General features: G+C 47.0%; 1 protein-coding gene and 1 long non-coding RNA gene across 2 annotated transcripts; one reads left to right on the top strand and one right to left on the bottom strand.

Annotated features, from left to right (window-relative positions):
* Window positions 1-24,928: 24,928 nt before the first annotated feature.
* Window positions 24,929-59,818, bottom strand: TGFBI (transforming growth factor beta induced). Its single transcript, XM_001169327.6, has 17 exons — window positions 59,553-59,818; window positions 54,960-55,058; window positions 44,676-44,740; window positions 42,301-42,461; window positions 41,781-41,945; window positions 41,376-41,522; window positions 39,170-39,311; window positions 35,634-35,846; window positions 34,673-34,810; window positions 33,892-34,037; window positions 32,935-33,071; window positions 31,956-32,086; window positions 29,537-29,661; window positions 27,820-27,922; window positions 27,177-27,256; window positions 26,069-26,093; window positions 24,929-25,570 (listed from the first exon to the last, which is right to left on the bottom strand). The coding sequence occupies exons 1-17, from the start codon at window positions 59,684-59,686 to the stop codon at window positions 25,530-25,532; spliced, it is 2,052 nt and encodes a 683-aa protein (XP_001169327.1). The 5' UTR covers window positions 59,687-59,818; the 3' UTR covers window positions 24,929-25,529.
* A 746-nt stretch (window positions 59,819-60,564) lies between these two features.
* LOC107974870 (uncharacterized) lies at window positions 60,565-67,390 on the top strand. The gene is made up of 3 exons (XR_001717920.4): window positions 60,565-60,779; window positions 63,854-64,137; window positions 66,943-67,390. It is a non-coding gene; the product is annotated as an uncharacterized LOC107974870 (long non-coding RNA).
* The last annotated feature ends 3,921 nt before the right edge of the window (window positions 67,391-71,311 follow it).

The following is a 71,311-nucleotide window of genomic DNA, read 5'->3' as shown; positions in this document are numbered from 1 at the left end:
AACACCACCTCCACTCTCACACTTTTGCAGGGACTAGTGTCTCCCTGGAAATTCTTCCCTGCGAGCCAGCTTGACTCAAGCCTCAAGGCTCACTCCATGCTCCCTTCCTCTTCTCCCCACCCAAACCAGAGGTGGGAGCCACATCCGGCACCTTCTGCAATATAGCAACTATCCCATTGGCCTTGTGTGTCATCCCCCAACCCCAGCCCCAGAGTCTCAGGGCCCTGAGTATTCAAGTCATTTCCCACTCCCCACCAGGGCTGTAGGGATGGGGCTGCCGCCCCACACTCAGCTGACTCCCACTCAGGAAATGGCCAGTCTCTATTTTGAGCAGAGGAACGTGTCACACCTCCTGGGCCAGGACACCTCCCCCCTGCCAAGAAACCACACTCCAACTGTGCTTAGACAATGACCTTTCGGTTCTGTCCCGCAAAGGCCTTCAAGTTGCCCAAATCCTCTGAGCCTCCAAAAAGTAAATCTTATTTTCTCTTTCCTCCCAACAACCAGCTATATATAGCTCTGCACGCAATATCTAACCTTGGAGAGCTGAGCACTTGGACAGGCTTGGCCCATTGTCTCAGCACCCGCCCACGTGCAGTGGCTTGGAGCCACCCAACTGGGAGCTATCTGCAGGGAGGGGCCGGAGAAAGGGAGAGGAAACAAGTCCACCCTGTCAGTCCAGAAGGTCCTGGCCCTGTCATTTCCTTGCGGTTCAACTTTGGACAGCTGATTCGAGGTTTCTGAGCCTCAGTTTTCTAAACTGCCAAAATAGTGTAAATTTGTTGAGAGTATCAAAAGGATTAGTGTACAAGTTTGTCAAGAATCTGACACAAGCCTGGAGATGTGGTGGTAGCTAAATAAATACTTGCTGTTAATTATATTATCTGGTGACTTTTTGAAACCTCTGGGTATTTGGGCAATTGAGAAAAACATCCTTTCTCTGTCTCTCACAAACACAGCACACTCACACAGACACACTCACAAAAGGCTCTTTGCTCCTCATCTTTCTGAATGTTTAACTCTTTTCCACTGATGTCCTATCACCAAGCTGGTTCCTAACATTTGTGCAGCCCCAGACTAGAGTACATAAGGAGACTCATATACTATATAGTCTTTTAATAGCGTTAGTGAAGTGAAATTGATTACAAAATAAACTGTCCGTGATTGATTTTGATATTGTATATACCCATGTATACCTCCATGAAAACATCGTCACAATCAAGATTGGGAACATATCAAATACACTCCAAAGATCCCCCTCTGCCCCTTTGTGAGTCTACCCTCCCACCTTCCAACTGTACCCACCCCCCAACTGTACCCACCCCCCAGCCCCAGGCAACCTTTGCTCTGCATCTACTTTTGTCAAAATAGATTAGCTTGCATTTTTTAGAGTTTTATATAAATGGAGCAATACAGTATGTACTGTTTTCATTTGGTTTCTTTCTTTCAGAAAAATTGTTATGAAATTCATCCACATTGATGCATATATCACTATTTCATTCCCTTTTGTTGCTGGGTAGTATCCCATCATATGAATATAACACAGATTGTTTATCCGTTGATCTGTTTAGGAACATTTGAGTCGTTTCCAGTTTGGGGCTATAATAAATGAAGGTACGAGGAATATTCATGTACAAGATTCTGTTTCTATATATGCTTTCTTTTCCCTTGGGTAAATATCTTATAGAATGGTTGGACCATGTGATAGGTGTATGTTTAGCTTTTTAAGAAACTGCCAAACTCTTTCTCTTCCAAAGTGATGATATCATTCTACATCCCCATCAGCAGCATATGTGTTCACATCCTTGCCAACACTTAAATGGCCTTTTGTTCCAAACATTGTAATAAATGTGGAGTAGTATCTTACTATGGTTTTAACTTGCATTTCCCTAAAGACTAACAATGCTGAGATTTTTTTTTTTTCATGTGCTTATTTGCTATCATATATCTTCTTTGGTGAAATGTCTATTCACATCTTTGGCCCATGGAAAAAAATGAGCTGTTTGTTTTCTCACTATTGAGTTATTTTTTATTCTGTACACAAGCCGTTTATCAGGTATACCATTTACAAAGATTTTCTCTCAGTCTGTGGTTTGTCTTTTTATTCTCTTAACAGCATCTTTTAGAGAGCAGAGTTTTAAATTTTGATGTAATTCAGTTCATCAATTTTTTTCTTTTGTGATTCTTTTGATTTTTGATCTTTTATCTAATAAATCTTTGTCTAACTGAAGGTCAAAAAGATTTTCTCCTAGAAGTTGTACGGTTTTTACTTTTGAAATATTTTTTAATTAATTAATTTTTTCTTATAAGTAAGGTCTCACTATGTTTCCCAGGCTAGTATGGAACTCCTAGCCTCAAGCAATCCTCCCACCCTGGACTCTCAAAGTGTTGGGATTACAGGTGTGAGCCACCATGGCCAGCCAAAGCTTTATGCTTTTTAAGTTATATGTTTAAATCTATGATCCAGCATTACTTTTTATTTTTATTTAATGGTTTTATTTTGTGTATGGGAGGAAGTGTGTTTCAAACTTTATTTTTCTGCATATGGATAACCAGTTGATTCAGCCCCATTTGTTAAAAAGACTACACCTTCTCCATCTAATTACCTTTGCAACTTTGTCAAGAATCAGTTATCTATATATGTGTGAGCCTATTTTTGGAGTCTGTTCTGTTCCATTGAACTGTTTGTCCATCTTTATGCCAATACTACACTGTCTTGATTTCTGTAGTCTTAAAATTGAGTGGTGATAGCCTTCCGTATTTATTCTTCTTTTTCAAAGTTGTTTGGCTAACATAGGTCCTTTACTTTGTACATAAATTTTAGAATCAACTCGTCAACTTTTTACAAAAAAGCCTGCTGGGATTTGATCAGGAGTGTACTGAATCTGCAGAACAATTGGGACAGAATTGACAACTTAACAATATTGAGTCTTCTGGCCCATGAGCAAGATATGTTTCTCCGTTTATTTAGGTTTTAATTTCTCTCAGAAGTGTTTTGTAGTTTTCAGTTATGGATCTTGCACATATTTTGTCATATCCATTCCTAAGTATTTCATAACTTTTTTGTGCTTTTATAAATGGTACTTAAAAAAATTTCAATGTCTAATTGCTTGTTGCTAATAAATGAGGATACAATTTATTTTTGCATGCTGATCTTGTATCTTGCAACTTTGCTAAACTCACTCACTAGTTCTAGCAGCTTTTTCTAGATTCCCTCAGATTTTCTATATTCTGCCAACAATTCTACTTCTTCCTTTCTCAATTGGATACACTTTATTTCTTTTACTTGATTTATTACACTGGCTAAAACCTTCAATATGATGTTAAAAAAATGGTAAGAGCAGGCTTTCCTGTTTGGTTTGTGATCATAGGAGGAAAACAGTCTTTTCTATTTAAGCATGCTATTAGTGGTATCCCTTTGGTAGAGGCCATTATTACATTAAGGAAGTTTCCTATCATTCCAAGTTTGCTGGGAGGTTTTTTTTTTTTTTAAAAATCAGGCATTCCTGATGTTAAAATGTTCAAATGCCTTTTCTGTATCTATCGTTATGATAATGTGAGTTTTCTTTTTTAGTCTGTTAATATAGTAAACTATGTTGATTGATTTTCAAATGTTTAACCAATCTTCCATTTCTGGGATAAACCCCACTTGGTCATGTTGTATTATCCTTTGTATAGATTGTTGGATTGTATTTGCTAAATTATTATTTAGAATTTTTGCATCTATGTTCATGAGGGACATTTTCTGCTGTTTTCTTATAAAGAGTTTGTCTGGCTCATAAAATGAGCTGGCTTCCCTGTTGGCATGCTCTGTCTTTGGAAGGATGCCCTGAGAAAAAGGCCTACATAGATGCTGAAAGCAGGTGGGCACAGTGCCATTCTGGCAGGTGATTTGAGTGTTCTGGTAATGTAGAGCATGATCTAAAAGAGTTCTGGGTTAGGTTATACACTTAAATCTATGCTTTATCATTACCTAAATTTAACTTTTTTAAATGGTTGCGTTTTGTATATGGCAGGAGATAGAGTTCAAACCTTTCCCTTGGTTCCTTCACAGTTCGTTATCACACTGTGGAGAGGTTTCCAGGGAGGGCTCTTTAAAGCATTAGGCTTAGGGCAGGGGCCCCTTTTGCCCAGGACTAAGGCATGCCACCTCCATGAAGCCTTCTGGAATCCTGACTAGCTATCATTTGGAATCCTTGCCTACTATGCATCCCACTTCTTCTGCAACCTTCCTATATGAATTATGCTAGTGAAAACATTCTCTAATGTATTTTCAACTTTTTTTTTTTTTTGCCACTGCTTCTTCTCAACAATGTTTAGACATGCTCCAGGCTCCCATCTGAAAAACCTACAACAAGACAAAGCTCTCCCTAGTCCTGAATATCCTTACAACCCTTGCTCCCTCTCTCCTTTCACAGCCCAACTTCCAGAAAGATTTGAACATGCACACTGTGTCCCATGTCCCATTCATTACTCAGCCATCAAAAAGCTGACTCTCAGTCTCACCACTCCTGCCAAGGTGAACAACAAACTCCTTGTTGCCACAGTCATTTGGGAGATTGACTGTGTGCAGCCTCTGGCACTGCTGGCCTCACCTCCATCTTGGTCCCTGTTCTGTTGACTTCTCTAATGCCTTGGTTCTAAGCTTTTTCTTCTCTCATAGAACGATACATACTGATGCTCCTCTGAGATCTCTTTTCTATTCTCTTCTCACTTGTCAGATTGTGCACCTAAATCCAGATGACTTATCCCATTCCCACTGGCAGCCACGTATGCTTGCTCAGGTTGTACACTGCATAACTCCGGCGAGTACCATTGACATCACAGTCATTCTGAAGGGCAACACCCAGATTTGAGTTATGCACAATTTGGCCATATGTGATAGACTTGCCTGTACATACTCCAAATATATCACTTGACATCCTACAGAACAATGATCTGTTACATGTCCTGGTTGTAAGGCTTTTGAAGGCTGAAATTACCCCCTTAATCAACCCTGAAGGGCTTGGCACAAAGTAGATGATCTTTAAAGGTATGCTGAATAGATGAGCCTGCCACTGAATTTTAGCCAGTATACATTTCTCCACTGAGAAGTACCACCATTGCACAAGCATGAGGTTGAACTTCCTTTCAGACTATATGTCCTTTTGGACTAGAGGAAGAGACTGTTTTCTAACCTTCCCCTCACCAGGTACTCCCATTCTTTGAGCCCAACACTAGCTGGACATGCTACTTCACCTTTGAGCCTCAGTTTACTCATCCAGCAAATAAAAGGGTCTACCTTGCAGAGTTTGGTGAAGATTATGGAAGTAAAGTTGTGGAAAGCTCCTCTATCTTCTTTTCCCTATTCCAGGGCACTCAGGATAATGCCTCTGACTAAAGGCTACCCCAGGAAAAAATTATTATATTGATCACGAAAGGGCATATGAAGGGCAGGAAACAAAAACCCCTGGAGGTATGTCCTGCCTCACCTGCTGCTAGCCTTCAATTTCAATTCTACTTCAGCTTGTTGGTATCATTTATTAATTAATTCATCCATTCAGGTAACAAATGTTGAGCACTTTCTACTGCCAGGTGCTGTGGCAGGCACTGAGAGACAAATAGCATACGTAAGACAGATATGGTCTCTGTCTTCGTGACACTTGTCTCTACCACATTTGGCAATGTCTGGGTTAATGTCTTGTTAATGGTGGAAAGACGTAGGGTGATGCAACAAACAGTAAGGAGAGTGTGTGGAGAGGAGAGAGGTGGCCTGGCCCTTTAGACAGAGTGTTCAACAAAGAGTTCTCTGAGGTGGTGGCATAAGAATTGAGTGTTAAAGAATGAGATTGGAGGGTGGGGAATCTCTGAGAAAGAGTGAACAGGATGGAAAGGGCATGCCTGAGGAACCAGAGAAGGCAAGGTGGTTGCAGCAGAGCAAAGAAAGAGGAGAAGGGCACCAGGTACTGCCAGAAAGTTAGGTGGGCACCTGATCATCCAGTAAACCCTGTCTGGATTGGATTATAAGAGAGGAGGTCTTTCAAGGTGCTGAGCTGGGAGGGGATGTGATTTGATTTAGAGTGTACAAAGACAGGGGATTTCCTTACTGTCCAGGGACATTTCCCCACCAGGGGGAGCACCTGGAACGCACCCGCTGGGTCCTTTCTGCTGGCCAGTTTTCATTCCTAAATCCAGGCTCCAGGCAACGAAGCCAGGGCTGGATCAGATCAGCAGCTGGAAATGGCTAGCAGGGAAATGGTCATTGGCAGTTATTTTTGTAATTGTTTACCGAGACTACTAGGTACCTAGCCTGAATAAAATGTGTTATTTCAGCATAACTTCCCATACCTCCCTCCATCAGGGGTATGTTATCAATAGCCCCATTTTTGGATGACAACTTGGCAATTACAATGAACATATATGCTATTCAGCCCAGCAATTCCACTTCTGAGAGTTTATCCTCACATTCATGAAATTGCCCATGTTCACAAAAAGGCGTGTGCAAAGGTGTTCATTGGAGCGCTATTGGTAAACTCATGGAAAAAAACAAACAAACAAACAAAAAAACCTTCAATGTCTAGCCCTAACAGGGGATGGCAAAACAAATCATGCTTCATGCACTCTTGGGGAGCCATTATAAATAATGAGGGACCTCCCAGGCATGCTGTGGAATTTCCCACAAAGCAGGTGCAGAACAATGTGTACAGTGCAGTCCTTCATATCAAAACACAGCCATAACCCAAATAAAGCTATATATTTTTAATTATCTTTATATAATAGAAAGAGGACTAGAAGGAGACACAGCAAAATTTTAAAAAACAGTGGTTACCTCTGGGGAGAGATCTGGATTGGAAGCTGCAGTTAGGTCAAGGGTGGCGGGCTTTCACTACCTTTATTGTTTTAATTTTTACTGTACTCGTGGTTTTTGTTTAATACAAAATGAATATGAAAAACAATTAAAAAGTTTAAAGCTACACAGCTAGGAAGAGGGGAAGCTGGATTCAAACCCAGGTTGGGACAGCGCAGTTTCTAGTATAATGGGGTCCTACTATCCCCAGTCACTCACTCACTTAAATGTTTATTGAATGTCTACTGTGGACCAGGCTAGGAACTGAGGAGGATATAGGGAGACAGCAAAGAACAGAATGGAAGATCCCTGTCTAGTGCAGCTTACCAGTTGTTTGAGATACTTTTAAGCAAGACAGGCAGACAGACATACACTACAGGCAACTCTTTCTTGAGAGTTCAAACTTTGGTTCTGTTCCTGAATATGTCACTTTTTGTTAATTCCTAACATTTCAGTTACTTACCACCACTGATTCTCAGTTTATTCATTTGCAAAATGGGGGCAACATTATGGATCTCAGAGTTGTTCCGGCCATGAAATGAGGTAAATGTTTAACCCAGAGCGTGGCACATGGTGTGTGTGTGCTCAACAAACAGGGACTTTATTAATATTCTGAAGGTCCCATTTTCTTTGTTAGCAATTTTCTCCATCCAGCTCCTGAATCTTTCAAAAGAAAAGTAGTGTAGACAAGGGGATGGGTTGGGGAAAAAGAGGAATGATTTATTCTCCTTCAGCCTTAACAGAGCGTTTCTCTTGAGCTATGAAGCTTTTAAATCTTCAGCCTGTGATCTCAATTCTGGGCTTACTCCTGGGCCCTAGTGCCCTGCTAATCACTCATTAATTCATTCAACTCCCCACCCAAAGAGGATTTGCTGATGATGAACTCCGTCTCCAGGGTCCAGCCCAGGACCTGGCAAGAAATGAAACCACAGAACCCCTGCCTTTGGCAAGTTCATAGGCTGCTTCGGGGAGATTTTATGGAGGCCTTAGGCTGCTCCCGTCTGCTGGAGAGAACCCCGAAAAGCCTTTGGCGGGGGTACTCCTCAGCAGCCTGGCTGCTGGACCTAGGTAGACGGCCCACACGCCCCCCCGCACCCTCCTGCCTCGCCTCCAGTGGGTGGATTTTGCCCCCTTCCACGGTTCCCGCGCAGGATGCGGGCGGGAGGAACTGAGAGTCCCTCCAGGACACGTTAACAGGACGCCTGGCGCAGAGCGGGCGAGACCGCATGACGCAGGCCTCTCGGGGGCGGGGAGCACATGCAGCCCGTCCCTCTCCACATCGTCACTCTTCTATGGTTTAGAAGTTTCAGTCGCACACTCCTACCCGGGTCGGAGTTAGCTCAAGCGGTTACCTCCTCATGCCGGACTTTCTATCTGTCCATCTCTGTGCTGGGGTTCGAGACCCGCGGGTGCTTACTGACCCTTTTATGCAATAAATTCGGTATAATCTGTCACTCTGAAGGCTTTGTTATTTTTTATCCCTTTTAACTTTGCTAAATTAATAGGCTGATAACATAAGTTGGTGTCACTTTGATGGTGTGACAGAAAGTATGGAGGCTGGCCACTGGTCTTACAGGGCGTGCGTGACCGGCCAGTACTGCCAGGTAGGACGCATGGGGACAAAAAAATGCTTGTGCAGTTCACGAGACACACCTGGAAGCTCCGAGACCCCACAACTTCGGACCGCGGAGTGCGTTATGGATTTCGTCCCAAGTAGAACGGAAGTTTAACAGCAATAGCTGCCGTCTACTGTTTTATCTGTATGACTGTTTTTTTCACATATATTGCCACCCGCCAGGACTTGCCTGTTGGACCACAGCGAGTGAGACCCGCTCCGAATTTTTCTTTACGTCTTTGAAAGTTCCAAGTTTCTTCCTCCCTGGCGGCCTGTACCTACGCTATTCTCACCTGTTCGCATCGTGTCCAGACATTTTATGCAATTTGTCTTTACCTTTAGCGTGGGGGCTCCCCCCTAGAAGCCATACAAGGGCAGGGGCCTCTGCCCTTGCTGTACTTACAGCGTCTAGTACATTGTTGACCAGATTTGAGTATTAGCTGATTTAAGTAGCTTAATGCACAGGGACATGCACATGTGTTTTTCATATTAAATCCCTATAAGTAGAATTGTGGAACACAACTTGCCTATACTTAGGGCTTTAGATTGAAGTGGCCTCAGTTCCCTTGGGAAAGTCTAGGCTGGTATGGGGTGGGGTCTTTTTCAGGGGAGAAAATGCCTGCGTCTCTGGGGAGGCAGAGAATGCAAGCCCAGAGGCAGTGGGTGTTCGCAGTGATGGGCTCCTGGGGGCGCTCTCGGGCGGCCTACAATCCAGAATCGTCTTCTTGTCCCTTGACCCGGTTGCGGACCACTGAGCAGCTGTTCCGCCTTGCTCTGGTACCACCATACGCACCTTTGATCAGTCCCGGCCCTCGCATTCACCAAGTCTTTTTGCCCCGGTAGTGCCCCTACCTGTGGTGCATGTTGCGCCGCACTTAAATTTTGGTGGGGGCACCTCCCCTCCGGTGTGCGCCTCCCGTCCCGCGCGCCTCCTCTCCAGTGTGCACCTCCCCTCCTATGCGCGCCCCCAAGCAGAGAGCCCCAGGGACTGCTGGCGGGCCCCCTGCGACACCTAGGGCTAGTGGGAGTTCCTCCCTCAGTTTGGCAAGCAGGAGAAGGACCTTGGAGATTCACGGACCCCCTCTGTTCCCCACCCAAGAGGTTGGACTGAAGGATCCTTATAGGACTGAAGGATCCTTATAGATGTTGGAACAGCGAACATCAGGAGCGAGCACCTCCCTCTGGGAGAGAAACAACCCAGGCACAGAAAGAGGAGCCCAAACTTGAACCTTTCAGGGGAGAGAAACTGAGCTAAGGGGAAAACTATTGAGCTAGACCTATGATAGAAGCCAAGATATTAGCAGTGGTGTTGGTGGTGGCGGAGTGAGGAACTAGAGGGATTCAACTCAACATTTGATCAATCTTCATTTTCCAGTTTGCCATAAAGAATACAAATTACTTAATGTAAAACAAAACCGACACCAAATCCTTCCTGCTGTGGGTAGGAAAGGGACAATCCCCATACCAGCATCAACTGAGGGTCTTTTAAAAACTTCAGCTTCCTCCCCCGACCCACCCCAGACAGCTGAATCAGAATCACCGGGTGGTGCGCAGGAACCTGCGTTTTTAAAGAACACTAGTGTGACTATTTCATATTTCCTCTCCTCAAACCTTCTCCCAAACTGATTCATCTGCCTTATATTTCATGAAATGAATTTACATAAACCTGAAAATCTCCTCACCTTCCCACCACCAAAGCCAATACTTTTACCACAATGGTTCTAGGCTCTCTGCCTGCCTTCTCACCATTTCTAGTGGAGGTGTCCAGGCAATCACCCCAGGAGATGCCTCCTGCAACTCCAGATCCCAGCCCCTAACCCAAGCTTGTTCAACCTGTGGCCCACAGGCCATATGTGGCCCAGGATAGTTTTGAATGCAGCCCAACACAGATTCATAAGCTTTCTTAAAACATTATGAGATTTTTTTTTTTTTGCGATTTTTGAGCTCATCAGGTATCATTAGTGCTAGTGTATTTTATGTGTGGCCCACGATAATTCTCCTTCTTCCAACGTGGCCCAGGGAAGCCAAAAGATTGGACACCCCTGGCTAACCTCTCACACCACCAGCTCCCCAGCTCTACCGAAATATTCCCATTAGCCTTCAAACTCGCCTTAATATGGTCCCCCTCACAGCAAAAACAAAACAAAGCAAAACACACACAAAAACTTCCCTAACCCATGTCCCTTCCTGACAACATCTATTTGTCCATCCTCTTTATGGCAAAGCCTCTCTGTCCCTACTTGATTCATTTATTCACTATCTCTTCATTGGCCTCTACTCCGTGCCAGCAAGATCTCATCACAGGGGAGTGAGAAAAACAAGAGAGGGATGGAGAAGACAGCTTGGACACACCCCACAGCATCCTCTTCCTTCTCTACCGTGAAGAGATCCATCCCACCAGCCCACATCTACTCCAGGGGTCAGGTGCCAGGATCCCCTCCCCCATAAGATCACCACATTCCCTTTTCAGGGACATATATTCCTCTAACCTGGTGACTACTGGCTTCTAGACAGGAGGTCTTTGGGAGGGGAGGATGGGTCCTATTGGTTCTACTTGTAAAATATATCCTTAATTCAATCGCTTCTCATCATTGCCACTGCAACTTGGTCCAAATAAATTCCGACTCCATCCCTTTTCACCTGGACTACTTAACAGCCATTCATCTGGGCTCCCTGCTTTCTGTGAGCACCCTTTAGCCCATTCCTCACACAGTAGAGCGGACTGATGATCCATTCTGATCCTCCTTTCCTTCTAATTTTCTTTCATGAAAAAGGCAAGGAAATGCTCAAAGCTCCTGGGGCCATATTGGGATACAGAAGCTAGCTGGCCTAGAGGGATGTGGGGGGATATTCTGAGTCTATTTAAATCCCTAAATCTGAACCTTGTGAGGATGGCTGGAGACACACCCCATCTTAATTCAAGAGCCTCAGGCAGGAAACCAGTGGATGATGAAAAATGCATGTATTTGGCAGAAGATGAAATGGAGAAAGCACTCTCCTCTTCCTGCTCAAAGGGAACTCTAACTAGCTGCCTTCCGAAGCTGTTGATGTATGGTTCTTTATGCTCCCTTTGTTTCAGACTTGAAACAGCATTACAGCAACACAATTTTTTAGTGCGGAGGTCATCCCTCAGCTGTAAGAGACTTCTTGGTGGGGTTGTGCCCTGCTCCCTGTTTGGCTCCTCTTGCAGGTGTCCTGGATTTTGAAAGCTTCCATTTCAGGACCAGGCAGAGCAGCTGGGCTTTTAAATGGGAGACTTATGTGATCTCCCCAGAGTCCAGGGGTGGGAAGCTGGAGGACAGGAGCCATTTTCCGAGAAAGCAGAAGGGACCACTTCTGCCCCCAATCCCGAGGTCCAGCTCTCTTGTTCCTTCCACATTCAACTGTAATTGAGCATGCTGTCTTCAGAGGGCCAGGGCTCCAGCTCAGAGAGGAACAGCCATTCTGGGTTCTGCTTTTTAAGGGAGCTTATTTGGATTTCTTGCCCAGACCAAAGACCCCTGAAAAGGGTACCTGGTGACCTTGTGGGGGAGGGATCCTGGCACCTGACCCCTGGAGGGGGTGTGGGCTTGGTGGGATGGATCTCTTCAGACTAGAGAAGGAAGAGGGTGCTGTGGGATCCCACCTATCCTGAGAACTGGACCAGTGAGTCCAACCTGTTTTTTCCATCCCTCTCTTGTTTTTCTCACTCCCCTGTGATGAGAAACTGCTGGCATGATGTAGGGGCCAATGAAGAGACAGTGAATAAATGGACAAATTAGAGATGATTTACCAAATGGCGGTTGTCCCAGGAGGACATTCAGAGTCAAAAGGCTCTTCTTTTCTCTAGCTCTCCTGGGGATGGTATAGACATGTGTGGGGCTGTGGAATCACTGTGCGCCAACCTAGCAGACACGAGTTGACTAATTCTGCACAAGTAGCCATTTGCTTTAGGATCTTTAACCAATTGCCTCAATCCACAGTTTTGCAGGTCCACAGGTAATGGATAAAGCAGCACTACATCCCACTTTCCTCCCTGCCTCATGGCCCCACAATCGACTGTGTGACCGGGGGGCATGTGATGATTTCTCTGAGTCCCAGCTTATTATCTACAAAATCGAGGGGAGGTTAATGATACTGTCTACTTCATAGAAATTGCTTCATTGCTATAGAAACAGCCATGAGAAAATGCCATGAGAAAACAGCCATGAGAAAAACATCATGAGAAAATGATAAAGATATCACTAACACAATAAATGGTATTATCATTTCTCCCTAGCATAGTGCTTGGCATACAACAGGTATTCAATACATGTTTACTGAAAGAATGAATAAATGAATACATGTTCAGAATGATAATCTTACTCATCCTTTCAGGAAGGTATTAACTTTCTGTATTTCCACAGGCCATGGAAATCCCACAGCTTTCCAGATATGGGTACTTAGGCTCCAGAAACTGATGCATTAAATTGAGAGAAAACAAACAAATCAACCCTGCATTGCATCTCCCTGGCAGCTGTTGGTAAGCCAGTAAATAGACATCTGGAGAGAGGACTGAGCCAGATCTCATTAAAATCAAAGTCAAGGGCTTTCCTTCAAGAATGTTGCTTTTTGCATATTTACATAATGATACCAACATGGCTGCCCCTGACCTTGTTGGGAAACTGAAGAATTCATGCTGAGTTCCAGATGTGGCTGGTAGGATGCTAGTCTTCTTACTGCTCAACCTGACTGGGCCCCCTGGGGAAACAGAGTTTTGCCTTTGAGCAAAGAAGAGACCTCTAAGACACTTGCACTCTGCTTGCCCTGAGGGGCTGTCTCAGCAGATGTGGTCCCTCCCTCTGGTGGTGGTTCCCAAACTGTACCCTGTATCACCCGGGGTGGGAACTTTCTAAAACAGCTGGGCACCATTCTTTGAATTCTTGATCCAGTAGGGCTGAGGGGGTCTCCCAATTTCCATTTCTAACAAGTTCCCAGGTGATGCTGCCAGTCCCAGGACCACTCTTTTAGAAACATTAGCCTAGGGCAGCTCTTCCACACCTATTGAGGCATTTGCCACTCAAAGTGTGGCCCCTAGACCAATAGCAGTGTGACCTGAAAACTTGCTTGAAATGCAGAGTCTGAAGCTCCATCCCAGACCTCTCGAGTCAGAATCTTCATCTGAACAAGTTTGAGAAACACTGAGCTGGGAGGTATGCTAAAGAAGCTAATTCCTGGGGTCCTCCCTACACAACTGAAACAGGATGACAAGGTACAGCCTAGAAATCTTATATGTAACGAGGTTCTGAGGGGGTTCTGATGCATGGTAATATTGGAGAACGTTTGCGCTGCATATTGAAATCACCTGGGGGAAGTTTTAAAACTGCTGAGGACTGGGTTTCCTTAAGGTCAATTAAAATCAGAATCTCTGGTCTAGGTATCAGAATTTTAAAAAGCTCCTTGGAGTATTCTAACATGCAATCAGGATTGAGAACCACTTCTCTGTGTGTTGTTGCTGAATGCACACCCTCTCATTGGCCTCCCAAGGTAGTGGTTAAAAGAACCTAGAGTCAGAGTTGAGTTAGAATCCTGACTTCATCACTTATATAACAAAGCTTCCTTGGGTAAATTCCTGTCTTAGTTCAAGCCTCTGTAACAAAAATATCATAGGTTGGGTGGCTTAAACAACAGAAATTTATTTCTCACAGTTCTGCAGGCAAGGAAGTGCAAGATCAAGGTGCTGGCCAAGTCGGTTTCTGGTCAGGGCCCTCTTCCTGAAGTGCGGATGGCTGCCTTCTTGCTGTAGCCTCACTTGGTGGAGGGAGGAAGCAAGCTCTCTCCACTATTCTTATAAGGACACTAATCCTATCAAGAAGACTCCACCCTCATCACCTAAGTACCTCCCAGATGCCCCATCTCCAAACACCATCACAGTGAGGATTACATTTTCAACATAAGAATTTTAGACACAGACATTCAGTCCATAGCGATTACTCAATCTCTCTGAGCCTCAGTTTTCTCCTTTGTAAACTGGAAACAAACATTATAACAAATGAGAACGTGAGTGTAAACTAGTGAGAATGAGGCTTTGTACAAACCAGCCCTTCAATAAGCAGTGGCTTTGATTGGAGGGTGTGAGGCGATCCAGGGCCCTTTGTTACACAGTCTCTCTCTCTCCAGCCAGCCCTAGAGCCACCCTTGACTGCTTTGGAGCAGAAATTTGAAGCCTTCAATACGTTAAAATGCAAAAGTGGACACTTACTCCAAGAAGACCCTGTGGAATCTCACAGGCCCAGCTGATGGTGATCACAGTTTGTCAGTCAATGTCATCCTGGTGTGTGTGGATGTCCTCAGGCTGTCAGCTAGCTTGTCAGGGCAGAAGCCCAGGAACGCGTGTGGTAGAAGGTGCAACCAGAGCCCCAGGGGAGTTCTGTACCCTAGCTCTCGGCAGGTGCCTGTGGGTCTGGGACAGTTTTAGGGCTGGGGAATCCCCCTGATTCCTAAGGGCCTTTTTCTTCACAGTAATGCCTCACAGGGCCTGGCCCTGATGCCTAGGCCCAGAGACCCCTCTTGGCCCAGGACTCAGACTTTCCATATACTCAGAGGTCTCTGCAGAGGCAGAGTGAAGAAAATGAAACAAAATTCGCAGGTTTATTCCCAAATATGATTTTTCTTAAGAATATAGTAAGAAACATGACAAAGGGCATTTCCACTGGTTTAAAGGCCTATATTAGTTTTCTATTGTTGCCTAACAAGTTACTACAAATTTAGTGGCTTAAAACAATACCCATCAATTATTTCATAATTCTGTAAAGTCAGAATTCCGGGTGGACTCAACCAGATTCTCTACTCAGGGTCTCACAGGCATAGTGACAGCAGGTCTCCTCTCTGGAGGAGCGAGAGGAGACTCCCTCTCCGAACTAATTTAGGTTAGTGGAGAATCCAGTTCCTTGCAGCTGAAGGTCCAAGGTCCCCATTCCCTCACTGGCTGTCGGCCTGAGGCTGCCTGCATTCTTTTTTCTCATGCCCCTCTTTCTTCAAACCAGCAACTTTGTACCAAGTCCTTCTCAGGCTTCAAATGTCTCTGATTTCCACCTCTGCCACCAGCCGGAGAGAAAAGGCTTTGCTTTAAAGGCTGCTATTTGATTGGGCCCACCTGGATAATCTCCTTTTTGCTATCAACGGAGTAACACTGTGGGGCAAAAGTCATGGTGGCCATCTTAAAATTCTGCTTACCACAATACCTATTTTCTTTTTATTTTGAAACTTATAGCACATAGGGGAAGATTGCAATATATTATATATGCTCATGTTTTCCTCAAACATAGTATCTGAAAGAATCTGCTCCAGTGATTTGATAATGGTTTACTTTTTTCTTTCTGCTTGCCTATACTTTCTAAAACTTCCACAAGGAGAAAGTGTCAATTTTGTAAAAAGAAAAAAGTTATCTTCAAAAGCAAAGAGATCTGACTGTATGAGATATTAAAAGATACTAAATTAACACCAATTTACGTGGTGTGGTCCAGGTGCAAGCACAGTTATGTAGATCAAAGGAACAGATATTGTAGCCCAGAGACACAAGCTGATAGGAATAATGAAACATATCTCCAAGAAGGCAGAACAATGCAATGAATAGGCAAATAATTGGTACATTTCTGATGGTAGAATAAAAATTTCTATGTGAAATTAATTCATTAAGACCCTGAATTTCCATCTTAGAGGAAATGAAATTCAAGTTGAATTTGAAAGTTAAAAATAACACAATAGAAACATTAGGAAATAAAACTAAATTCACACATACAATTTTTCTAAAATCTCGTTAGAAAGATGACAAAAGGACTTTTATTTTTAATCATTCAGCTGTGTAAATTCTATGATCTTCAAACAAAGAGATAGGCTATTGATAAATGTGTTTGAAGATTTCCTTCCTGGTTGAGTTCTCTCGAGTATGTAAATAATAAACCATAAAGAGGTGCTTCCATGTTAAGTTCTCAGGGTTTCCCAGCCCATGGATTCTCTGATACTGAAACAGTTTTGCCTGTGGAGTAAAGGTCGTCTACATTCCTGACATCACAGCGTTTCTCCTCTGCAGCATACTTTACTAAGTGAATCAGTGCCGTGAGCTCTGAGGGCCTTTCCACAGCACACCTGACTATGGCTCTTCTCTTTTCTCTCTTGCTGTTAGGCTGCCACTGCGCCATTGGGGGACAGCCTCTATGCCCTGTTGCAGGCAAAGAAACTGGGCTGCAGTTGGATGCCCTACTTGTTCTATGCTTATGCATGACCTACTGTGTGCAATGTCTACGCTTGATGCTTTGAAGGTAGAGGACTTGTTGACTGCACACAAGAAGCACATAGTACTGTGCATGCAAGAAGCACATAGGTCTGTATGAAATGTATTTTGAATAGGGGCTTGATATGGTTTGGCTGTGTCCCCACCCAAATCTCATCTTGAATTGTAGTTACCATAATCCCCACATGTCACGGGAGAAAGCCAGTGAGGTAATTGAATCATGGGGTTAGGTTTTTCCTGTTCTATTCTCATGATAGTTAATAGGTGTCACTTGATCTGTTGCTTTTATAAAGGGCAGTTCCACTGCACACGCTCTCTTTGTCTGCTGCCATGTAAGACTTGCCTTTGTTCCTCCTATACCTTCTGCCATGATTATGAGGCCTCCCCAGCCATGTGGAACCGTGAGTCCATTAAACCTGTTTTTCTTCATAATTTACCCAGTCTTGGATATTTCTTCACAGCAGTATGAAAATGGAGTAATACAGAGCTCGAGGGAGAGTGGTCATCAAAATCGTGTGTATTGTAGATACCTGTGCATTTTTCTGAGGAGAGGGTCCATGGCTTTTATCAGGAGTCCCTGGCCTAAGGAAGATTAGGAATCCTGTTGTAGTCTAAAAGTGAATAGGATCTGATTGTAGGTGATTCCTCTCAAAGCAGGGCTGGGATTTGAGGCTACATCTTCGCTGTTCAAAGACCACGTTCTTCCTTAGTTCTCAGGCATCACTGAACAACTGAGGACCCAGGAGTGCTTATTCCTATACCCCTTCTTTTCTCCTCCCTCCACTGTAGGAGGGACCAAGCCTTCTTCACTCCAAAGCTGGCTGAAAACAGCCCCTCTAGCAGGGCTTTTTCCCTCACCCTCCGATTCTGGAAGCCCAACTGAGAGCGGTCATCAGGGAAAGGTCCCTGCGTGCAGATGGCTTCCTTGAACTTGAATTATTCATAAGCTGTTGCCAAGAAGCCGCAGGGACTCACCCGCCCCACTGACAGGAGAAGAGAGTAGTTTTCCATCTGTTCACTCAAAAACTCATTTCCGCCCAAATGAGGATATTTAATCATAAGTCTTTCCCCTCTGTCTCTGCTACTCCCAAATCTCAGACTTTCTTCTAATAGAATTAGGATCCTGGGAATGGGGAAAAACCCTCCAAGCATGAAACTTCCTCCCCAGAAGGGTTAGAGGGTGGAGTCACCTGCTAAAGATGAAGCAGCCCTTCTGCAGTGTGACTCATCAGCCATTTACCTGTTCTCTGGGCCCAGATGTTCTCTCTGAGTTGGGGCCTGCTGACCCAGGGGTGACTTTTCTCAGTTAGGGAGTCTTAGCCAGAGGGGACCGAGGCACACATAGCTGGGCAGGAGGCTTCCCTGGGGATGGTGATTCTCATAAGCCACCCTGCTTTCCTGAGAAGACCCGAGGAGAGCTCTGGTTTCAGGCTTCCTCCAGCCCACATGCGTGAGAGACCCCAGAAGGATACCTCAAGGGTCTGGAGAAGCCTCCTCTTCCTTTTTTAGAGAGCACCAGGGGCCTGAGCCCACCTTGTTAACTGAAGGAGCCATTTGTTCTCTGGAAACACACCTTGTTGACTGAAGGAGCCATTTGTTCTCTGGAAACCACGCTCTGAGATAACACTTTTTGAATACGTACTGTGTGCCAGGCCCTATGCTAGGCACTGGGCGGAGGAGTCCCTACATACCTTTGAGCAGCTCACCTTCTAGCAGGGAAGGCCAAACAAGAAGTGGGGAATTAACCCAAATAAGTCCTTAGGGCTATGGCGGCACATGTACGGGTGTTTGGAAGAAAGAGCTGCTGATCTGACATGAAGGGTAAGACTGAACAAGTAGACTTCCAGGTTTTCATATGCCTGTGGGGTTCTCAATCCCTGAAAAATGGCATCCATTCAAGCACTCACAGCAGAAAATGTATCCTTCTCTCCTGCCCCCTTTCCTCCCAGCCCAGAGTCAGTCCTCTCATCTCCCCCGGGAATGCTCTTGCCATGGTTCCTGATGACATGCACATGGCTAAACCCATCGGACACATCAATAATTCATCTGAGTTGATGCTTGTCCTTAAAAGGCTATGCTTCCTCAACTTCCAGGATTCCATACACATATTATCAGACCCCTTTGCAGGTTTTTCTTCCTCTTCCAGATCTCCAAATGCTGGAGCTACCCAAGGCTCTGTCTCAGGCTCTCTTCTCTCTCTACACTCTCTCCCTGGGAGATCACATCCAGTCACTCTTTTTAAATAGCACCTATATGTACTAACTCCCCAACACTCCATCTCAGCTTAGACCTCTTCCTTGACTCTAGGTTTGAATATCTAACAGCTTTTTTTAACATCTCACTTGGATTTTTAATTGGCTTTCCAAACTTAAACTATCCAAAGTAGACTCTTAGTCTTTTTTTTTTTTTTTTTTTTTACCAGTAGCTTCTTCCCTGCTCTGAATTTTAGGGAAAAAAAATGGCATAACCCTTTAGCTGGCTGTTTAAGGCAAAAACCTTGGTACCGTTCTTGAATCCTCCCTTTCTCTCATGTTCCTCCTCCAACCCCTATTCTAGTCCTATCTGTTCTACCTCCAAAATATGTCTCAAGTTCCTCTGTGTCCTTCCATCTCTAGTGCCACCACCCTGGTCCTCCATCATGTCTTGCCTGGATGACTGTAACGGCCTCCTAATTGGCTTCCCAGCTGCTACTCCTACCCTCCACTTCAACCCACTTTCCACGCAAAAACCAAAACAATCATTTAAAAACATATTTAACAATTAAGAAGACAATTCTATGTATAATAGCATCACAAAGTATAAAACACTTAAGAATCAATCTAGCAAAGGATATGAAAGACTTGTACACTGAACACTGCAAAAAATTGTTGAGATAAATTAGAGAAGACACAAATAAATGGAAAGACATCCCATGTTCATGAATTGGAAGACTTACTATTATTAAAATGTCAATAGTACTCAAAGTGATCTGCAGATTCAATATAATCCATATCAAAATCCTAATGATATATTTGGCAGACAGAAAAAAATCTACCCTAAAATTCATACAAAAATCTCAAGGAATTTCCAATAGCCACAACAATTTTGAAAAAGAAAAACAAAGTTGAAGGACTCATACTTACTAATTTTAAAACTTACGCCAAGGCTACAATAATCAAAACAGTGTGGTACTGACATAAAGACTGACATACAGACCAATGGCATAGAGTAGAGAGGCCAGAAATAAACCCTTGCCTGTATGGTCAAATAATTTTCAACAAGGGTGCTGAGATCATTCAATGGAGAAAGGACAATCTTTTCCCAGCACTGGGTAGCCACGTGGAAAACGGGGTAGCCACATGGAAAACTGGGTAGCCACATGGAAAAGAATGAAGTTGGGCCCTTTCCTTATTTCATATACAAAAATGAACTAAAAATGAATAAAAGGCCTACATGTAAGAACTAAAATTCTTAGAAGAAAACAGGAGAAAAGCTTCATGACATTAAATTTGGCAATGATTTCTTGGACATGACACCAAAAGCACAGGCAATAAAAGAATAAATAAATATTGTGAACTTCATCTAAATTAAAGATGTTTATGCATCAAAGGACACTGTCAACAGAGTAAAGAGGCAACCCACAGAATGGGAGAAAATATTTGAAAATCATATATCTGATAAGGAATCAATATCAGAATACATAAAGAACTCCTAAAATGTAATAACTAAAAAAGAAAAAAAAATTTTAAAAATGGGCAAAGGAATCAAATAGACATTTCTCCAAAGAAGAAATATAAATGACCAATAAGCACATGAAAAGAGGCTCAACATCACTAATCATTAAAAAACAAAACAAAATCAAAACCACAATGAAATATCACTTCACATTCAATAGAATGGTTATTACCAAAAACCAGAAAATAACAAGTATTAGAGAGGATGTGGAGCAACTGGAATCCTTGTGCACTGTTGGGGGGAATGTAACATAGTGCAGCCACGATGGAAACACTATAGCAATTCCCCCCCCCCTCCCAAATTAAAAATAGAATTACCATATGATTTATCAATTCGACTTCTGGGTATAACCAAACTAATTTAAAACAGGGACCAAACTAATTTAAAACAGGGACTCTGACAGACATCTGTACACCCACATTCATTGCACCATTATTCACAAGAGCCAGAAGGTAGAAGCAAGCCTAATGTACATCAAAAGATGAGTGAATAAACAAAGTGAGTGGTATATATATGCAATGGAATATTATTCAGCCTCAAAAATGGAGGAAATTCTGACACACACTACAACATGGATAAGCCTTGAAGATATTATGCTAAGTGAAATAAGCCAGTCACAAAGAACAAATACTGATTCCACTTACATGAAATACCTAAGAACTCCAATTCATAGAGACAGAAAATAGAACAGAGATTATCAAGGGCAGAAGGGAAGGGAGAATGGGTAGTTAGTGTTTAATGGAACGGATCAGTTTTGCAAGATGAAGAGATTGGTTGCACAACAATGGGAAATGTACTGAATACCACTGAATTGTATACTTAAAATAGTTGAAGTGGTAAATTCTATGCCATGTATATTTTACTAAATATAAAATATATATCTGATCATTGCACACCCCTCTCTATCTCCCTCCCCCAACTAAAACCCTCCAGTGGTTTCTCATTGTCTTAAGGATAATGTCTAAAATTCTTAATACTAATTATGATAGTACTTAGCCTATGAGGCCCAGTACAGTCTAGCTCCCAAACCTCTCACCAGAGGAATTGTCTCTCTTCTCTCTAGCCACACAAAACTCTCTCACATTGTCTCAGAGCCTTTCTGACACTGTTCTTCAGACTGAATTCTCTTCCCCACCCTCTTCATTCTTCAGGTCTCAGTGACCTCCATCGCCTCCCCAAGTGATGGCGAGCTCCAGCACTGCAGGGACTGTTAGGGCCTGCATGGGTGACAGGGTGCAGCAGCTCTGGGGAGCCTCCTCTAACAGGCCTGAGGCCAGAGCTCCAGCTGCTGCCTTCCACCTCCAGGTCCTGGAGTCCTCTCCCCAACCACAAGTGGGTGTGCTGTGCCTGTTTTCTCTGCCTAAGGCTGTGTCTTCGGTTTCCCATGCAGGGGTGTGTGTGCATGCCTCTGTGTGTGTGTGTGTGTGTGTGTGTGTGTGTGAATGAATGTGCGTGTGTATAGAGGTTGTCCCAGACTCCTCCCCTATCCACCCACCACTTATTCTCTAGGCTGGCTCTCTGGCTTTCTGGAATGGATGAGTTTCTTTCCCTGCCAGATAGGGATGGCCCAAGGTGGCCTCATTTGACTTCTCTGGACAGGGCTTCGGGCCCATCCCTCATTCCATGACTTTCTCTCCTGGCTTTGAAAAGAGTTCTGAGCATAATATTCCAGGCATCTCTTCTAAGAGCATAACACTGAATTATGCTTTCAAGCACAGAGGTATTTTCCTCTCTTTTTTTCCAGACATGAGTTCTGGGGCACTCATGGCTATTGCTAATTCTTAATGCCCTGGCACCATAGAAACAAGTTATGTTCTAGGCTGTGCAAGCAGAGACCTGGCCTGCAGGGGCTTCTCTGGAGGGTAGGGGGTTTTGAGCCCTTCTGACCACCTGGCATTCATGTCTGCTTGTCCACGGCTGCCTTGACTACCCCTCCTGGCCTCTGGTATAGTTGAGCAGAAGGGAGAAGCGTGGTTAAGAATGGCTGGATTTGTGTTTCAGCCTCTCCCTATTCTGTGACCTGGCAAACTACTTTAGCTCTCTAAGCTTCTATTTCTGCAGCAGTAAAATGAGAATTTTAATAGTACTTACCTGTGTCATAGTATCAGTGCAACTAATAGAACAAATAATGCACATAGGTGCATAGCCCAATACAGCAGGCCTCTCTGGCCCCATGGCTGAGCTGGCCTCTCAGTTGGCCAATGTGGCCAGGTTTAGGCCACCCCTGTCCCCTGTGTGGGAAAGGCATACCCCATCCTGGGAGGCCTCAGGGCCCAATGCTGAGGGTCTTTGCCGTCCTCCCTACATCCCAGAAAGCTTTGTATTCCCAGAGTGACAGCAAAGACAGAAGTGGACTAAGAAGAGCCCATTCCCCTTCTTCCTCTCCTTCCATTTCCTTGGTTGGGGCTCAGTGGTCAGGGCTCAGGCAAGGCCTGGGCAACCTCCTTCTAGCTTGGGCTACCCTCTGGCCTTCTGATGGGGTGAGGCACACCTCCCTCCCCAAAATCACCCACCCCTGGAAACACACAGTGCTGGCCCCTCAGCTCTAAGGGACCATCCTCCAGATGGCAGCCCTAATGAATGCTTAGCCCGAGTCTTCATGAGAAAAGAAGGGGTATGGATGGTTAGGAACCAAAAAAGGGAATCTGACCTTCTTTGGTGGGAGGGGAAGGCTGTGCCTTGTCCTCAACCACAGGGAGGATTTCTCTCCAGGGAGAGTTTGGAGAATAGAGTGGAGCCCACATTACTAGGGGGTGGGGCAAAGTCAGGGCAGGGAGTGGCAGGGACAAATGAAGGGGAGAACTAGAAACACACATATTAGTGTTTGGCATTTATAATGGATACTGTAGTGATTTTTTACTTTAAATTTAAGGGTCTTTAAAACTTATGCTGATCACCTCTTTGGTTTCCGAGGTCATCTTGGTAAAGTGCAGTGTGTGTATTTTAGGTGCTCAAAGTGAAGCATAGCATAGGATACTCAGCATGAGCAAGGCCCTCACTAGCCGCCCAAGCCTGCATGGCTGCGGGGGAGGTGGGAACAGCAGGACAGAGCTATGGGAGAGTGACGGAAACCGAATTCACACCCAAGGTTAAGCCTTACCTCTCAGGACACCTTCTCCCTTGGTCCCCTAGCCTGATGCCTTCACCTTCAGGTAAGTTCCTTCCATTCCTCTCATCTCTTCCCACTTCTGGGAGCTCCTGGGCATTCCTGCTTCCAAATCCTTCATTATCTGTCACAGAACCACAGTGCTATCCTCAGAGTCACTAAGAACACACAGGCTGTAGTGCCATTATCTGGTTGACAATTCTCTTCCCCCCCATCAGTAGAGAAGCCTCACGAGAATGACATGTCTATTCCCCAGGGTCTAACATGGGGGTGCACATAGGTAGCCCTCAACAAATATTTGTGGAACCAATGGATGAATGATTTTAATGGATTGATGTCATATCTCTCTTTCCTCAGACTGGAAGCTATTTAAGAGAGGGCCTCTGTCTGCCACTACCATTGCTGTATTCCCAGCAGCAGTGGACTGACCAGCAGTAGTGCTGGGGATATATCTTTGGGTCATTGGTTCCATGAAGTGAAATGAGCTCCGCCTGCTGGAGTGAATCAGCCTTGGCAGAGATGGGTGTGGGTGGGAAGGAGGTCTGTCCCATTCTCTAGGAAAGTGGGCCAGCCCACCTGTGGGAAAGACACAAATAAAGGCTCTCCGGCGCATTGATCCTGAGCAGTCCCAGACGGCAGGATAAAAATAAGGCCACCTAATGTTGTACCAAGCATTTTATATAGATCATCTCATTTCATCTTCACGATGGACCCATGAAGTAGATGTGACGGTCATCTCCCTATTACAGAAGAGGAGACCCTGGGAGGTCACATGACTGGCCCCAGGCCACACAGGTAGGGGGCAACGGCACCACAACCACATGATACCACCTCTCAGAGTCCTGAGGATATTCTAGATGCCAGAGATTACGGGAGCCGGGGAAGGAATCTGAATGTGGGTTGGCACAGAGGGGATGGGCCTGGAAAACGTGGACTTATGCTGTTGTCAGTGGTGGTCACTGAGAGTCAGGAGGTGTGGGTTCCAGTCCCAGCTCAGCTATTTTACGTGCTGCTGATGGTTCTCCCTTCCCTGGGCCTTGGTCTCCTCATCTGCATAATGGGATTATGCTGGCAACCACTTCACAGGTTGGTGCTGAGGACTCAAAAGTCCAGCACACAGGCAGGGGATCACCATGCTGGAGGGAAGGTACTTCCAAGTAATAAGAGGAATAAAGTGCGGGGTGAAGGCAACACTGAAAACTTGAAACCCCAGGACCGGAGGAGGGTGAAATAAAAACCTGTTTGGCAAAGACAGGCTCAAACCCCCATGAGCTGTCTGGCTGTCTGAGGGCTGGCTGCTGGAATCTCCCCAAAACCATCCCTCGGGGCTCCTTTCTGAGCTTCTCCAGAGCAGAATTGAGGTGTGGAGGAGCATGATGGCCTCAGGTCAGCACACTGTACCATGCACACAGGACGTATGTTTCTTTGGTTTTATTATTACAAACACACCATGGCTCTGTCACAATAGGGAAATCTGAGCTCTACATGCTCTACATACCATTTCTTATCTACCTGGACAGGGCCCCTTAAAAGCCTCCAAGCCACGTGTAGATGCGAGACACATTTGACAGAACAGTTCAACTCATAGCTTATAATGATGCCATTTCTCCAGCTGTGCAAGGGCTTTACAAAAACTGTGCCAGGACTTCCCATGAGGCTGGATTGCTTGATTCATGTTTTATGAGCCCCACAATACTGAAGCTCCTTTTCCAGGGACTTGGCATAGGCAGTCAATTCCACATTTGGGATAGGTCCTCTCTGGAAGTGAATGTCAGGCAGTGACATCCAAGTTTCTGCATGCAGTGGGTTAACAGCCATGTTTAGGGGGAACATGATTTAAAAAGTACATCTCTCTCCCTCCTCCCCCACATGCACAAGGCTCACATCTCATTATGGTGCGGCCCATGTACATTGAAGTGTGATACTTGGTTTTGAAAACATTCAAACAGTCTCTGTGGAAATCTGAGAGAAATTGGCGGGGAGCTGCCGTGGTGCATTCCTCCTGTAGTGCTTCAAGCTAATGCTTCATCCTCTCTAATAACTTTTGATAGACAGGGGCTGAAAAAGAGAAGTTGGTAACGTCAAATAGGTGCAGATCTCCCCATGTCTGTCTAGGACACTGTCAGAATCTCAAGGACCAGGGCCAAGCAGCCTCCTTCTGCCATGCTCTCCTGCACATAGCAGGTGCTTTGTGGTTTGTGAAACTTCACTCTTTACTCAAGGCCCGATGTTCTGGTTTTCTGTACCTATCAACTTGGAACTAGATCCTCACCATGGGTTCCTGCCAAGCCCTTTGCAATATTCCCAGACTTCCTAAGCTGAAAACTCACCTTAACCCTAAAAGGTTGTTACTCTTATTATCCTCATCTTACAGAGAAGAAAATGGGGTGCTCTGGGTCTGACCCCAAGTCACCCTGCTGTTCTGACTCCAAAGGCCAGGCTTCTTTTACTGCACCATGATGTTCTTATCTATATACAGCAGATGGCAGGCTTGGGCTTGCTTGGGGGTAAGGCCTAAACAGGTCTGCAATGACTTCAAACCCAGACCAGACTCACCTAGTCGCACAGACCTCTGGGAAGCCTGAAAGAAAACACAAGGTGTCAGGTTTTCTAGTGAAAGTTATACCTGCAACTGCTTATGACAATGGCTTTGCCCATTGCCACCCCTACTCAGAAAAAATGCTGGGGCGAGGAAGAGGAAGGGGAAGGTGGAACTTATAGGCACCAGGGAGTTCCTCAGGTGGCCTTGGCAGACATAAGTTGTGCAAGGCCCTATCAAGTGTGCCTTCAGGTGGACATTCCTAGGAGACCCCCAAGCCAGGCTTTCCCACTGAGACTACAGCCTAGAGTTGAGGGAGCTGGGGCTGCACAGAGGTGGCCTCAGGAGTAGAAGCTCAGGGCCAAGAATCCTTCTCGAGGGCACTAAGGAGACCCCTGTGTACAAAAGTAAAGTGACACGGTAAGCTCCAGGCCTCTGGGTTTAGGATGGCTCCCTGCAGCCTCTCCTCTTGAAGTGCAATCTTTCTGTAAGGCACCTCACATTCCCAAGAGGCTCCACCTGACCCGAAGTAGCAAAAGAGCCAAGTGGGGCACTGAGCACTGGGCAAGCTGGGGAGCAGGAAAGGAAGCTCAGAAAGAGCCAGAGAGGGTTTGAGAGGGAGGTGGGGCTGGGGCAAGGAAGGGATGGCTCCACACACATAGCGAGCCCAGTATCCCTGTATCCAGAATACATACAGTGCCCAGGAGAGCCCCAGCCTCACCCAGGATGGGCAATGCCATGGACAGCAGAAGAGTGACCCAGAGGCCCCGGCTCAGGGCAGGCCTGGCCACTGTAAGATGAACTTGGGATGGGCTGCCCTCTTGGGCAGATGGCTTCCAGAGCTATGTCTGTTCTCTCCAGCAGTGACTTCCCCATGATCTGAGGCTCAGAGGCCTCGGTGTGAAAGCCTGCACTTTGGCCCATGAAGGCCAGGGAGTTGCCTTGGTTCTTTACTCTGAATTTGACACAGGCTGGGGCTGAGGATGCCTCAGTGGGAGTGGGGAGAAGTTTTAAGAGAGCCCTGGGGAGCAGCCAAGGAAGACAGGGGCTGGAGAGGCTCCTCTATGGCCCAAACAGAGGACCTGAGGCTGCTCAGGCTAGGTGCAAACCTAGCAGGCATCTTACCCTGGAAAACGCTGATGCTTGTTTGAAGATCTCAAGTGCAGAGTCTGCAAGTTCATCCCCTCTTTCCTGAGGTCTGTTGGCTGAAGAGGAAAGAAAAGGCAGGTTTGACCAGAGTGAAACCATTAGCATGTCATTCGTAACAACCGTGACTGAGGGGCACCAGTGGGCTTTCTGGCTCACATTTCCAAAGACATGTTTTCTCCATAATGTTTCATAACTCATGGTAGAACTTGGCCCATGGGGAGAGAGCGCCAAGAAAGGTGAATGCACACATGAGGAGAGGCAGGACTGAGGTTCAACTGCACTGGAGGCAAGGAACATACACTGAGGTGAGATGCTGTAAGAGGAGTGCTGGGAATCGCGCGGACAGCATCCACGCAAATACAGAAAACTAGGCTGTGTCTGAGGGGAGCTAATATAGCTGGGCAACTCCGCAAAGAGCAATGTGCCCTCACATTCCTTAGTGTGGTGCATTCAAAACCAACAGCTCCCAATTCACTCTGCAATCAGTCACATAGGCACAGTTTAACTATCACAATTACATGTTATTCTCATCATTGTTTAGAACAGTTTTTCTTCTCTCCACCAACTGCCACATGGAGAAAAGGACTGGCTGCAGAGTCAGTGGGGATGCGACACTTACCTGGAGGCTGCAGAACATTGGTGATGACATGGACCACGCCATTTGTGGCCATGATGTCAGGCTCGGCAACAGGCTCCTTGTTGACACTCACCACATTGTTTTTCTAAAAGAAAAACAGAGTAGTGGTTGAAAGTAGAGCATTTATTTATACATTTATATATTTATTTTATTCACTCAGCAAGTGTTTACCGAACAGTTTTCGTTTTTTTCCTTGTTCTTTGTTTTTGAGATGGAGTTTCAATCTTGTCGCCCAGGCTGGAGTGCAGTGGCATGATCTCGACTCACTGCAACCTCCGCCTCCTGGGTTCAAGTGATTCTCCTGCCTCAGCCTCCCGAGTAGCTGTGATTACAGGCTTGTGCCACCACGCCCAGCTAATTTTGTATTTTTAGTAGAGATGAGGTTTCACCACGTTGGCCAGGCTGGACTTGAACTCCTGACCTCAGATGATCCGCCCACTTTGGCCTCCCAAAGTGCTGGGATTACAGGCATGAGCCACTGCACCCGGCCTACTGAACACTTTTCATATGCCAAGTCCTGTGTAAGACTGGGGATACTCCGGTGAATGAAACAGTCCCTGCCCTTGACAGACCTTCAGTGTGGTGGATTAATTCAAATCTCCTGCGTGGATTTAGCACTTTGCAATTTACATAATGCTTTTTTGTGTGATCCACTCAGTCCTCACAGCAGTGTATGATAAGGAGAGTAGATATTATTGTCCCATTCCACAGAAGAGGAGACTGAGACTGAAGACAGGCGAAGTGCCTCTTTTAAGCTAAGTAGGTGGAACAGCTGGAAATGGAAGACAGGCCTCCTGCTCTGGGCAAAAGGCTCTTTCCATTTTGCCTGGGTGCCTGACTTAAGATTTTCTCATAGGAGGCCCACCCAGGGCAAATCTATCTCAGGCCTTCCTGAAGGGCCATGTGACAAACTCAAGGGGGTAGGAGGCACAGAAGCCTGTGACAGACAGGACCCCAGCATCTGAAACCAGGTGCGAGGAGATTCTTGAATGACCTGCTAAAGTCAAACAAGTCATCCCCGTGCCTACCTCCCTACATGCATATCTTCCTATGCTCCTGGTGAGAAACTGGTGAGCAATGGATGGCTGAAGACCAAGAGAGAGGAGCAGAGAGTAGAAGCCAGCCACACACTGAAGAGCGGTCCCTCCACAGAGGGGTCAGTGGCCTCTGCAGGTGCAGCCAGGGAGATTTCTGGAGCTCGGCTGGCTATCTGCTTTAGGAACACTCTTAGTGCAGTTACAAAGTTATATCATCAATGTGCAGAGCAAGGGAAGGCTCACAGAGCAAGTGTCAGAACTCAAAAAGCCTCTTGGGATGGTCTGGTTCATGGTACAACTCAGTGAAGCCCTGGGTTTGGGGGGTGGGATGGTGTGAGTAGAGACTGATCTCTTCAGTCACGTAACTAGTTGCCTACAACCTCCTTAAGAGAAGGAAGATCTAATAGCCTCTCTCAGATGCCAAATCAGATGCTCTATTCCCTTGTAAATCTGGAAGTTCTTACTCATGTCTAACTATGATCTCACTTGATTTCCCTGAAGACCCTCTTCTCTTTTCTCTTTTTCTTTGGGCGAATTACGCTCAGAGATTCGGGCTGCAACTTGAAGGTTGTGTGTGTATAATGCCATCCTGGGGGTGAGATATGTCCTGGAAGCCCTGCCCTGGGGAAATTTAGCCAGCCTTTGATTTGCAGGACACTTACCAAGCTGACTTCCAGCTTGTCACCTTGGAGAGACTTTAGCCGCACCAGGGCCCCGATGCCTCCGCTAACCAGGATTTCATCACCAATGTGGTATTTCAGGATGTTGGCAAGTTCCTTGGCATCTCCTGCAGGTTGCGGGAAAAGGAGATAGAGTTAATCCCAAGAATGGTAATTAGCCTGGTCAAGGAGGGCCCAGAGGAGAAGATGTAAGTGGTCACCCCTGAAATGAAGAACTCCCTGCCCAGGGAATAAGCACTTATTAAGCTCCCACTGTATACTCAACGTTGTGACCCACAATCTGTCTAATGGTCAGAGGACACAAAGCACATGTTCATGACCACAAATCTGCCCCAGCAGTCAGTTGGCCTCTGGGTTAAATATGCTGTCTGGGATGCTGGGCTCCCTGGCTGCTGAGAAGGAGTTAATCCATACTCCTCTGTGAGTATGACTCATGTTTCCATGAGATAAATATTTGCTTGGAAAGCCAGGGACCTTTCCAGCACCGGCATCTGGGACGTTTCATCATCAGCATGGCTCCTGACGGTTATAACACAGTAGTGCAATATTTACACATTCTGCCCTCAAATGCACATTCTGTTTGAGATGGCTATTTCCTGAAGGGAGAACTTAAAAGAGTAGACAGCTGTACTGTGGAGGAGCCATGGAGCCGATGAGGTCAGGGCTGAGGGGGATATTCCCTCCGCAGCATCTCTCCTCATCACGTCTCAGCATTCCTTTCAGCCCACATCAGTGTCTCCAGCAACTGGGGCAGGCATCTGGTTGCCCATAAAGGTGCAGAGGCATTTCCCAAATTAAGTGTGGGAGGTCATTCCGAAAGTTTCCAGCTGCCCTCTCATCTCGGATACTCCCATTACCAGCCAAAGGGCTAAATTTCCCCAGGGCTTATGAACAGCTATTTCCAGCATCTTGAAACTGAGAAGGGAGGAAGTTTTAACTTATTTTGGAGAGTTCACTTGGTTATTGACAAATCCACATGCGTGCCAGAGGATGGAGCCACTGGGTACCAACTGATTTTCAAACATCCACAACCTGGAGCTGACAAGGTTCCCCTTCCACAAAATATTGCCTGGAAGTACAGAGCCACACCAGCCCCTGGGGTGCATGGGATGTCCTTTCAATATCTCTAACACCTGGACCAACCTCTAACACTCTCTGTCCCCCAGGGGTGCCTCAGGCCTGGGGGAGGGTGTGTTTGGGAAGCTTTTCCCATCCCCCTCCTCAACTCCCACATAACTGAAAACAAAAAGAAAGCCAAGCTGGCTCGGGCCACTTGGGGAATATTCCATTCTTGCTGGACAGAGAGAGGATGAAAAGTTTATGTTCAGAATGAACTTCTCCCCTCTCCTTAGGAACATACGTCAGCATCACAGACACAGGCATTCATTTAGCAATAAAGAAAATTAAACAGGACACAAATTCAACTTAGAGCTGCCTGCAACCTGAACTTTCTATTCTGCTCTAGAGCAGGAAGGGAGGTGTAGACAATGTGGGCCCCAAGGTTTGTCAAGGTCCTTCCTCTTCCTCCTCCTTTTCCTTGGTCTCATCTTTCTGTGAGAGTGGAAGCATCTCCCACAGGCATGCATCTGAGCTAAACACTGCAACTCCCATTCCTGCTCCCCCTGCCCCCATCGTCATGGCTATTACTGACCAGGCTGTCTGCCTGGCCCTGTGTGTGGCATCCTATTTAATCCTCCCAACACAGGCTGCAAGATACTCTTACCTTCCTCATTTTTCTTAGCCACTCGTAACCAGTAGATCCCCTGCCAAACATCCTCAACTAGATCTCTCAGAGCCATGACTAACTTCTTGGGAAAGCTTTTGTCTGGAGGGATAGTCAGTGCAGGTAACTGGCTTTATTATCACTGTGCTCATAGGTCTCCAGTGGGAAACATGCCTCAGTGACTGGGCTGGTCGCAGCCACCCTCAATTCTTTTCTACTCCTCTCTGCCTGGTTTCCTGCCCAGGAGGCTGAGCTCTATGAACTGCATCAGTGGGCTCCCTCCTGCTCTCGCATCAGCCAACGAGAGACCCAGATGGCAACTGTCTGAGAGGGAGGCTCGGGCGCTGAGTGGTCCCCCTTGCATGGTTCTGACAGTGGCTGGCTGCACATGGCTCTGGCTGCTGTTCTGTGCCCTTGTCCAAGGCTCATGACCTCCCTGGTTCCGGCTCTCATCCTCCCATTCCCCCAGGCCTAGGGGTAGTAAAGGCTTCCCAGGGTTGCTAGTCCCTGGTTGGCCTCATCCTTTGCTAGTTCCTTTAGTCCCGCCCACTCTTTCACTAATAGTCTTGTCATAAAATCCCTTCAAGTCAATCCTTGATATGCCAACTGTTTGCTGCTTGGGCCCTGAGGGATCATTACTTTAGAAAAATGGAGACGTGTACTTAAGTTGGTCTTTACCCAAGAGTCTGCTCCGTTCTCTTGGTGGCAGGGCTCGGAAGGCTTCATTTGTGGGAGCGAAGACTGTGTAGACTCCTTCCCGGTTGAGGGTCTCCGTCAGTCCTGCAGACTGGATGGCAGCTACCAGCATGCTGTAGATACACACACAGAAAATGTCACCTGTCAACAGGTATTTTCCTTAAATACCTCACCACGGCTGAGAGGTATTTTCCTTAAATACCTCACCACTGAGGATAGTAGAGTCCAGGCCACTGGAATGCACACACCTTGGTTTTCACGCCCACCCTATGCACAAAGAGGGAGTGATTCCAGGCTCCATCTCTCTCCACCCAGCAAAAATGCTAAGCTCTGTTAAATGGCCAGACGTCAGAGGCCACAGGAGAAAGGAGGGAAAAGAAAGGGCAGAGGTATGGCTGACCCAGAGACTAGTTGAGCCTCCAGGGATATGATTCTGGGAGGGCAGAGGGGTGTGCTCTCCAGGCCCTTGTGCAGGTGGCTGAAGTCAGTGACAGGGAAACATTCAATATGACAGCACCCCGAGGTGAATGAGCAAGTCAGAAATGGAGATAGCCGGGCAAGAAAACAAACTCACAAGGGTGCTTCAGTTGCAATAAACAGATACTGCGCAGAGAGTGAGAGGCTCATCGTGCACTGTAAACTATGTGCTCTTGGCTCACTTGGAGCTTTACAATGAGAGGGTGATGTTTTCCTTGCACTTCAGTCATAAAAATGTAGTCCCCCTCCCTGCTTCCCATGCATGTGAAGATTACACTCTTAGAAGTAACCCTTCTTCCCAATGTAAGCTTTCAAGGCGACCCTTGCCTTTTCCCCATCCCAAGTCTGGAAGGTCGCAGCAGTGCACTGCTAGTGTTAATTGAATCCCCAAGGTAGAAGAAAGCTTGACAAATAGCTGGGGCCCCACATCCCACTCCAGCATGACCACTGGGCAGAAGCTCCACCCGGGGATGGAACTAATTACCTAAAGCGATTGTCTCCCTTCAGGACATCCATGACAGTCCCCATTGGGGGGGTCAGCACCCGGTCCATCGTGAACAGGGTCCCGTACCTCCCCCTCTTGTCGTGGGCCGCGATGCAGCTGTTCTCAATGCACAGGCTCTGCACAGAAGAGGGACAGAGAAAGAAAGGACTGGTTATACTCCCACGAGGGGCCTCCTGATTTGTTCAGAGCATGTAGCAGGGTCATTATCCATGAAGATGAAGGAGTATACACTGGGATGGGTTATTAAGGCTGGGATAAAATGATGTATTTTCTCCAGGAAATAAAACAATAAATGGTCTTCCTTAAGGAAAGAACGGTTAGAGAGGCCCAAATAAAGTCACACAGAGGTCCCATAATGAGAATATCAGTTACACATGAGGTCCATTGACAATGTTGATATAAATACGTTGAACCCATTTATTTATTTCTTTGTTTAACAGATGATAACCATCTTTAGCCAAATGGTGCTGGTTGGTCCCAGACAAGAGCTATGTTGAGTTGTACTTCCTTTTTGATTTCCAGGGTAACTGTTGGGTTTGAAAACAAAGAAGATACAGCAGAAGAGAGAAGGCACCTTTTGGACCAAGGAGGGCTGTATTTTAGTTTAGGGGGCTTCTCTTCTCATAAGCTCAGAAAGAGTCTGAACTCCATCCCTCCTCCCAGGTGTTAATTCCTGAATTCAAGAAGGACTTATTCCTTCACAATACAGGTTGGATAATTGTGTGGTTTATTCTCAAAGGCCTCCAGAAAAAGAGATTCCAATCCTTCTGCAGGATCTCATTTTGTTATCTATATTTTCCAGAAATTATTTCCTTCCTTGTCAGCAACCAGTTCTCATGCAAACTCCTGCTTATTGAGGACATTTTTTTTTTTACACTAATACAAGTCCCACAGTAAGGAGCTTCCCAGGAGCATGATTTAGGACCCAGAACTTACATTACGATAAACAAAAACTCTCAGTTTTTTGCCGCCCAGAGTTTCCAGGGTCTGTCCATGGTACAGATACTTAGAGGCCAGCTGGTCTTTAATTATGTGGTTCCGAAGCAAATTCCTTGTATGGGCATCAATTGGAGGGGTTCCATCTACAAGAAAGGGTGATGGTTAGGTCCAGAGAGATGTGCTCCTGCAATGAAGAGAGTGATGAGAGATAAATACAGTGAAAAAGCCCATCCCTCCTTGAGTTTGGAAACAGGGATTGAGAAACCAAGTGAAGCTGCCAATATTCCTTAACATCTGGTATCTTCTATGGAGAATTAAAGAAGATCCAGATAATCAAGGGTGTTTGGAGTTTTGCCCTAAGAGGGAAGGGCAGGCACGCACACAACTTGGCCCCCTTCTCTGCCTTCCTGGGGCTGCAGCTCAGCTGTACCCTCACTCTGACCTCTTGACTATACATTGGCAAGTGACCCTGCAAATACAAAGGCAAGGGAATGCTCTGCTCTCCCAGATGTCAAGTCTTGAGTTCTGAGGAATGGCTGCCTCCCAGATGTCAAGTCTTGAGTTCTGAGGAACGGCTCCCCAAAGGCATTCTCTGCACTGCCTAATGAAACAACAGAGCCTCTGAAGTTTCTGCTGAAGTCACATCTGCTTTTGGTTGAGCTGAGTGGAAGTTCTAATGTCCCATGGGGTGCTGTAAATCGGAGAGTGTTGTGGAGGTGACAGGGGTGGGGAAGCTGCCTCCAGGGACAATCTAACAGGGATGATTTCCCCATGTTACCTTTGAATACAGAATTCAGGGGAGCCAGGAGGGTCAACCGCTCACTTCCAGAGAGATGATTGCCGAGGCCGGCTTGTCTGAAAAGGTCAATGGCTGTGGACACATCAGACTCTGCAGCCAATTCAAATAGTGTCTTGGCTACAAGGAAGGAGAAAGTGGGTTCAAAAGTTAAAAGCGCTGTTTTCATTTATCATTCATCCACCCCAGGGCATGACACACATCAGCAGGAATGTCATCTCGTGAGTCAACAACCCCTCTAAACACTGCTGGGGCCCAGCGGGCTTGTGTCATCAGGGGAACAGTCACCTAGAAAATCTAACCAGTCAGGAGGAGAGGGAGGAGAGGTGAGCTCAGTTAGGCAGAGATCAGCCTCTGTCCCAGGCCCTGTGGGCTGCTTGGTCAGGGCACATTCTAACAATGGGAAGAAAGACAGTCTGCGTGATGGCTTCTGTGGTGTAGATAAGGCCAGCAACCACACCCATAGAAGCATTTTGTTTTTTCCTGTGAGATTCCTTCACTCATGGACAGATCTCACTGGAAGACTAGAATGGGGCTAGGATTCCTAATGAGACACAAGCCAAAGTCCATTCAGTCATTCTAACTGGGTCAGTGACCATGGGACAGCTTGGGCACTACTGAGAAAGCACATGCTCTGAGGTCAGCAAATGGCCCTCTTTGCCCATGCACAGCAGGCAGATCTTCTGAAAGGCCTCTGTGATTGAGTCTGTCCCCAGACCCCTTCAATAGCTCCCCACTGCCTCTCCACTGCACTTGCAAGCCTGAAGCTCAAGACGCATCAGTCTGGTCACAACCCACACATTTGCAGTGGCCGAGAAGCTGTGAGCTGGGTCCAGGCAGGGAAGTCGCCCAAAGATCTCTGAATTTCCCCTCCCCCGCCACAAAGGATGGCAGAAGGGATGGTGGGCCAGGCAGGGCCAAGGCCCCCGGAGGCCTGGCCTACCTGAGTCTGGGATGAGTAGCTCATCAATGTAGTGGATCACCCCGTTGGTGGCTAGGATGTCTTTATTGGAGATGATCGCCTTCCCGTTGATAGTGAGCATGTCCCCGCTGCAGCCCACCTCCAGTGTCGTGCCCTCCAGGGTCTCCACAGACAGCCCCGCAACGATGGCTTCAGCACACATAGCTGACTTCAAGATGTGGTTGTTCAGCAGGTCTGGGGTCCAAACAGGCTCAGGTCAAGTCAGGGTCCACTCCAGGATGACCTCAGGGACCACTTGCAGCCTGCCCATGCTGTGAGGATCCTGTTCTCTCAGATGAGGACCCTCAGATGAGGCTGGGGCACCACAGGGCCCAGATCCTCCTCGCCTTCTGCCTGCTGCCCTAGAAAACCAGCTGGGGCCCTGTGGCCACTTTCCAGCTGTGGGACCCTGGGAGAGTCATTTAGCCTCTTTGAACCTCAACTTCCTTATCAGTCAAGTGGACATAAGAATTGCATTCATCTCCTAGGGCTGCTGTGGGGATGACATGAAATTCTGAACCTAAAGCACTCAGCACAGGGCCTGACAACAGAGTAAATGCTCAACAAATGTTAGTGATTAGCTTATTTGTAGCTGAACTTCAGGGATACAAGAAAAACTCAAGAGAGCCTACCACGGGATTTTAGAAATCTACTCACCTTTATAAAAATGTAAACTGTAGTAGGAAAAGATGAAAAGTGTACAAATGACAGTTTTGAGTTATTTGTACACTTTATTTGTCCAGTTTTCTGTTCATTTAGCCCAAGGGTCTACTATCTGCCAGGATATATCTTAAGGTTTGGTGATCAGTAAGACTTGGCCTTTGCCATCCCATTCACCACACCCATAAATAGTAAGTATAATAATTTATTTGCTTATCCAAGTGCTACTTTAGGGGGCAGGGCAGGGCTGAGGCCCAAAGGGGGCTCCTGACCCATCGTGACTCCTGCTGGTCTCCATTGCCTCGGAGAGCCCAGACAGGCTGGACGGAGGCAAATGCAAGGACCAGTCAAGGAGGAGGAGCCCCACCCCCACCCCAGGCTGAGCAGGTGGCCTGGACTGCTGCTCACCAAGGTCACCGAGGCTCTATGTCCCATATTCTCACCACGGAGGCGAGTTTCAATCTGATCCCAAGTGTGGGAACCAAAACCACACTGTCATAGGCAGGAGGAAGCTCTGAGGCCCTGCAAGGCATGGGGCTGCTGCAGACGAGTTGATGGCCTTGGAAGCCCATGCTGGCCACATTCAGCCAGAGGGAAAGAAAAAGGGTGAGAAGGCCTATGGGAATGAGGCCTTGGGGATTGAGCTTCTTAAGAGAAGGAAGGTGAAGTCCACGATGTGGTAGAGGAACCTGCCAGGGCCACTTGGAGGGTGAGCAGGGCCAGGGCTGGAAACTAGTCTTCAAACTGGACATACCACCAGCCCTGGCTGCTTCTCGCCTGCCTGCCTGCCAACCTGCCGGTAACAGCAGGAGACTGTTGGGTGTGGGGCAAGGACCTCTTCCTTCCAGTCTGCAGCCATGGCACCAAACAGAGTGTCCTTGCTCTGAACCAGCTGGTTAGTGAGTAGGAAAAGGCAGATTTGCAAAAGGGACGAAGTAGGGGCCTTTTTTTTCTTACAGTTTATAATAAGGAGTTTTTTTTGTTTTGTTTTGTTTTGTTTTGTTTTGTTTTTTTCTTTTGAGAGAGTCTAGCTTTGTTGCCCAGGCTGGAGTGCAGTGGCATGATCTGGGCTTATTGCAACTTCTGCCTCCCAGGTTCAAGTGATTCTCCTACCTCAGCCTCCTGAGTAGCTGGGATTACAGGTGGCCACCACCACACCCAGCTAATTTTTGTATTTTTAGTAGAGATGGGGTTTTACCATGTTGGCCAGGCTGGTCTTGAACTCTCAGCCTCAAGTGATCTGCCCGCCTTGGCTTCCCAAAGTGCTGGGATTATAACCATGCCCGGCCTATAGTGAGGAGTTCTGAGGTCTCCAAAGCAAAGAATGTGCTCTGTACAAATCATGTTTTAATAGGGAATACAGTTCTAAAAGCCTTTGGGCCCCTTGAGGCTATGTGTATCCCAACGCCTGCCCTTATTCCCCATTTTGTGCTGTGAGTATCTCTGTCATTGCAGTCACCAAATCAGATCCCAACAACCTGTTTTAAAGCCTGCCATTTCTACTAGGTCTTAAGTTCCTTGGAGGCAAAGGCTGTGCTGTATTCATTTTCATGGCCTCTGTCCCCAGTGCCAGCCAGGCGCATAGAGGTACCATAATCACCTGGACACGGAACAAATCCCGTCTTCCCATCTGTGCTTTCAGAAATATGCCCTTTCCCATCCCTGCACAGATAGAAGGAGAACACTTTAAATGTATAGGGTGTCTGAAATGCATTAGACATTTTATATAGCACATTGACATGGTGGGTTTAAATAGATTCAAAAGAAATCAAGTGATCCTGGAATATGTTTGAGAGGAAAAGTGTGGTGGGGTGCATCAGAGACCTGGGGCGTACCCTGCATTTCAGGGGACTCAGGCAGCAGCTTTGTGCTCATGGCCTTTCAGAGGTCCTGGAGTAGAAAGGGGCAGGGTAGGGGGAAGGCAGAGTCCTCCTTTCTCATCTCCAAAAGGAAAACACGTGAAAACACGTTAGCTCCTTCCTTCCCTCTCCTGCAGCAATAATCAATGCACTGCCTAACTTAGCAGCTCATTGAGGAGGGCATGACGAAATCTGAAATGGAGAGTCAAAAGTTAACTACTATAACTGTTTTTTTTTTTTTTTTTCTTGAGACGGAGTGTCGCTGTGTCACCCAGGCTGGAGTGCAGTGGTGCAAGCTTGGCTCACTGCAACCTCCACCTCCTGGGTTCAAGTGGTTCTCCTGCCTCAGCCCCTGAGTAACTGGGATTACAGGTGCCCACCACCATGCCCAGCTAATTTTTGTATTTTTAGTAGAGATGGGGTTTCGCCATGTTGGCCAGGCTGGTCTCAAATTCCAGATCTCAGGTGATCCGCCCACCTTGTCCTCCCAAAGTGCTGATATTAAAGGCGTGAGTCACTGTGCCTGGCCTATGGCTGGTTTTTAACTGTAATTTTGGTTTATCCATAAGTCCCCTAGCCACAGAGAAGAATAGTGAAGAGTGGGCATGAGGAATCCATTTCAAGGGTGCCAGTATCTGCCACCCCCACACCTGTAAGCTGTTGCTCTACCTATTAGCCTTGCTCTGGCCTTGGCCATTCCAGCCTTTCACTCTCCCTGTTTCTGGCCAGGGCCAGCTATGGGTCTCCAGCTATGCCTCTCTTCAGTCCAGCTGTCCCAGACAAAAGGTGCTGGATTCTGTAGTCAGCCCTCAGAGTAGTGTGGCTGCTAAAGACACGGTTAGCTGAAGCAACAGGACAGGATGACCCCAGCCCATGGCTGCAGTGGATATCCTGAGGGTCACCTCATGGCACGTGGTATGTTCATCTTGGACCAGAGCAGGTCTTGGGCTCAGTCTAGCTGCACAAATGAGGCAGCAGCAGGAGCCAAAGGATGCTCACCTCTCAGGGCTTCTGGGTCGCCCAGGATACGGTTCAAAGTCTCACTAGGGATCTTCTCGAAGGCCTCATTGGTTGGGGCCAAAAGCGTGTACTGGCCGTTACCTTCAAGCATCGTGTTGAGCCCTGATGCAGCCACAGCAGCCTGTGGGGAGGAGAGAAGATGGAGTGCTCCCTGAAGACTCTGGCATTCCCCACAGAAGATGCACACACAGCTTCACTGGTTCCCCGCAAGGGCTCGAGGCTTTTACAGAAGCCCAAGACGAAAACAGAAGCCAAACCCAAGCTCACCCATGACCATGGCCCCCAGGGGGCCTTGCTGGGCCTGAGCTCCAGCCAGCCTGGCCATCTTTCATGTCCTTAACCTGCCTTTCCTCTTCCTGCCCCCAAGTCCTTATCCCTGCTGTCCTCTCTGCTCTTCCCTCTTTCTTTGCTTCTCTGATTCTATTCATTCTTCCACTAAAATATCATTTCTTTGGGAGGTCAACTTGGCACACTTCCCACCCCATCTCACCGCCAGACAAAGGTGAGTCTGTCTGCTGTGCCTACACTCATGGCTTGCAGCCCTCCTCACACTGTCACTCGACAGTTATTGGTAATCACGTACATGAGCCCATGCATGGAAGGATCACACCACCCATTCTCTACACAGCTGCCAGAAGGATCTTCTAAAGGCCTGAGTGGTTTCCTGCTGCTCCCAGGATGGAGATGGACTCTTTCCCAGGTCTGCAAGTCCTGGAGGATTGGGCCTGGCCACCCTGGCCTTGTCTTTGCCCATTGTATGCCCTTCACATGTGACCTCACCCACTGGCCTCTCCCTTGCCCTTCCTGCCCTGAGCCTTCACTTGATCCACTGGCCTCTCCCTTGCCCTTCCTGCCCTGAGCCTTTGCTATTGCTCTCCCCTCTACTGGGTGTGCTCTTGCCCCAGCATTTTGTATAATGGACCCATTCTCATCCTTTAGGCTGCAGATCAAAAGCCACCTCCTCCAGAGAGAACTCCCTGACTTTCCAATCCTCCCTGCACTACTGTCACTCCCTATTTACCTGCCCACTTGACATAAATTATCACAGCCCCTGGCTACCTTGTTGATTTGTTTGTTGTCTCTCTCCAGATAGAATATTAGCTCTACTGAGAATAGAACTTTGCCTTCCTTGTTCACCTCTATACTCCTGGCACATAGGCCCACCCGGGAAGTAGCAGGTACCTAGTAAGTATGTGTTATAAGAAGGAAAGATCGGCAAAATGGAGGGTCAGAAGAGGGAAGGAAGAAATATTTACCAAATCTAAATAGTAAGAGGAGGTGATGCAAAGGGATCAATTGCTGTTCATGCGCTGCCAACTATGTGGGAACATCATTTTCTTGCAGACCCCTGTCCTTCGAGCAACCCAGAAGAAAAGCATGGGAGAGGAGCTTAGACAGCGAGGCTCCCAGCTAACAGCCATCCGCACTTGGGAGGCCTGTCAGTGCCAGCCGGCCCCAGCGTGTTTGTCTCTCTGTGTTGGAGATCTCTAGGGAGGGTCCGCCTCACTCCCACTTGTATCCTTTGTGGTTAGGAAGTTCTCCTTGAATCAAGGCAAAAACCCTGACAGGGCAGCCTGCCTCCACTTCCTCCTGAGCAGCCCTTGCCAAGAGGAACGTGCCTTCCCCTCCAGTTGTAAGACAAATGCCTGCTGGGCATGGGGGAAGGAACTGTATTCCTGCAGCCCCAGAGCAGTCAGAAGCCAGGCTGGAAATCAGACCCTTGACTTCTGTGTCCACACTGGTGGCTTCTCTGCTGTTCTGGGCTCCAAGAGAACATGCGTATGGTTGGAACCAGGGTCCCAGGGTGGGGACATGTGATCCCAAAGCACACACAGCCTGATAGGCCATTTATTCTAGTACCCCATGTGGGAACTGCCACCTCTGGAAGCCACGGTGCAGGTCCAGGGCTCAGAGGACCCTGTGCTGCTGCGGCCAGACACCACTGACCTTTCCAGGGGAGGCAAGGAAGGGAACACTTTATAAAGAAGATGGAGAATTTCACAGGTTAGGTCAAGCTGAATGTCTGGTCAATGGATTCTCCATGTTCAAGGGCATTCAGGGGAACCTGCTCTATGTTCCCCTACAGGAGCCATCCTCTACCTCTCCTGCAGAAGAGTTGCTGCTAGGCCCCTCTTGGGAGGCAATGTGTCCCAAGCCTGGGCCTCCACCCAGGGCAGTCCCTTACCCGAAGGGTCTCAAAGGTGTCCTCGATCTCAATGATCTGCTGGATGTTGTTGGTGATGGTGGAGATGACCTTATCGATGAGGTGCACCACCCCGTTGGTTGCATGGTGGTCGGCTTTCAGCAGCCGGGCACAGTTCACAGTTACAATCTGCCCAGAGAAGCAGCAAGGATGAGCAGTCAACACAACAGAGGCATAGTCCCAAAGCCCCGGGAGGAGAAAACAGTGTTTTCAAACACAGTAGCAGAATGTGGGTTCCACGAGCTGTGGAATAGAGGGCCCAAGGAGAAGCAGGCACAAAGAGGGTGGGTTGTCTACAGCTTAAACCCCAGAAACCAGCCCACACATGGAACAGAAGTGGGTTCCTTATGCACCAAGGGCCATGCAGTATGGCTGGGGATCCCCTACCCCATTAGGATAGTGGTGGATCTGGATGTTGGAATTCTGGTACATAGAGGTGAGGGTCATGCCGTGTTTCAGCTCATCAGTCAGGACTCGCCTGCCCACCATATGGTAGCGGAGGGCATTGAGCAGCTCAATGTTGACATTGCTGACCAGGGAGTCCAGCACTTCCTAGGAGGAAGGACAGGGTGTCAGTTAGGGGCTGCAGACTCTGTGTTTAAGAGATGGGTCCTTGCAACTCTGGGAAACATGTTCTCAGCCCTCGTGAGCCCAGGCCTCTCTTCTGCCAAGGATCCCTCCTCAGGAAGCACCCAAGTCTTTCTGCCCAGTAGGGCACAGGGGGCATTAGACGCAACCTGGTAAGACATATTTTAGCTCAAGTTCCACAGCCTTTTCTAAGGGGTTAAGGAAAAAGCTTCCTGAAACAGTAGGAAATTACTGCAGACTCCCATTCATCATGCCCACCCCTCAGGGAAGTAAGGCAGTTCCCCATAAGAGTCCCCCGGGCATATGGAGGTCATCTCACAGCTGGCAAGGAGGCCCAGGCCTCGTTGCTAGGGGCGAAGATGGTGAAGCTGCCGGGCCCCTCCATCTCAGGCCTCAGCTTCTCCGTGCGGTCCGTGTACAGCTGAGTGGTGGTGGATCCAACGACTCCCAGGGTCTCGTAAAGGTTTGAGAGTGGTAGGGCTGCAGGAGCAGAAGACAGAAGGAGGGATGGCCTCTGGGGGTCCAGCCCAACCACACCCTCCCTTCTCTGCCAGAGAGCACGGTACATCTACAGGTGGAGAGGACGAGGAGGCATGTGGGAAAGCCCAAAGACAGGCTGTTTCTGGGGGGCTTAAGGCTTGTTATAGTCTTCTTAAAACAACTCAATAAGTCAAATGCCTGTCTACATGAACTCAACTAATTGGTGATTTTTAATCATTTTAAACACAGCAGAGCACAGCTCTTGTTCCCAGACATTTAGATAACAGAGGCAGGAATGGACACTGAAAACAGATATCCTAATTGCAAACTAGTCTTACAGATTTACCTGTTTATTGAAACTGGTTCCCTAATGGCTTCTATTAGAATAAGAGACTATTATAAATCTCCAAAGTACTGTGTGTATTTGCAGGTAATAAAATGTTATTTCTTAAAGCAGCTTGAAGTTTAGAAGGGGTTTCTCAGACCTTATAAGACCAAAATGAGTTTCATGTTCATTTGTTTTTTGTTTCTTAGACCAAAATGAGCTTAATATTCATTTTGAAGGGTCTGAAATTAGGGTTCAGAGGTTGAGCTCCCCTTCTAAGGTCAATCTTCTTTTCCCATCCCATTTCCCCACCTGTACCTCCACTTGAGTCAGTACCTCCATGGCCCCACCCGCACCAACCTCTCCCATCACATACTCTAGGAACCTTGGAACCAACCAAATTGCCCTCCTTCCTGTTATGTCTCAGTCTTACTATTTATTTATTTATTTATTTATTTATTTATTTTTGAGATGGAGTTTTGCTCTTCTTGCCCAGGCTGGAGTGCAACGGCCCTATCTCGGCTCACTGCAACCTCCGCCTCCTGGATACAAGCGATTCTCCTGCCTCAGCCTCCTGAGTAGCTGGGATTATAGGCGCCCACCACCACACCCAGCTAATTTTTTTGTATTTTTAGTAGAGACAGAGTTTCACTATGTTAGCCAGGCTGATCTCAAACTCCTGACCTCAGTTGATCCCTGCCTTGGCCTCCCAAAGTGCTAGGATTACAGGCGTGAGCCACCGCGCCCAGCCCAGTCTCACAATCTTTAAGAGACAAGGTCTCACTATGTTGCACGGGCTGCTGGTCTCAAATTCTCAGCTCAGGTGATCCTCCCCCCTTGGCCTCCCAAAGTGCTGGAATCAAAGGCATGAGCCACTGCACCTGGCCTCAGTCTCACATTCTTAACTTAAAAAATAGCCAATACAGTTGGCCCTTCATATCTGTGGGTTCTTCACCCACAGATTCAACTAAACATGGACCAAAAATATTTTTTGAAATACAATAAAAGATAATACAAAAATTTAAAAGAGGGTATAACAACTATTTACATAGGATTTACATTATATTTGGTATTATAAGTAATCTTGAGATGATTTAAAGTATATGGAAGAATATGCATAGATTACATGCAAATACTATACCACTTTATATCAGGGACTTGAACATCTGAGGATATGGCATCCTAGAATGGGTCCTAGAATCAATCCCCCGCAGATACCAAAAGATGACTCTATTTCAAAATTAAAACAAAATACTAACTCCCCTGTGCAGTCACTTGTGTGTAGCACTAAAAGAAAGGCTCTAATAAAATTCACAGGTGCCATGCTGTCTTTCGCCCAGTGCAACCATTTGTGGGACTCTCTGCTGACTCTGGGTGAGCCCACCTGGCCTATGGCTCTTCTCCCTACCGAACTCCAAAGGGCCAAGTTTAGACACAGAGGGAGATGGGGACGGCTTGGGGTTGCCAGCCCACCAGTGACCCCCTCCTCCCACATCCCATTGGCTCTCTAGCAGAGCTGATCGGAAACTGATGGGCTATCAGGCTGACCCTGCTGGATGTGTTTAGAATCACTCCCAGCCAGAGGCAGAGGCCAAGAGCCTGAGCCTGAGCCTGTGCCTGCTGGGAAGGGCATGGACAGGCCACAGTTGGAGTCTACTCCACCAGTGTGGTAAGGAGGCCAGGAGGAGCAGCTCAGGAAATGCACTGTTTCCAGCTTCCATTCCTCAGCCCCTCGCATAGAGCCTGGGGCCAGTGGGCAAGTGGGGAGAATGCCATGTCCTTGTGCCACTGCCCCCATTCACACTCTGCTGCCTTTTATGTGGGTACTCCTCTCTCCCACCATTCCCTTCCACCCACACCAACAGGCAAGGCCCGGAGGATTCATTCACCTGCTGGACAGCCCTTCTCCCCAGGGACCTTTTCATATCCAGGACAGCACTCGTAGCTGATGACTCTGTAACAAGACAACCATACATTGTGTTAGGCAGGGCTTCACTGTTCCTCACAGGTCATCTGGCCCCTCTCCACTAAGTTGCCACCACAGCCAAGGAAGAGGAATGGTGGGTGAAACACTCTCCTCTTAGAAGTCATTTGCTAAGTCATAGGTCTGCCTTTCCTGAGCAAGGAGAGTCTCACTCCTCCTCTGCTCTGTAGAATGCTCCTGGCGGCTGCCAACACCTACAGCCAACCAACTGGGAGAACAGAGGACTCTGGCAGCCTAGTCAGTGTTGTGACTAGAAAACATAATGCACCAAGGATTTTATCTCAACATTATTCACAGGAAAGCCGATGGTGAGTGTTCCTGAAAGGGAACAGGAAGGAATAGAAAGAGCCCTGCACCAGCTCTGGCTATGAGTCTGTCACTGACCAGCTGGGCCATCCTCAGCCAATTTCATCATCTCTCTGGGTCTCAGTTTCCTCATCTGTAAAACACATATGTGTATCAGGCAGTGGTCATTAAATCTCTCATGATTTTCTAGTTCTCTGATTGAATAGCCAAAGAGGGGAATATATATAAAATCATCAAGTTTTTCTCTGTCTTCACAATCAAATTTTAAACTTTAAAATTAAAACAAAGCTCCTCTTACGAAGATACTTACTTTTTATTTTTTAAATAAAAAAAGTAATCAATAAGAACTTTTGTTTTCTGGTTTGAAATTGAAAATATACAAACAGTGACCACTGTCTGGAGATCTGAAATACACAGCTTTAACGAACCAATATTCTGGGGACGCCTAAAACACTGAGAATTTCAAATAATATTGCAAGGAAGGAAGTGTTCTGAAAGCCCACACCTAAGAAAGACTTGCTTAAAACCAAATCCCCAGGTTCTGCTGAAGGCTACCCTGTACCTTCGGTGGAGTGGGCACGACCTCTACTCAACAGGCCTGGAACCAAATGCAAACAGCCAGTCCTTCCCTTTCCTTTCTTCTATATGAATATGCCCTTTGAGACAGGAAAGGACTCAGACTTTAATTGCAGCGGGTTTTACCGCAGAACTGCTCACTGTGGGACTCTCAAAGGACGTTTAATGACATCACCAGGAAAGAAACAGGCCGACTGGAAGAAATACAGGCTTTAGGGCTCTGGAGGGGCCTCTGGAAGGTGCTCTCAGTGTGCCCAGGAAATCCTACTCTTGTTCATTTAAGTGGAGTCGTCTCAGGGAAGACTTAGTTAAGCGAAGATGAAGCCTGATTCATCTGTTCTCCAGCGGGTGTTTCAGAGACAGATCAGCTAAGATGCTCAGGTGGCCAGGGAGTTGCAGCTGTCACTTTGCTAGAAATGGGCTCCCAGGAAATGACTGAGGAGTGACAAGCTATGCACATTCTTTTTTTTTCCTGTTTGCTTCCTCCTCCTTCCTTCCTCTTTTGTTTTTTTCTCCAGTCCTCCTTCCATCCTGTTTCTTTCTAACCTTTCATCCCTGAACTTATAAGGGCTAAACAGGCTATTGTCTTGGGACTGATCTTGATTGACTCACAATTTTATCTTCAGAAACTAAAGTCATCCTCTGCAACTAAAGTAAGATTTGATTGACACACTTTCAAAGGTGGTGTGGTGTAAGAGAAACAGTGCTAGAATCAGGAGATTTGACTTGTGATCCATCAGTAACTAGCAGGGTGAACTTGAAAGTCCATTTCTCTCTCTGGTCTCAGTTTCTTGGTCTATGAAATGGGGTGAAGTTAAACTAGATGATTTTAAAAGTTACTTGCAATCTCACACTCACGATTCTAGTCCATATTTCTAGAAGACAGTGAAGAACTGTCTGCCAACTTTTCCCAGCTAAATCCAGGGAGAGCTCCAAGCCTTGAACCCATAGGACTAGGGATGCATATGCATGGGATATGCATGGGATTCTAGGCTTTCTGTGATAAATTCCAGGGCTGTATTACTGGGGCTGGGATGTGGGATTAGGTCAAATCCCCCCAAACTTAGTTTCTTTCCTAAAGTGTCTGTGTGAAAATCCATGGAGATGCTGAAGCAGAGTTGGAGGAATAGTGTTATCCTCAAAGTCCTCATGTCAGGGCCCCCTGTGCACACGGGTGCAGTACTCTCTATGGCATGGAGCCCCTGGGCAAGCTGGCCAAAGACTCTTTTTCTATATTGTTGGCTTCTGAGTTCCATCCCCAAAATACCGCAAGGGAGCTGAACAGCTCAAGTGGCCTCACCAGGATTTCATTGAGGACAAAAGAAAACCAACTCCTCAAATATTAACTCATTGGTTCCTGTGGCTAGGTGTGTGTGTATGCTGAGGGGTGGTAAAGAAAGACACCAGGAGAAATGGAGGTTGGGGGTTTGGGAGGAAGGGATAGATCTAAGCAGAAAAGTCTCAGCTTGGAGTAGAGTAACTCAGGATAGAATCAGAAAGAAAGCTGTAAGGGTTCTGAGGGGTGAAGGAGTTTCTTAAGGTCATAGGTAGGTAGTAACAGACCTAGGACTCTTGCTGCATTCCATCAAGTCCAATCCTTTTTCCATTGCTCTTGAAAATGCACATTTGGAGGATAGCAGACAGATTTGGAAAGTCTGACATCTAGAAGACACAGGGGGTGTCTCCAAAGTGATCAAGGCTAGCCCTTGTCAGCACTCACTGTTCCTCTCCATGTGGTCTTTCAGCACCCATGTCCCACAGTGGCTGGACTACACTCTACTGTCACACATGGATGGCTTATGCAGCACATGCCCCACAACCAAGGCTCAGTCCCTCAGGCCACTGAGTCTTCTCGTGCCAAGGGCTTTTTCCTGGTTAACCGAGTGTGGCTTTCAGCCAGGAAGCTCTCTCTTAATCCTCTTGCCTTCCTGCTGCCCAGTCTGGCATCTCTGTCACTCTCTAGGTGTGCAGGGGTTAGCCACGCCTTCAGCCCCAGTGCAGCAGCCTGTGGGCTGGGAAGGTGTCAAAGCTGGCAATCCACCTGCCTCCAACTGCCCCAACAAATTAACTCTTTTCTGAACTGGTCTGCATGGCCCCAGAGCAGCAGAGAGCAGCTGTGAATCGAAGGCTGAGAAGATTTCAGGCAACTTTGACCAAAATTTTCTGGGCTGGCAGTGGCCTGCTCCACTCTCCTTATACTCAGCTCAGTGTGCCACGCTCCCTGGCCCTGGTCCTAGGCAGAACACAGATGCTGTGGTTGGATGGGCTGGGAGCAATCACAGAGGCATGGGTCTGATGCCATTCCTCCAGGATGAACATAGGAAAGGATGGAAACAATAGGGGGCTTCCCAGCCATAGCCCCCCAGTTCCTACGCTTCCCTGCATAGAAAAGACCAATCTGTTGGTTTCTGAATCTAATCTCATCAGCCAAAGCTGTTCTGATTAAAGGCTTCAGGCTTCTCCTCAGCCAGACACAGTCTAATAAAGAAAAACCTCAGGTCAGAAAAAGCAGATCCCTTAGGACAGCGGTCCCCAACCTTTTTTGGCACCAGGGATCAGTTTCATGGTAGACAATATTTCCCCAGATGGTGGCAGGGGGAAGGGGTGGTTTTGGTATGAAACTCTTCCATCTCAGACCATCAGGCATTAGATTCTCATAAGGAGCACACAAGCTGGATCCCTTACATGCACAGTTCACAATAGTATTCGGACTGCTATGAGAATCTAATGCCACTGCTGATCTGACAGGAGGCAGAGCTCAGGCAGTAATGCTCACTCCCTGCCACTCAACTCCTGCTGTGTGGCCTGGTTCCTAACAGGTCACAGACTAGTACTGGGAAGGTGCCTAAATTAGGGAAGGCACCTAATTTAGAAGAAAGTTTCAAGAAGGGTGCAAAGAGATAATGTCAACCCAAAGTCTATGTGTAGGGATGTCTGGGAGGCTCTCCACCAGTCCCTTCTAACATTTTTACTCAAGATTGGATAGAGAGAAGTACTGAGATTTCTCTCCCTAAGTTTCCAAGAAGTTAATATAATTTAAAACAACCACTGCACTTCACGGATTTGGCCGGCTGCTCTGGCCGTAAATGCCTGGGGATTAATTATACTCGAGAAGTCGTTGGAGCAAGGAATGGCCCTGTAGGCCAGTCACCTGTGACTGAAGGTAAACCACACAGGGCATCATAGTTTCCGAGAGGAATGGCAGAGCAAACACAGACCCATAACGTCTAGACATCTGACATGGCCCATGGACTGCTTGCCTGGGATGGTTTGCTTTCTGCCCTCCTGGTCTTGGAAACACAGCTGAGCTGATTCTGAAGCCTCCCAATAGAAAATCATGGCTTGCTTTAACCTACTGTCTACCAACAAAGGCCTCAACCACTACAGCCCTTACCAGGGGCCAGCATGGTTGGTGATGAGGACAGAGTCTTCAGAATGTGGATGTACTTTATTTGTGGCAATCTGTATGCAGCATGTGAGGGCATTTTGGGCACTCCTGGAGGCTGACTGTGTCTCCTCAGTTCCCAAGCTCCTTGTCTGATGAGCGGTCTTGGGGATCCCCTTTACAGCAGGGGGTGAGCAACCTGGAGAAGGTTGATGACCCTGAGACAAAGGCATCCTTCTCTGATGCTGAGGAGGCCTTGTCTCTGGGACCCACAGCCACAGGTTTGAGGCTGTAGACAGAGACCTGGGGCAGTTTAGCCAGGTCCTACAGGTCTGCTCACTTGTTCACCTCCCAAGTCACTGACACTAACTGCCAGGCTTGATACCCCCTGGGGGCAGCAAAGGGAAGTGGACAGACCTCCTCAGCTTACCAGTGAATGACTTTGACCAGGTTGCATAAAAGTCTTTTGAGCCTGTCTCCTCATCTGTAAATGGGCTAATAATCATATTTATCTTATAGTGTGATTGTGAGAATTGAATGAACTTACATATGAGAAGCACTTAACAGATGCTTACTGTTTACTAAGTGGTCAGTTGTGAAGCTTCTAAAGAAACTCCAGGTATAAACCTTAAAGTTGAAGCTATGTTAATATCTTCATTGAAAGCAATGCCCTACATGAGACCATTGATAAAAGTACATTGAAATACAGAAAAATGCATCTATAACTCAACAAATAAGGCCTGTGTTGGCTTCCCATTGCTTTCTGTGACAAATTACCACAAATTTAGTGGCTTGAGATCATATGCAAATTATCTTACAATTCCAGAGGCTAGAGTCAGAAATCGGCCTTATGGGGTTAAAAATCAAAGGCTGCATTCCTCACAGAGGCTGTAGGGAAGAATCCATTGCTTGTCCTTTCCAGCTTTGAGAAGCTGCCTGCATTCCTTGGCTTGTGGTTGCATCACTCAAATGTCAGCTTTCATCATCACGTTGCCTTCTCTGACTCTGATCCCACTGCCTCCCTCTTTTTTTTTTTTTTTTTTGAGATGGAGTCTTGCTCTGTTGCCCAGGCTGGAGGGCAGTGGTGCGATCTCAGCTCACTGCAACCTCCGCCTCCTGGGTTCAAGCAATTCTCCCGCCTCAGCCTCCTGAGTAGCTGGGATTACAGGTGTGTACCACCATGCCTGGCTAATTTTTGTATTTTTTTTTTACTAGATGGGGAGTTTCACCATGTTGGTCAGGCTGGTCTCGAACTCCTGTCCTCGTGACCCGCTTGCCTCAGTCTCCCAAAGTGCTGGGATTACAGGTGTGAGCCACCATGCACAGCCTGCCTCCCTCTTTTAAGTACCCTGATGATTATATTAGACTCATCAAATAATCCTGGATAATCTCTCCCTCTTATGATCCTTAATTTAATCACACCTGCAAAGTCTCTTTTTCCAGTAAGGGAATATATTTACAGGATTAGAGATTAGGATGTGGACATTTTTGGGAGGTCATGTTTCTACCTACCACAGGGTCTTACCCCAGGTGGCACATAGGTTCATGTAAATACCCAACAGAATAAAATTCCTTGTCAGCTAGTCAGCCTCCTAGTTTACAGAATGGGACAGAACCCTCAGGAAACACTGCCCAACAGAGGCGTTTGGTCGATCTCTGCTGTTTGGTGTATGTCCAATCTCAGTGCCCCCAGAGCAGATTATTCAAGAGATCCCAGCTGGCTGCACAGGGATATGAAACAGGAAAGGAGGCACTAGTATGGGTCTGGGGTCTGCTTGGATGACTTCTCACCATCTTCTTTTTTTTCCTCTTGGGACCAAGGTTGTGGGATATAAGGGAGGAAAAGGACAGCTCTTCTTCACCTTCACGTCAGCTGTCCCCGGTGCCCTGCCCAGAAGGACACCTACTGAAAAAGCCCTGCCAGCTGATGGAAAAGCTCGACCATGCACCAGCTGATCTCTTTAAAAGTTAAATCTTTAAGCATTAATGCAGTGCTGAAGAAGTATTAATATTTTCGCCCCTGGGCAAAGGAACACTTGCTACTGGAGAAACAGGAGTGCTCTGCCAGCTCATCTTGGCTCCAGAGAAGGGCTTCGCACTTGTGAAATGTGTTGCTCGTGAAACAATTTCAAGACCTTTGGAATGAATAGCTGCCACCCATACCCGCTAGCTCCTCCACCAGCCCTCCCTATGCCACATTTATGATGTCTGAGCTCCTGCTATGACTATTCCAGTCCCATGATGTCAACTTGGACTTGGCTGTTAAATAGGCCTCCTCTCCCTGGGGCTAGCACAAAGGAAGCCTGTCGAGAGGCAGCCAGGCTTCCTGACCACAATTTCCTGCACCTTTGCTCAAAGTGCCACACGTAAAAAATTTTATGGCTACTAATCAAACCAGGGCCTGAAATCACAGAGGGGGATGCTGACTGTCTGCTCCCCACAGCCCTCTTTGTTTGATTAGCCATTGTATCACTCCGGTGCTATTTAGGATCTGAAATAAATGCTAAAGTGAATTTCCGAACAATAAAATTCACAATAACAGCCACTAAATAGGGACCCACTGGTAACCACTTCCTGTAATAAAGTCCATATGTCAGCTTGACGCATTGCACCAGAGACTCAGGCCCTTCTCTCTTTGTAAATGCAGAAAAGCTTTTGTGTGCAAGCAACAGAGCTTCACCTGATGACAGCAGTGGAGTCTGGGGCCCCACAAAAGCAGGCAGGTGGCTCCAGGCTCCTGTCTCACCAGGTTGGCTCCTGTATCTCTGTGTGACCTCTCACCACAAAGTCTTCCCCTGTATGCTTGGTACCCGTTGTCTGCTTCCAAGGTGAAATTCTCCTTCTGGTTTCGGGACCCTTGACAACCTGAGCTGCCTCCTCCCCCATGATACTTTACTCCTTTTCATCCCAACATACACCTCTGCTCCAGCCTCCTTCTCTGGAGTCTTGCTGAGGAAATTCCAACTGCCTATGGACCTCATGCAGAGACAGTCCTTTTTGCCCCAACCACTACTGTGCTCCCATTTCCCAGTCTGCTCCTCACTCAACTAAAGGCATCTAGGGACCTACTTTCCCCAGGATAACATCAACTCCAGCCAGCACAGTCCTCTCCCCTTCCCACCTGACCACCCATGGCACTGAATTCTGACCGTATGGTGGTCAGACAGTAGCCTCCTCACTGGTCTTGGTCTCAGGTACACAGGAGCCCTGCCAAGCCACTCTTACTGAGCTCTCTACAAGAACAGAGATGGGTTCCACCTCTTCCTCTCTCTGAGTTCTCTGGATCTTTTCCAGGGCAGCTCCAACTTCCTAATACTACATGTAATGTTCCAGGAAGGGCCTCTCTTGTCCTAGAAGTTTTATATCAAATAATATTTTTCTATCTTCATTTTCTCTCTTTGAAGTTGCCCAAAGCAGTGGCCACAAATTCAAGAGTTGAATGTAAATGTCATATCCTTCTGGCTTTGTGAGACTAGGCCAACAGCTGGGACTGGGCATCGGGCTTTGCCTGAGTCCACTCTGAACCCCATCTCCCCACCTCATCCAGACATTTCTTCCTTTTCCTAGAGGACTCCCCTTGTGCTCACTGGGTAAGGGAGCTGCGCCACCACATCACCACATTATCATATCCAAACCTGCCCCCGAGGGGATGACCTGCTCATCAGGAACATTTTGGCAACACACAGCTCTGTTGCTTGTGCCTTGTCCTGGCACACAAAGATACAGGTACAAGAGCCAAGGCGACTCATCACTGACAGTATTGTCAGCCTGGACACTGATAGGGAATGTTATCGAGCTATTGTTAACTAGCTGGGCAAATGTTTCAGCCCAGCGGCACCCCCGAAGCAGTGTGGCAGATGCTACCCTGTAGCCAGCTTGTCATCATAAATGGGTCTCCATTTTCAGAGAAACTTGAACTAACAAAAAAGATGGCCCTCTGAAGCCCAGGGCTCTTGAGATATAGAAGAGTTGTTTGCTTGGCACTAGCACTCTGGTCACCTTCCAAGAAGCAATTAGGTGAGGCCTGGCTTTGTGTTTAATTAAGTAATTAATTAACTGTTAATTTGAGTAGATAATATACACACATGGGAAAAAAATCAATCAGTACTAAAGGTTTTCTTTTCTTTTCTTTTTTTTTCTTTTGAGACGGTGTCTCACTCTGTCACCCAGGCTGGACTGCAGTGGCACGATCTTGGCTCACTGCAAGCTCCGCCTCCCAGGTTCACGCCATTCTCCTGCCTCAGCCTCCGGAGTAGCTGGGACTACAGGTGCCCGCCACCAGGCCCGCTAATATTTTTGTATTTTTTTAGTAGAGACGGGGTTTCACCATGTTAGCCAGGATGGTCTCTGTCTCCTGACCTTGTGATCCGCCCACCTCAGCCTCCCAAAGTGTTGGGATTACAGGCGTGAGCCACTGCGCCCGGCCCATCTTTTTTCTTATTTTTTAAGTCAGGCATCCTGGAAGAATGGGTGGTGTATAATTTTCATAGTCTCCTTTTGTTCATAGCAGCAAGAATATCGCTGGGTGTCTGTTAGCTGAATCTTGGCAGTGTGTCCTCCTAGCTCACTCAACTTTTAGCTTGCAGGCTGGGCTGTCAATCAGGCATGGAGCAAGCTGCCATGGACCTGCCCTGGACAGGCTCCCAGGGACTGCTGGTATCTCCCCAGCTGTGCAATGAATCCCAGCTTCCCTCAATTCATATTAGGATTGCTAATTGCCTAACATAATCAGGGTCACACATTGGGATATTTATTTCCACATACAGTTTAAGGAAAGAGCATTTTCTCTTCTTTCAGTTGGCTATTAAATTGGAGGAGATGTCTGCTCAAAAGCAATGTCACAACAATAAACTCAAAAATCCCTAACATTGAAAAGTGCTTAAGAGAGTGGCTTAGAGTTTCTTAATCATCCCATTATGTATGGAGACAGGAGGAAGGTCAGGCCTTCACAAGTGGCTCAGGAGATTTGTCACACATATCTTCCTAGCTATAGGAGACAGCCAGCTTTGAGATCTGTTGACAGTGCCAAAACAGATTAGGTTTCCCCAGAATTGTTAGAACATGCACCTGATTCCACCAGGGAGCTGGGCAGTGGGGTAAAAGCTGCCTCCCTCCTTGCTGAAACAGACATCAACAAGCCCTATTGTAACCACACTGGTCCACACCCCGTTGGCACTCTTACTTCTGTTTGTGTGGTCTAGATTTGCAAATCTAGGGTGATAATAATAATAGTAGCTAGCATTTATTGAGCACTGATATGTGCTGGGCACCATATTCAGTCTCTTATGTACATTATTTCATTCAATCCTTGTAACAACCCCATAAGGTGGGTCCTTTTGTTATACGAACTTTTCAGGTAAAGCAATGGAGGGTTCTAAAGATGAATCGACTGGCCCAGGTAGAGCTAGGGTTTGAATGAGGAAGTCTGTGCAAATATTATATGCTATGCTGTCTCATAATCTGCATATGTTTAGTGCTCTAAGTCTTTTTGGGGTGTTTACCTTCGGACTGTAAGATAGGGATGGCATTCTTTAGTACAGATTCACCAATGGGCTTTCTTTTCCAGAGTCACATGCTGGTGGCTTCTCCACTGCATATCTGTATTATTTTATGAGGATTGAGAAACACACACACACACACACACACACACACACACACACACGCAGTGTTTCATGTTTCTTGCAAACCCAAACCAGCCCTGAAAAAGGTCTCCAAGTCTTGTCAGCAGCCTTAAAAATGCAAAACAAAATTGGCCAGCTTCCTAAAAATGCCACTCCCCAGCACGCAGGTCCCAGACATGTTCGCACATGCATCTTCATGGCTTTTTAGGCAACCTGACCTTCTAGAAGGCTGGCCCAGGCCCTGGGGAACCGCAGCCAGCGTGCATACAGCTTGGTCTCCTGGCTGGTTACAGATACTTACGTTGATTTGCCACAGATTTTCCTTTGGTACCACTGCTTGCAGTTGGTGAAGTACTTCCTATTAGTGCCAATAACCTTCTGCACAGCACACACGTTGGGGCTGAAAACAAAAGCAGCAGAATTAGGAAGATGATCAGCACGTCCACCCCACTTTAATGACTCCCATCATGTTTGCCTCCTTGGGTCACTGGAACTTTCTAGAGATAGAGGAGAGAGTCATTTCAGTCTTGGTACTGGGGATATCTTGGGTTTAGACTTTGGTTCTGTTTACCTAGATTCCCATCAGCCCCCATGAAAGCTTCCCCTGCAAAAATTGTTAAAATCTCTCTTACATACTGATGTAACTTCATGTACGTATCCTTCTTTGACATGGGCAATTGATAAGTGTAAACAAAAGCATCTCTCAGGCAGCTCTCCGTACAGACATGCTCTGCATGCCTGGACCAGCTGCTTGGCTCCCAAAGACAAGCCATTGTTACTGTCTATCCTATAAACCAGAGGCTTTATAGCTGGTTTAAACCATGGCTGGTTGCTCTCAGGACCCTGATAGGGGATGCTCTCCCATTTAACTCTCAGTTGTTCATTACTTAGATCCCAGCTCAAGTCCCACTTCCCCCAGAGAGCCTTTCTCCAATGTCCCAGATGACATGCTAATTTCCATCCTCTGACAGTGGATACGGTCCTTATTTGATGGTGGGTTCCAAACAGAATTCCTGTAAGTGATGTGGGGAGGTGGGGGGTGTCTCTTCTCTGCATCTAACACACAACAGAACCTTGAGGACAAGTGTTCTGCCTTGTTCTGTTGTTCACATTCTAGATGGGGCCTAGCATCCAGGCAGGGTATAGAAGGAGCACGAAATGAACTTGTTGAAAATACTGCTCCCCAAACTACCCAGATCCAAAGAATCCTCAGGGACCCTGTGAAAAAGCAGAGTGTAAATGTCTGGGGGTTCTGCTAAGAAGCCTTTTCCAGAACCATAGGATTTTGGTTTTGCGTGTTTTTTTTCAAGTATACGAAGTCCTGACCCAAACTGTGCTCAGGCCAGGTGATTGTGAAAGCTTCATTAGGAGCCCCTAGGGAAAGGAAGCTGCTGTGCTACGTGGTCAGTCAGAAGAGGGTTGATCTTCCTGAGCCAGAGACAGGCATGCATCTGACTGAATCACAAGTCAGAGGAAAGCAAATAAAACAAACAATACTGAGGGCTTTCACAAGACCTCCAAGCTCAGAGAACTTCAGGTATCACCCAAAGGATGAAGTATTTCTTTAACATCAATTTCCCTGTTACTTTAAGAATGCCATCCACAGACATCACTTGATGTGCAGCGTATTTGTTAAGAAGACACCAATATTGCAGTAAAAACTACACCTACTGTCCCCATCATGATTCCTCTGCAGGAACTTGAACAATTCTCAAATATTCAGAGTCAGGCTTTTGGGTGGGAGTCCATTCTGCCCCTTCATTTCTCTGCCCTGTCTCTTCTGCGGTGATATGACTGTCACCTCTTGGTCAGTTTTTTGTTCAACAGGTGAAAGTGAGTGGGCCCAGGTGGGACAATGAGCATTAGTGAATCCATGTAAGGATCTAGGGGCAAGAGAAGTGAAGGCTGGAGAAGGGACCACAGCCAGCAGAGGCCCATGCCTCCGTAGTCCTAGCTGGGGCTGACCAAATCCTCCAGATTTCTGAATACCTGGTTTCTGTTTGCTGCCTAGGATTCACAGGTTAGACAGTCCCTGAATAACCCCTGAAGAGTCCTTGCTGGCCATACTCCAGCCCCCGGTCCTATTTATTGTTACAGAATCCCAGAAGCTCTTCAATCTGATCAAGCAGGAAACAATTACTGTCAATGAATTCCCTGCCACTTTCCGTAGGCGTTTGGTGAATCTTCCATGAGTCTCTTGTGGATGTGGCTCCAACATTCCTTTGCTGAATGTTTCCACTGCTGCTGTCCTTGTGGCAGCAGCAGAGGCTGGGGGCGGCTGTGACCCTCTCCTTCTCACATCGGGGAGTGTGTGTGGGCTGTGTACATAGGAAATTCATGCTGAAGCTTAATTGAAATGAGCAAGTTGCTTCTGGGCCTCAAGAATAACAGCATTGATGTTCAGCTTAGATTTGAAAACCAAGTGCTTCAGGAAATTCAGTTCAGTTTTTGGTGGTTGATGTTTGGAAGTGTGATTGTATTTTTACTTCTCTTTCAGTATTATTTTCCCCTTCCCTATAGCAACACAGATATAGCTGGGAGTCAAGAGACCACATCATAGTTATTACTCTCCCAACAGCATTCTGTGTCTAAACTAAGTCACTCTCTACCTCACTAAGCTGCAGTTTCACCTCCTGTAAAATGGGAACATGAACAGTAGATCTCACTGTGTTGTGGTGAGGTCGAAAGCAAAAGCGGCAATCAAGTGCTGCGCACAAGCAAGGCACAGCTGTTATTTCTTCCTTCATATCAGGCAGCACGCTACAATTCCTTAAAATAGCAAAGTTTTCCTTCCGTTTCTAACAGTTTTCACTTTGAATGAAAGGCTGGAGCTAGAACAACGTTATCCATTTGCACAAGGCGCCACAGCCCTGTGTGCCAGGCCAGGCAGCCCTGTGGCATTAACAGGCTGCGCATCCAGATTCTACTGGGACAGGGGTGCTCCTGTGACTTCTTAGATTACTCTGCCCATCACAGATTACAATAGGCCTTTCCAGCTGTGCTGCAGGAAGCTAATTAAGAGGCTTTGCCTGCAGGGGTATGGTGGGGAAGTTGATCTAATATCTGGAACTCATAATCAAGAGCATCTGCATTTAAGAAAAAAACCCTATTTTCCAGCTGGTCAGCACTCTTCTGCGCTCTGAAGGGAAAGAGGTTTGCTATAAAGATGGCTCTTGATGGAAAGCCCTCAATACCTTTGAGGATCCTTCACTGTGGCTGTGCAGAGAGATGCTCTTACAGGTGACACTGTTGCAGGGCATGCTATAAGGATCTTCTCCTGACTTAGTGGCGAAGATACAGAAGAAATAGAACCCTCCCAGGCAAATTGAGGCACCCAAACATAACACAATTCATTGGCAGGAAAGGCAGAGAGACCAACGGAGAGGTGGGCAGAGATAATAAAAGTGCCAGGTGCTTGCATTTTGATGTTGAGGCCTCATATCCCTCTCATCTTTCTGACATCCCCCCTCACTCTATTCTGCACACTGCCCAAGTCAAAGCTGATTCTCCCACTTCCAGAAAGACCCCAGGATATCCCCAGTATTCTCCTCTTTCCAGGAGGGTGTTGAGGTTGCAGCCAGGCCTGGTTTGATTTCACTCTGCAGGGTGGCCAGATGTGCTCCCAGCAGGCCCTCTCCCCCAGAGCCCCAAACTCCTGAAAGGCCTAGACCATAAAGCCACAAGTAGAGAAAACAAGAGCAACTATGCCCTACAAGGGGCAGCCTGTACCCGTACCCAGAGCACTCCTAGTGCAAGGAGCCAAGATTGTCAGGGCCTGTGAAGTCAACTCTATCACCCCCAACAATGAGTTCTGATTTGAGCACAGATCTGCCCAGTCTCTTGGAGGTTTGGGCATTGCTTGTGGGTGCGAACGCCAGACCCCGATGGTATTTAGGCTTCCTCTGAGGAGTCACTACAAGATTCTACACATATATAGTTTTACCTAGTTATGAAAAAGAAGTTGGTGCAACCAGGTAGGCTGGAAGCTGCAGCAAAGCCTGGGTATTTGTGACACAGGTATGGCCTGGTTTTTGAGGTAGAAATGTTGCCTGCCTCTGCCTGGGTCAGTATTAGGGCCACTATCAGACCAGACCTTCTGCTTGAGTTTGTCTCCTAAAGCCAACACATCTTCAGGGTCTCAAAGGAATTCCTGCAATGATAGTGTCCTACATTTACAAACCCAGCTATTACTTTAAGACAGACTCCAATCCTGGCTCCAGTGCACACTTCAGGACTGTGGGAAAGTGGAACCACTCAGGACTCAGTTTCCCCATTTGAACAGTGCGTGTGAGGGCCCAGTGCATTCTCCTGCTCTTCATCGGGCAGGACAAGAAGTGCCACATTGCCCTTGCTGTACCCAGAGAGCAGTGTCGGGTGCCAGCAGTGTCTGAGTGCAGGGCCTGGCCAGGAGTACAGGAGCCTGGGGCACCTTAGATGCTGCCACCGTGTGTGGCCCAGGTTCTTGTCTGGAGTCGCTGGCCGGGGGCCTGGCTGGGTTGGAATAGGTGTACTGCTGGGTGGGCTTTGCCCTTGGCACCTTCCCACGGTGATTATGGCCAAAGAGTTGCCATTTCCCCCTTTCTGCAGTGGCTGGGAGGAGAAGCTGAAAGCGCTGTCCGTCTCAGGCTCTTGGCCTGAGTCGAAGGTCTCTGGTCCGCTTCCCCACTCCCTTCTACAAAGCGGCGGCCTCCCGCTTTCCCTCCATAGTCCTCCACCTCCCTCCCTCTCTCCTTCCACCGCGTGCAGGGCTGGTGTCCGAGCGCTCCACGCTGCAGGTTTTTAGTTCGGGCTTTGTCCCCTTCGCCCCCAGCCCAGTTCAATGCCCCCAGCGGCTTGCGCTCCGAGCCCCGACTACCTGACCCTCCGTGGCCCCTGGCCAGGCGGCTCGGCTTACCCGTGCTGGCGGCCCCGGAGCCTGCTGTGCTGCAGCACCAGCTGGTAGGGCGACTTGGCGGGACCCGCCAGGGTCGCGGCGGGGCCCAGGGCCAGAGCCAGGGCGAGGGCCAGCAGCCGCACGAAGAGGGCCATGGAGCGGGACGACGCGCACCGAGCGAGCTAGCGACCGACGGGCAAGCAGGCGGCTCCAGGGAAGTGAGAGCTCCTCCGCCGCCCGGGCCAGGTTAAGTAAGCTGCGAACGGGAGGGAGCGGACGCCAGGGGCGGGGAAGCTGGGCCGGCCCGTGCAAGGAGGGCGGGCCGCCTGGCGCCTCCCAACCCGCGCGCCCCCGGCTGCCCTGGGCACCTACCCGCTCCCGCACTGTGCCCGTGCTCAGTTTTCCCAGCCCTTGCCCTCACTGCCAGCCCTCCCTCCCTCTCTCCCTCGCCACAGTCTTCCTCAAACCAAGGGTATAGGTCCCTTAGGCCTCCTGTGGCTGCTTCCAAATGGGGACCTTGGGACTGAGGGACAGCTGTCTCTGGGGCTTCGGTCCTGCATGCTGGGGGCCCGAAGATTCCCTCACTGATCTTGAGGCTACAAAACACTGCAGGGAGGGGTGAGGGGAGGCAGTGCTGATTCCCAGAACACCATGGCCCATCAGACTTGTTTCTGCACCCCAGGAGCTGACCCCCCTCCCCAGCTCCTCAATCTCTAATCCCTCCACCCCCACCCCACCTGTCATGCTCATTGAAAGACAGATGAGTAAATCGTGTGATCCACAGAAACGCCAAAAATGTGGGGCAGGTTTTGTTGGGCTCTAAGCTGCTTTTGGAGCCCGTGGGGAAGGGTGGGGTCCTCACCTTGGTACTAATTCATTCCCTTCTTCAGTAAACATCTCTGCAACAGTACCTGCCAGATAGATTCTGCAAAGGCAAGAGTCCTGCCCTGGAGGAGCTCAAGGCAGGTAAACAAATTGTCACATGGTAAAGAGGTGATACTTACCCAAGCATCTATTAATCACCCATCAGGTACTTGGCACTGCTAGCCCTGGGGAGACACAGATGGATGAATAGAATGAGTGAGACCTAAGCCCTTTGTGAAAAAGCTCCAATTTGGGAAGATCCGTAGCCCAAGCCAATGATGTTCCATGAAGAGTAGCTGGGGCTTTGGGAGCTAAGAAGAGGCACCTGGCCCTGACAGGGTGATACCTGCTCTGAGGCCTGAAAGATGAAAATGAGTTAACCAGGTAAACTGAGGCATGCATTCACGAAACTCAAGTTGTCTGGTTGGCTGAAGCACAGGGAGGTGGAGTCAAGGGTAGGGAAGAAGGGGAGGAAGGTAGCAGGGCCCAGACTCCAGCTAAGAGCCTAGCGGGTGATGGGTGGAGGCAAGTGACATGGCCAGTGTCATGAGAGGCTTAAGGAGGCAAGAAGAACAGGTAACCAGGAAGGGACCATGGGAGAGCTTGAACTATGGTGGTAGAGGCAGAGATGGGGAAGGCTGGGCAAATGTGAGGGGTGTAGGAGGTAATAGTCTCAGTAGAATTTGGAGTCTGTATACAGGGAGAAGGGGAGAAAGGAGAGTCAAGGATATTGTAGGGTGTTTGTGGTCTGGACATTGCAGCAGGTGATGGTGCCACGTTCAGAATGAGGCACATGCAGGGTGCAGGCTTGCCAGGTAGATGAGTGGTTTGGGACACCCTGAGTCTGAGGTGCTTATGATTCATCCTGGCGAAGCATCCCATGAGGATAAAGCTGGATATGAGGATCGGGGGCTTGAGCGAGGGACGCGGGATGAAGATTCACACCTGGGAGTCATCCTCCAGTGACAGAAGAGCCCAGGAAGTAGAGAATGTGGGGTTGTAGTCAAGGAGGGGTATCCTAGTAGGAGGGCGCTGCTCAAAGTGAGGAATGCTGCCAACAAGACAGATCTGAATGGCTTTCACTGTGTCAGAAGCAGAGAGGTCACTGGGGACTTGGCTGTGGAGAGCAGATGGCCAAAGCCCGAATATGGTGGTTTGATGGAGAGATGAGTAGCATGTAGAAACTTGTCTGAGAAGGGAAGGGGCGAGTTAGGATGGAAGCCAGGGAAAGAAAAAGACAAGCGGGGCTTGGAGAGGTTAGAACTCTGATAGAAAGAAGGTGGGAAGGAGAAGGGAGAGAGATAATGAAAGTGAGGGGACAGGAGCAAGGGGAAGCAGGAAGCAGAGTGGTGTGGGCACTGGAGGAGGAATGGCCTACTGAGAGCATAAAGCAACTGAGGGCCTGCGTGGGGAGTGATCAAGCTAGTGGAGAGGAGGGAACAGGTGTATGGGAGATTTTAGTGGTAGCATTGATTAGACTTGGAAACCCCTTGGGCATGCAGGGTTAGGGAGGGGGAGTAGAGCTAACCTCGAGGCTCGTAGCTGGCAGGAAGGGATGCCTATGCTGGGCATGCTGGTGAAGGTGCACATTTGGGTGTGTGAGGAGAGTGCTCCATTTGTGTTCACATTATGTGTGAACAAGCCACCTGCATTTCCAGGAGGGATGGACAGGAGGGAGCTATATTCAAAGGTCTTGAGCTCAGGATAGGTATGAGGATTGGAGATGCAGATTTGAGTCACCACTACGAGCAGGTGGTAGCTAAAGTCATGCACTGGATGAGCTTCCTTGGGAGCAGGTGTTGGAAGAGAGGAGGAGGAGGAAGGAGAAGAAAAGGAGAAGATGGGTTCAAATACCAGTCTTTCTACTTCGTAGCTGTGTGGTCTTGGGCAAGTTATTCAACCTCATAGAGAGGATAATAAAACCTACCTCACAGGACTCTAAACTAGATTACATGATACAATTCGAGTAAAATGGCCAATAAATATGCATTGCTGTTATTATTATTACCTCTCCCCAGTAATTGTTCTATATAGTAGGGTTCAATGAAACAATATGATAGTTTTGAGCAACTACAGAAATAATTATCTGAAAATGCTCATTTCATTTATTGAAAGCAAAACATTTCTCGGTTTCAGCATGACTGCTTGGCATAGGATAATGGGAAGAACCCAAAGGGATTCAAGCTCAGGCTGACTCCCAGAACAAGTTTCCCCTGAGACCAGTAGAATTTGGCTGCATTGCAGTTTCTAGGAAAAATGCTCCTTGTATGTAAGAGGCCAGGAGCCCTGCCATCTGGTTCCAGCTCTCTCTCTAGCAAGATTTAGGGCAAGTCAAGCAAGTTCACTGGACCTCACTTCTCCGGTCTGCAAAACTAACATTCGATGACTTGAGTTTTTCCATGAGCTCAGTAAAGAGATTGCAGTAATACTTTATTTATGGTTTAGATATTTTTTTAAAATCCCACATCCATGCCCCACCACCCATCCCCTCTTTCAAACATGAAAAGCAGAATGCTGTGAGTATAAACATTCTCCCACCTGAGGTTGCTGCTTCTTTGGAGACAAGAGTGATGCTGCTGGAGGTAAGAGCAGGGACCCTCCATCTCCACATGACCCAGAGCCAACCAGGCAAACACAGAGCACCAGAAACCCTGTCATTTGAGAAAGAATTTTTTCCTTCCAGATTAAACAATCTAAACAGGAGAAAGTGAGGCTTGCTTGGAAGAATCTTTACTAGACTTTTTCAAGCACTTTTTAAAAAATGACTGCTTTTACATTTTGTGGCACATGAAAGGTCACCAAAAACAGTTCAGGTTTTGAAAATAATCCTGTAGGGTATGACAACAAGCTTTATGCATCATGATAAATTAGTAGTTCCAACAAGTTCTTCACAAAGGAACCTAGGAAAGAAACTGGTTCTGGGCCTGTTGGTGGGAGAGCTGGCATCTGCAGCCCAGCTGACCCCGGGCCTGCCTTTTCCTTACTCCCTAAAGTTCCTGGTGATGCTTGGGCATACATGGAGACAGAAGATACAGTCACAATCATTTTCAGAGGCCACCATATAGCTAAATAAAGAGCTCTTAAAATTCAGCTCCCCAAGACTTGCTAGGGAGAAAAAAAGGTGAGTTTTGGCAAGAGATATCCAAATGAAAAGATGTGAATCAAATTTGGGGGAAAATTGCCATCCCTTGTGTAACACACAGAACTTAGAATGGTACTTCATATACAGTAATTGTTTTTTCCATGTTACAAATAAAGGTAAGAAACATCTCAGTTTACTAACATTAAGGTGTGATAGTAGTACCATTTAGGGGATTTTGGATTGATTTCTCAAGGATTTTCCACAGTCTTGCCACTCAAAATGTGATCTGCAAAACAGCATCATCGGCACAACCCCAGAGTTCATTAGAAATGTGGAAAATTTAAAAAATTTTTATTTATTTATTTATTTTTTCTAGCTCTCATGAAGAAATGTGGAATCTTATAACCTCCCAACCTCCCAAGACCCACTGAATCCGCATTTTCACCAGATCCCCAGGTGATTTGTATGCACAGGACTACAGGGTCATGTTAAATAGCTACGAGCTCAGAGGTGGTTAAAAGAGGATTCAATTTATGTAGGCATGGAAGAAACGAAATACACCTGAAAATGTGTACCAGTGAAGTGACCACAGAGGAACTCTCATCTTCCGCTGAGGCCCAGCTCACTTTGTGGAAGACCTTCAAGATGCCCAGGCACAAGGTCAGTAGTTGCATATTCAGTGTCTTCCACACACTGGACAGGGAGGGGAAATTGGCCACAGTCACCTTCCATTCTTCTCTCTTTTCAAAGCCTGCAAGGGAGGCTGGGATAATCGACAGGTTTGTAATAGCAGGAACTTAAAACAAACTTGAGGCTTCGGGCTCTGCAATTGATGGGAACAGAACAGCTGTCGCAGCCCTAGAATGGCATTAGGCCCCAGTGTTTAGTTTCTTAAATGACTTGGCTGTTTTCACAACTTCTCCAAACACTGGCTTTCTTAATCAGGGCCTGCCAAATGCTACTTGTTGGTTAGAACCCAATTTCATTTTCCAGGGAAACTGATTTTTCATGAGAGTTTCATTGATTTGGCTCAGCTAAAATATCTAAGAAGAATCCAGAGGCACTTTTGAGGTTGCTTTAGTTGCCTGACCTCAAATACTTTAGTGGAGGGATGCCCACAGATGATTGTTGGCTTACACATGCCTTTCCTCTGCTTCCCACGAGTTTTCTTGCACGTAGGATAAAGGCCTTCAGGGAAATGGACACCACCCAGCAGCAATTCATTCCAAAATGCAGAAATCCCTTGGCTCTTTCGTCCAGCTCCCCTTCTTCATTTCTTCATTCTTGCCTGTGGTGCCGCTCAAGGTTGGAAAACTTGCATTCAGTTTTGCCTGTCCCTGCTCTCTGGTCCCCCACGTGCAATCAGTCACCAAGATCCTGCAGGTGTTCTTTCCAAATCTTTCCTAGATGCTTCTGTTCCCTCTTCTGCTACTCAAATACTCCAGCTCCCCACTGCCTTACCTCTCACCACCCACAGCCTCCAGCCAGTCTGACATCAGCTGCCACCCCAGCCAACCATCTCCCAACGTGGCTGGTCTTATCTTCCTAAAACACCACTTCTACCAAAACACTGCACTCCTAGGACACTCCCGATGGCTTCTATTGTTTGGAAAAGAAAATCGAGACTTCTCTGATTGTTTATTTATTTATTTTTTTGATGAACATTTTATCCTCCCCAGCACCCCACCATGTTAAAAAGGAATACAGGCACATTACCAAAAAAAGAAAAACCTTAAAAAATACTGAAAAGGCTAGATAAGAGGAACACACACATCCATAATCCCTATACTGAAAGAACTTCCCATGTATTGCCCTCTTTCTACTGTACCTGGCTTCTAAAGTCCTGTGCAAAATTCCCCCTTTGCTTCATGTAACCTGCTTTCCCTGTGTCCCAGTCTCAGCCTGGGCTCTTGCAGGGCCAGCCTGTGCCTCTTCCACCCACTCAGGCCCCCACCCCCAGCCCTGCTCTGCTCCCCGTGTAGTGAGCACTGTGCTCCTTCTTTGCCTCTACACACATATGCGATACTCTCCCTCCAAAACCAGCTTTGCTAAGAAGCTTTGCTCAGGCAAATTCCTTCACCTCTCTGGGCTGCTGTTTTTTCAGCTGGTCTCCCTTCCATGGCTCTCCCACTGGATGGAGCCTCTCCTTTTTGAAGTCTAACATCCGTCATCACAGTGAGCCCATGTGTTTGTTCCTCTGATTCTCTAACAGCCTCCTAATAAGTCAGCACGGAGCCCAGTTAGCATTTGCGGATCCATCAGTTGACTGGCTTCCTAAATTCTTTCTAGCATAATTCAACTTATTCTAATAGAGTGGTCAGAATAGACAAAGACATTTGTTGGCTCTGCTGTAGGTGACTGCTCCACCATATGCTGTGGACTAGACTCATTTGCGTGGCCCTCTGGGTCAGGCAGGGATTCTGAAGGGCTTTAAAGAACATTGGACCTGGCTCCCTCTCCAGCTTCCCTAGCACAGGCCTTAAGTCCCAGCATGAAGGAGAAGGATCGAGCTTCTCTGGGGCCGGTGGTCCCAACATCACATCCTGATCCTTTGGAAGCTCCCTCATGCTAGGTGAAAGAAAGTCTCTGCTTCCTCAGCTGCAATGTTGTGCCAGCATTAGAAGGTAGAAAGGGGAAGCAGGGTTGATGCAGCCATGACCGATGGCTCCACAGCAGCCATCCTGAGAGCCATTTTCAAGATTCCTAAGAATTTACTGCTATCCTGACCCGATCCACCCTACTCCAAAACACCCTGGACATTCAAATCCATGGTATAGAAATTAATTTGTGCAGGCTAGAGAGCTGGTGAGATGAGAGCCACCATATTTTGCCTGCTGGTTTTAACATTTTAGAACTTGCTCATTGTCCAGATCAGCACTTTTGCCCTGGCATGAAAGGACAAAAATTAAACCCCATGTAGAGTGCCCCATGATACCCACCCCAGACTTCTCTGGACCCTCCACTGCCCCTCATCTAACGATTGGGCAATGGGCCCAGTGGCAAGCCAGCCATAACACACCCTTCCCCAGTCTTTCCCAGCATTTTCTTCCTCAGTCTTCCATCCATGGGACTTGTCATATTTCACTGGGACAGGAATGGGGTGAATGCTGTGCTCTACATAAGCCACATAGTGCTCTGTAGTTAAGATACAAATGTTTAGAATGATTTCTGCTTCTAAAGACAACAAAAGCAAGAATTAGCCTCCAAGCTTCCTCCAGATGAGGCTATGTTTAGGAAAGGCTATACGTTTGAGAATGATGCAGGGAAGCAAGCAGAAGGAAAAAAAAAAAACCGGAAGGAAAAAAAAAACAGTGCATGCATGTGCCCACGTAGAATACTAGCTTATTAAAGAAAAATAAGAGTTTACCAATGTCAGGTACTATTCTCAATACCTTTATGTGTTAAGTCATTCCATCCTTAAAATACTCTTATGGGTTGAGTACTGTTCTCTTTTCTGTTTTCCAGATGAAGAAGGCAAGGCTGGAGAGGTGAAGAAGTTTGTTGGAGTGGTGACAAAGCTAGTGGGTAGGAGAGCCAGCATTTGAACACAGGCAGCCCAGCCCTTAGTACTTGTCCTACCTAAACCACTATGTGCCCCCTCCCCAGCTAGTGTAGTTGCATATTTTTGGAAAATCCTTGATATGGTTTGGCTGTGTCCCCACCCAAATCCCATCTTGAACTGTAGCTCCCATAATTCCCATGTGTTGTGGGAGGGACCAGGTGGGAGATAATCGAATCATGGTGGTACCTTCCCCCATACGGTTCTCATGGTAGTGAATAACTCTCATGAGATCTGATGATTTTATAAGGGGAAATCTCTTTTGCTTGGCTCACATTCTCTCTTGTCTGCCACCGTGTAAGACATGCATTTCGCCTTCCACCATGATTGTGAGGCCTCCCCAGCCACGTGGAACTGTGAGTCCATTAAACCTCTTTTTCTGTATAAATTACCCAGTCTCAGGTATGTCTTTAACAGCAGCATGAAAAGGAACTAATACAACCTTCAAACCTTCTCCCTTGCACACATTTTCACTGAGCAAGACTCTAGCAGCTGCTGTGGTAAGTGAGGCAGGCTTGGGGAAGAAAGCAGCCAGCACGCAGCCACTCATCCCCTTCTCCAGACAGACAGGGGACCTGAGCTGCTGGATCACTCTCTAGATGACCATGAATCAGCATTCCTTTCAGTGGATCAACTAGAATTGCTTAGTAATCCTCAACAACCTTTAATTCCTCATTTAATTACTGATGAAATAGCAATTAAATGTGCCTGAGAAATCTTCAAACTCGTGGCACGGTCATTTCAATGAACATTTGATACACCAAAATCCCAGGACAACAAAAAAATTAAAATGACCTCCAGGGTGCCTAGAAAAGATTTTCCCACGTTAGTTAGCACATTCCTGAAGTAACAGTCTAACTAGAAGTTCAGTTAGTCCTGTTATTCTACATTATTTTTTAAAAATACTACTGACAACATATGAACAACCAGCTTGCTCCAGAAAGTGGTTCTTGATAGATTCTACCAATATTTACTGAGTTCATGTTAGGAGCCCAGCAGTCGGCTGCTTATTACGGTTCTAGACACAAGTGAGTCATTCTCTGGTGGGGAGCCAGGCACATATACAATGAAATAAGTGCCAAATGCATGGCTATACACAAAAGGACTCCAAAGGGAAGTACCCAACCACACACCACACAACGGGGGTGGGAGGGTAGCAAGGATTGGCGGGGGGAGTTTGGGGTAGCCGGAGGGAAACCAGATTCTTCCCAGAAGAGATGATTCATCATCTGGTGGACAGTGAAGCCAAGTCATCAAGGTAGACTGCAACTCATCAAAACAGAAACCGGAGACGGGGTTAGTACTAGAGACAGGATTGCTGGTCTGAATTTCTGGTTCTTGTTAGCGCTTTACAATTCCTGAGACATATATAAGCCTGAAAGAAATGCTTTCCTCTGCATTCACTCTTAATGGCCACGTTTATTCCTCCCTCTATTGTAGAGAGATCTACTAAATATCTTATGACTTGATTTGGTCCTTCTCAAAGATAGGTTCAAGTCTTCTCTGTGGGCACTTTTCAAACTCCAAAACCAATAAGCCCTGAGGTAGGCCCCTAGCCCTTGTGGAGTCTATTTATACCTTTGGGGCACGATCAGCAACTAACATCACATAGCACTGGTGCTACACAAACACAATTCAGGTTCCTTCTTAAATTTCTAGTTACTTACAGTGAAGGAGGCAAGGAAGGGCAACAAGTGTGTATCTGTGTGTGTGGGTCTGTGTGATGTGCAAATAACAGACTCCTCTCTCTGTGTGTCCAGATCCAATAAGTACAAATTCTATCAAGCCCTTGAGACAGACAGGACAGAGTTCTGCCAAGCTGAGGAGGGGCACAGAGCTCAAGACAAAGCTTAAAAAGGCTTGGCTCAGTGATTAAAGTACAACACAATAAGCAACTTTAAAATGTGTTTATTTAGATACAAACTCCATCCAAGACCCCATAAGTTAGACCTTGGCCTGTTTTCGTGAAGTGGTGTGACGGCAGTGGCCTTTTAAAAATTTAGTTTCTGTAACTTACTCTGGGGATGTAGGTTGATCACTCTAAATCAGTACGTTAATAAATAGAGCAGCAGAAAGGAAGGCTGCAGGGTCATGAGACCCAGGCTTGCATGCCTCTTCTTTCTTGATAACTGTTTCCAGATGTGGGTGTTGGCACAGTATCAGCTTGATGACAAAAACGAATAAAAGTCCTTTCTCCCCAGCTAACAGCAGGCGGCTACTGGTTCCGGCAGAAGGCCTGCTTGTGTTTTCCTTTCAGAGGTCTCACGTGGCTGAAAGCATTTGCCTCTTGCTGAATGTTTACCTGGCATAAGCTATGAACAGCAAATGACACAAGAACCTCAGTGCAAGATGTCTCTTGAAGAAGAAGGTGGTAGAAAAGTGCATACATCTAATAATCCTAAACAACAGGGAAAGACACGGCTGGATTTGGGGTAAAAACATCCCATCACCAAGGAAATGATATGCATGAAGTCGTCAGCTCAGGGTCCTGTTCTTATCATAGATGAAATGGTTGCTTCCGCTAGTGTTCTGGAGGGGAGAGTTGAGAGAAGATTGTTCCTGACTTCAGGGTGCCTAAGAGGAGTCACATACGCATGACACAAAACAGACATATTAAAGGACTCACTAAGGACAGTTGGGTCTGCTTTCAGTAGAGAAAAGAGGTGCACTTAGGAAGTGGTAGTTTCTGGCATGGTTCAACTGGCCTGTCTCCATGTGTGTGGAATCTCACCTTTGACCTCAGACCTTGGTCACATACCAGGCAGGCTGCATGTTGCCCAAGGCTTGGAGACCAGGCTAGCTGAGCTCAGACTTCTCACATTCTGCTTCCATCCTCCTTTGACTTTTGGGAAAGTCTCCTCCTGCTGATTTTCATTTGCTGGCCAACCCGCTTGCCACAAACCAGGGAAAATCAGCTCTGAATTTTGAAAACTGGAAACATAAATTCATTTGGCATAAACACAGCTTTCTCCAGCAGACACACAGGAAGTAAGCTTACCTATGTATGCGGTGGTATCATGGACCACCTTAGAGCCTATCATAACTAGCGTTCAGTTGGTGTGGATGGTGTAAGAATAAATTTCACTGCTCTCTAGGACACAAGGAGCACTTACTTATGGATTTCCGGGAAAAGTTTCCAGCTAGGAATGCTCTAAAAGATTACCAAAAATCTTTGTTTTCATGCCTCAAAAGAAATATCCGATCTCAGCTGGTTTTGACTTGTTGGTGACCACAGCTTATTTCCCAGTGTCATTTGCACGAGTCAATTTTGTGGACTTGATCAGAAAGCCTTGAAGGGTGTGAGAAGAGGAGAACAGATGCTAGCAAGGGCCACTTTGGGACAGCAAGAAAGGCCTAGTCCATCTACTGGTGACTGGATCTGACCTGTCCATGATAGAGCCAGAGTCTGAATGGACAATCCTGCTCTCTCATCCCTCCTGCCAACCCTGTGCCTTTCCTTGGTCTTGGACAGGAAATGCAGAATGAGACAAGCCATCCATTGCCATTCATCCATCCCACAGGATCAGAGCCCCAGCCCCAAGGCCACTGGTTATGAATATCCCTTGCAGGTGAAATGCTCCTATTAATACATAACCCTGAGTTTGGGATAATGCATGAAAAGATATTTCAGAGCACGGCTTCCTGTAGATACATGTCTTAAGGGCCAGTAGGTGGATTCTGTTAGCCCCTTTCTGGCCAGAAGGGATTCTATACAGTGCTGCCCAGGCCCAGGGAATGTATGAAATGAGCTCCAAGGAAGCTTCGGAGAGGTCTCCTTTTCTAGTAAGTTCCACACCCACTAAGCATTTATTAAAGTGTCAGCTGTGGATATTGCATAGTCAAGCAAATACAGGGTAAACACAAAAGATGTAGAAGGTCCTTCATGTCTTCCAGAAGCACACCATTGTCTGGGAAGGCCAAGGAAAGGCAAGAAATCAAGTTCAAGACTGGAAAACATACATTTTTATAGCCAATTTACTAAAATATTTTCAGTTCTCTGAACCTAGCATGCTTTTTTTCCACCTCCAAACCTGTGAACACAGACCTTTGTTCTTGCTGTCTGGCTTCCATGTGTCCATGAGATTTTAATTTAGACCACACTTTCTCTGGGAGGCCTTCCTTGATGCCTTCAGCCTGGGTAGGTGCCCTTTCTGTGGGCTTTTACTGGCTCCTTTTCTTCTCCCACCATAGCATCTATCAGTGACATGTCTGTTTTCTCTACCAGACGGCAAGTTTGATGAGGGCAGGGAAAATGCCTGCCTTCTTCACTACCCC

The sequence above is a fragment of the Pan troglodytes genome, chromosome 4 (genome assembly GCF_028858775.2).
Source record: "Pan troglodytes isolate AG18354 chromosome 4, NHGRI_mPanTro3-v2.0_pri, whole genome shotgun sequence".
In the NCBI taxonomy this organism is placed as follows: Eukaryota; Metazoa; Chordata; class Mammalia; order Primates; family Hominidae; genus Pan; species Pan troglodytes.
Note: the sequence above shows the minus strand (reverse complement) of the source record. Positions and strands in the feature narration are given on the sequence as shown.

Coding starts and splice junctions, on each gene's coding strand:
- TGFBI (XM_001169327.6), bottom strand. CDS start 59,686: ATGGCCCTCTTCGTGCGGCTGCTGGCCCTCGCCCTGGCTCTGGCCCTG. Junction 55,059..59,552: donor CTCCGGGGCCGCCAGCACGG/GTAAGCCGAGCC, acceptor TTTTGTTTTCAG/CCCCAACGTGTGTGCTGTGC. Junction 32,087..32,934: donor AAGGGAGACAATCGCTTTAG/GTAATTAGTTCC, acceptor GTGTATCTACAG/CATGCTGGTAGCTGCCATCC.